We start from the raw sequence: 67,210 nt of genomic DNA on the forward strand, positions 1-67,210 counted from the left end.
TTTCGATTTATTTTGATCGAGAACCACTCATCTGTATACCGATCACTGTCGAGAACTTTCTCACCGACTCTTCAACGTAAAGAAGAGGGCGCTGTTTAAAAAGAGTGTATCTCAGTCATGGATCAACCACGGAGGAGAACATGGTCAGATGGTGGAAATGAACCAGGCAAGAATCCAATTTAACTGGAAACTTCTTCAATATGAGAGAAGGTTTGATTTCTCGGGGCATTGACCTACCTGCCCACGCATGCTCCACGCGGCAGATCATGCCGTGTATGAACAGTTCTTTAGATTTGGAGAAATGTATTTCTAAGAGAGGTATTTCTAAGAGAGTAGGCCAATCGCTGAGCAATTTAATTGCACACGTAACCCAAATTGAAAATTCAGTGATGTTTCGTGTTCAGGCATACATTTGGGTTTGATTGGTCTGAGCTACCAAGCACAAAAAACAAGGTAATAAATTGGCCACTTCTTTTTCGAATTAGCTGAACGTTACACAGGCCGTTATCTCTATAATCATATTTAAAAGAATTCACTTGATTTATTATCGGTTTAGACACATCTCAGCTTTGGTTGACGGAAATAATTTGTAAAATTGAAAAAAAGGCAAAATGGTAAGCCCCCAGTTCCGTATGTTGCCGGCCCCCTTCTCTCTCTCTTGCTATCTTCCTCCTTTACCCGCAATCCCTTTTTAACTCTATCTCTTTACCCCTTCCTCTTCTGAATGCCTTGGCATGTTTGCCATCAGTTAGTGGAATCGTAAAAGTATAAATGAGATTACACTCCTCTACCATGCCTCTACCTTGGTATCTGACGATCTAGGACACAGCGCCATCTCTTGGCAAGAAAACTTACAGCTCTGCTCACTACTATGACACAACGATTATTGTGTCAAAGAGAAAATGAAAAGCATCTTCGGCGATCAAAGAGAGTTCCTAAGATAACTTTATGTTTAATACTTTTTAAAACGTTTTCTTGGGGATGCCCAAGCTCTTATCTGGTACTAGATGCGTTTTAATTCAAAGAAAAAAAAAGATGGCTTATTGTAATAAACGATATGTTTTCCATCCAACTTCTTATCAACTTAAGGCAAGTCCGACTCCCTCACTACCAAAACTTGCTAAATCTGTTGAGGACATGCACTTAGATTAAAGCATGTATGTATAAAAAACAAACAAACATGCTATACAGTATGTTCTATCTAATGTTAAAAAGTATCATGTACTTGTAAAAATAATTGCAAGACTATGACCTTCATTATTTTTCACTGGTATTCTTGACAAATGCATAAATATACATTTAAAATGGTGTCGTTAGGATCTCCACCAATTCAAGCATATTGCTTAGTTATTACTCAAGCATGAATAGTATTAAAGCATTACCTAAACTGCGGTACAAATTTAATAGTTCCCTACTCTGTATACATTCACATTGGTTAGAGCATGCTCTGTGTGTATGCATACCAACAACAGACACAATGCCAAAGTAATCCCTGTTCAATTTAATGTGTTAATGAATATAAAATTGCCCTTTATCTTTCGATTAAAAAAATGAAACAAAGAAGTGAAAAGTAATAGCTTGTAAAGAAACGTCATTACAGTTTCAATTCATTTACGATTAGTCCTTTAAAAGCAATCCTTATGAGAATACCTTATGAAACCATGGATATAGGGCAAGCATGAAGAACCATTCTCCAATCTCTACACATAAGACCTTCTTCCACTGCGTTACTATCAGCATTGTAACTCAATTGAAGATATAAACGTCACTGAAGAATCTTCTATCATATCCAACCCAGATGTTACCCCTTGTCATCTCCGCTTGACTCCAAATCGACTCTGAAATCCAATCTTAAAGCATTCTAAAGTGAACGCGTCTTTATCACATTATCTTTCTCTTCTGTCTCCATTATCAAGCGTGCCTCCATCCTGCTTGCAATAAATTTATTTGTAACTTCAATTCACAAAAGAAAAAAAGTTCTGTGCTGGAATTAAGATGTACCTCCGTCCGTGAATGCGGTGTCTGTTGGATTTTCATTTGAATTACACACTGAAAAAACACCGGTGTTAAGTTAACACCAACCTGGTATCTATTTCTGAAAACACTAGAGAGGTGTTGAAACAACACTGGTTTGGCGTTAGGCCAACACCAGATTAAAGCAACACCAATAAGTGTTAATGCAATATCGGTTTGATTCTAAACTGGTGTTGTTTCAACGCTTATCCGTTGTTTCCGATATAGATACCGGGTTGATACCAACCGTTCACTGTTGGTATGTTGGTAAAAAAAATCAAGTCGAGCAAATTTATTACCCAATTGTTAGTTTTTATTACCCAATTTGGGCAGATTTTAACCAATAGCTGTGTAGACAGTATGTTGCCCAGGGTTGGTTAAAAGTTGTAAATTTTGGCCTAACTATTTTAAGAGTGTGCTATATTTGAGTTTTGCATACCATTTTGATACCGCCTATTGGACGTAGCGAGGGAGTATCTAATATTTTCCTTCAGTGGAATCGCTGTACTTCGTGTAAACAAGATGATCTCATTGATACAATCCTTATTTTAACGGTAATCACTATTTCTTCATGCATCCATGCATCCATCCATCCAACTATTCGTCCGTCCGCCCATCCATGATTCATCCATCCATCCCCAAAATTCACACTCCCTCCATCTATTCTCTAGATCTTCATCTGATTCCAATGTGTAGGATGTTTGACAACAATTTGCTGCTTGCTTTTCCAACAAATAAAACTCGATTGATTTTCATGATTTAGGTGCTCCACTCAGGGAAAATTGTGGGATATGGCGCGCGCCAGCAATCAAATGGGGGAGGTTACGAACTGATGCAGAGGTTCGAAGTTCGAGCCCTGGCCATGTCTGTTGGATTTTGAGGTCAAAGGTCGATCCCAGACGTAAATCATCACACTCACATGCACACACACGCGCGCAATATTTTAGAACTTTGATATTCTCATCATCGTCATCAGACTCATCATCACATTGATCCCAAAGTAGGCCTAATTTCTTTATTTCAATAGTGTCATTAGCATGAATCGCGGTCTTAACTATCACACTGTAAAAAATGAAATGCTAATTTAGCACAGTGCTTGTATAGTGACTGCACTACGAGTGCTGATTTTCTAGTTTAAATTTGAACAAGAAAATCGGCACTCACAGTGAGTCACTATACAAGCACTGAAGGTGCTAAATTAGCACATCATTTTTACAGTGCATAATTATCATGATTATCTTTATCATCATCATGAAATAACTCATGATTTTTCTTTACAAGAAACTTTTATTTCTTGATAATTTTGTTTCCATGGTAAATTTCCCAAAATAAGTCTGGGGCCGAGCTACCCAATCACACTGAAACCTTTTTTTAAATTTTTGTTAAATGTTTTTTTATAGATTTAGGAAACACTTATAACATATATTTTGTGTATCGTTTTAAATGAATCAAAGAGATGACAGATATTGAAAGAATTAGTTTAAATAACCATTGCTGTCCTACAACAAATAATCTAAATCAAACGATAACATGAATACATTGTAAAGAATGGCACATTTATATTTGCCATTTAGCTCATAATTACCATTTACTTTGCGCTGACATAATTTCAGCAATAAACCGATTACTTTAATCGTGTTTCGGTTTGTACTTTTTATCGTAGGATTTGAAAGTTCAGGATTAGATTTTCTTCCAAATCAACCAATCATCTTACACCAACCAGCAATCCTGCCTTTGACGGAGAAACACGTGACCAATACGACTGATATGATTGGTTGCCAAACGAATCATAATTATAAAAAAAAATCAATTCATATTAATTTTATATATGTGTATTAAATGGGAATGAAATGATCAATATTCAATTCGTCATAATACCATCTAAAAGTTCAAGCAACCCGTTGCTCAATCGCCCAGTCTTCTCTCCAAAGATTCCATTCTCCATTCCTAGCATTCAACTTGGCCGTGACAACCCGCCGCGAATAATTGAAGCTGGAAGGGGGCGCTTTTCGCACCATGCCGAGCCGGGTTGCCAGCGCGGCACGATCGGTGCAGACCCCCGATGGAAGCGAGGCAGCATCCCCCTCGAAAGACGCGCGAGTCGCGTGCCCATACCTATTTTTCCTGCAACGTTGGGCAATATCTATGGGGTTAATTTAATGCATAGATTTGATTAGAAGAGGAGATGTAATGCAAATCAAGTTTGGTCATCGATAGGCATAGGCTCGGTGAAGTTCCGGATTGTTTTACATCGCGCAGTTAATCACTACCGACAAGTCAAGAATATAGACAAGGCCTATTCAGTCCAACATGTTCAAGCGGATGGGATTGCACTACTCATGATATTTATTGACTGCAGATAGTGATATGACCAACTATAGATCTAGATATTTGAAATTTCACACATCAAAAGAAAAAAATATTTAGGATTATAACCTGACACGAATTCAACTGAACAGATTTAACTGGATAACCTGAACCTGTACCTGTATAGTGGCGCAACGAACTAAAAATTTTGTGGGGGCAAAACACGGCATATTGGGCGAGCATTCTAAAACAATAATCGTGATCGATTTTTAGGGTCTTTTTATAATGAAAAACCAATTTTTAGAATAGATTCTGACATCATAATGGAAAAATTATCCTCCCTTTTCCTGTCAAATATTTTATACAGTATTTCAATTTTTCCTTGGCCATGGAAATTTCTGGGGGAGGGGGTCTAGTAGACAAGAAATCACCCAGGCTCACATGGCCAGTGGGATTCCCGAATCCCAATGGATTACGAATCAACTAAAGATGTGTTTCTTCTACAAATTTATTCAAATCCAGTATATTAGCTCATATAAAATATTGGTTTCTTCTACAAATTTATACAATTTCAGTATACATATTAGCACACTAGAGATACCTAACTACATTGACTATTAAAGATGACAACAATTATTATTATTTCGGTTAAAAATGTTAAATGCTATAGAGCATGCTTTGAATAGTACATCCTTCAAAATTCAATTTGATTACCATTATAAGTATCCAGGACTGAAATGTTAAGCTGGGTTTAAGCTGGGCCTATATATAAGCTTATATTTTCATGACTTTTCTCCACTCTTTGTTGAAGTTGCGATAAATAGTTTGAAATAATCATTCAAAATGCCTTCGAAATCCCACTTGGTATGATGACGACATAATTATATAGAACCTTACGTAATGACGCCATTCATTTTCTATTCGTTTATTTCCTATACAGTCATTCATACATATTTGATAAAATAAAGGAAATAATTGACTTACAAATTAAATCATGTGACCCTATCGGACATTAATCACCCATGAGTTCATTCAAAGTTCGTAAGAGTGACAACGTGGGCATGGCATGCATGATAATCACACACACTGTGTCATTATTTGAAGTGTAATTACCTGAACCAATTTGCGCGGGAAATATGAAACGATTAGTACTTCCGGGTTAATTTGCAACATGGATGACGAGTGGTGTCGAATAAAGGCTATACAGGACACGTTGGTTGATATTGATTCATTAGATTTATATTGTTGAAAAGGTAAAGGGGATGTCGCACATAGGCGGCGGAAGGGGGGGGGGGGGAGGCCTGTCTCCCCTAAATTTGAGGTGGGGGACGGCCCCCCTAAATATTTTTTGAGACCCTTTTGGGGGTTTTTTTTGCTTGTAAAAAAATTTGGTGGTCCCTCCTAAAATTTTGGTTGATTACCTTTTTTTTGCTTGTCAAATTTTTTTACCTGTGTGCATCCCAAAATTTCAGGTGGACCCCCTAACTTTTTTGGCTTCCGCCACCAATGATGTCGCATCTTGATGTTGTCTCTAGTGCATCACTGGCATAGAGTAGCAGAGGGAGGGGGGGGGGTGGCGTGGACCCACACAATTTTCACCACCAAGAAACAGAAAGGAGAAAAAGAAAGAAAAGGAAATGAAATGGGCAGAACTATGAAATTATTTTCCGAATAATCGTGTGATTTTTGCCCCATTCTTCATGTAGGGCCTCCTCAAATAATTATGTTGGCTCAGTGTATGCATACGCAATGTGCGTGTGCATGACCACCCGTTTTTTCTTTTAATACCAATTCTTGACACAAAGTTTCCGTTTTTTATATTAATAATTCATTTCTTTACAGAACATAAAATATTAAGAATTCAGATTCCCTATTAGGAAAAATAATGTGTCGTTAAACAATGCAGCTTTTTTTATGTGAAGAAATCGAATTCTGAAAATGTCGATGGTAACCATGGTGGTCACTGGTCACAACGGATCCGTCACTCCGAAATCAGGTAAAAAGTGATCGAACGGGAGTAGTTTGAATAATGATAGAATATTACACCTAGCTCACAGAAAAAAACGCGAGAAATTTGCCAGATTATTCCAGTACGAACTGTCCATTTTACTCCTTTTTCTGTAATTTCGCATTTTCATCATCAAAAACTCATCAATCAATTGATTCATTATTTTTTTATTATCTGTTTAAGAGCGAAGGGGGGGGGGGGGTTAAGGCGTTCTTAAGTGGAAAACTCATATTCCTTTTTTATCTTTGTATTTTGTAGAGACAGAATCGATCAGGGGCGATTTCGTGTCTAGATATAGTCATGATAATGGATACATCATATCACTGAGGTAAAAGAGCATCGCCCTGTTAAATCATCTCATGTGACTGCGATTAAACTTGAAACTGAAAGGGACAAGGGCGGGATTAGCTCTACCACCGGTCGCACAGGTGAAGGGATGGGATAAACAAGGGGGAGACCGTGACACCTCTTAATCCCAACAGGTGAGATAATGACCCTTTGTGATCGCCAAGCTAAGAGGAATATTTTTAGAGCCAGTTTCATTTCTCTCTTTATACGAGGATGTAATGAAGGGGATCTGTCGTTAATTATGTCATCTATGTGCATCTGTCGGAGGCAGCACTGGGGATGCCTTCACTTTTGAAGTTACTACTTAATTTCCTTTAGCGGATTTTGTCATATATCAAATGCTGCATTTTGATCTCCTCTGTCCTATCCTTAATATTCTTTTACACCTTTTAACATCCTTTCATCATAGAGGATAACAGTAAACACAGTCCCTCCCTCCGCCTTTCTCTCGCTTTCCCCATCTCCCCTTCTCTCCTTTATATCTATCTACCTCGATTTATTTTCACTTGGTCCAATTGCCAACTATACCATCATTTGGTCTACCATCAATCAAATATCCACATGGTCCAATTGCCATTTCGTCTGATAACCAGTTGGTCCAATAGCCATTCAGTCCATATACCATTTGATCTAATTAACAGACTATGTGTGAATTGGGTAAAATGAAACGAATATTAGACCAACTGGCTAAGAGACGAAAGTGGTTATAGTCGACTGGTGATTATACGAAGTGATGATTGGACCAAATGGTTGTTAGACAAAATGTTGTTGGACGGAATGGTATTAGATTAAATGAAGGTAGGCCATGTGGTGAGTGGACGAGTTGGCAATAGACAAAATGGCAATTTACCTCCCTTCCCCTTTCTCTCATTTGACCGCAGATCAGTAGCGCAGAGAACCCAAGATTTTGAGGGGGCCTGCAGGGAAAATTCATAAAACAGCTTCGAGCGAGCGAAACTTTTGACCTGTTTGATACAAAAAACAAACCTTGTCATAGTTATTAATATAATATGCAGAAATATTATTTTTTAATACTTTTCCATTTTATTTTCTGTCTTTCCTTTTTTTCTCCTTAGTCGTGAATTTTTTTTTTTTTTTTGGGGGGGGGGGGGTTCCATGACCCAAGCCCCCCCCCCATCTGTACATCATTGCCGTAGAGGAATAGGAAAATGGAAGGTAGGGAAACAGTGCAAGTGTTCAATTGTGTTCACATAGTGGACTCAGAAGATGGCCAGATATCAAATAAAGAATCGACAGTCTGCTATTCACATCCCCGAACATTATTCGGAATGGTCATGATGGTGTAAAGTAAAGATGAACTGATTTTGCATTATCATGATTATGTTCCACACTTTGAACGCACACACTCCTGAGATCTTTCTAGCTTGAGTCGGCGGATGCATTCTTTCAAACACCTAAACTTATACGACAAAGGTGATTGGAACAATGACCAACACATCGTCATACCATCGCTTCATCTGAATCAGAGTTACCCAATAATTGCCCGGGATATTTTTAGCCAGCCCCGCCCCTCTCCATTAAGCCATTCTTATGACACCCTAAGAACACTTACTTGTAGCTTTATTAGTATTATTTGATTGCGGTTCTAATCGTCGTGCAATTAATGTCTTCATTATGTCAGCGAGAGTCATATCGTGGTCACTGGGCTAGCCATCATTTGACCCCTAGGGCAAACCCAGTTTCCCATTAGTATAAGTCATGAAGTTTTCAAGGAACCTTTGTTTTTATTTTGCATATGATTCTTAGGTTTTCAAGTTAATTTTCAAAATTTCTCTATTAACAGTGAGACACTCTTCTTCCGTATTCTCATCGGAAATTCGAATTGATTTTATATTCAAATCTATTTAATATTCATAATGGCAATTTATTTTAACCTATTCATTGCTATTGCGGGAGTGTTGCCAATTTGAGATCACCTAGTAAAAACAACTGACAACTAAAATCTGCGCTCAAGTCTTTAAGTGTAGGTTAGATTTCCAAACATTAGAATGTTTTAGGACCATTATTTCACTTTTATAAAAAAATATACGACACTGTAAGTTTTCACATTCCTATTAAAGTAATAATCTTTGAGAAACATCAGTTCCTCCAAGATATCCGCCAAGCGATGAGTAATATTCGTTTCCGCCATTAAGCTTGTTTGTCGCCCTCTATGTATTATATGTTGTAGGTCTTACTGCCGAATATTTTCTTTCCCGAATTCTTTTCATTCAAGAACAAACTTGGATATGATCCAAAATTCAAATTTCGATTTAGCTTACACTCTTAGCTCTCAAAAGGCTTAGTTAATATTCTGATGAACTAAAGAATACGTGTGTTGTGTGTTACCGTAATGAATGGTATTGAAAACACAAATTATTGGAAAGAATATACTAGATTCTTGGTTGACTTTGACCATTTATTTCGTTCGAACAAAATAAAATACGCCATAAATAGTATCTTCATCAATTTTATTTAAGGCTGTATACGAAAAAAGGTTAATCCATACTATCTACGTACACATTTATTAGGTTTGAAATTCTATTTATGGCCCTATATCCTAATCATTAACTTAAACATGTAAGATTGCCCCGAACACGTCTGTTTATGGTTTAGCTACCCATGTCTGCCGTGCTCCCGGTGCTTAGGAAACTGAAAAAAGATGGTGCGATGTTTAAAGGGATGTAATAATCCGACGATGACATCGTCCATGTAGTCAGACACAACCAGATCACGTTGCAAGTAAACGACCGATTTATCCCTAAAAGAGGTTGGGCGTTGCAGTAAATCGCCCCGTTCAAACACATGCGCCGAAGATGACATCCAATTAGCGCGAGGTGATGGAGCGAGTTCGTTTCCAGCCCTGGCTATTTTCATCGCGATATCTGGCGTTTCGTTTGTAAAAATGTAGAAAGGAGCAAAGCTGTGAAAGGAGAATCTATATGAGGGGAGATGAGTAGATCACGACATATATATCGTGTTGCAATTTATGTTGATAAAAGCAGAGAGGGAGGATATCCCAAATAATTGGTAATTATTCCGCGGCCGATATATTTTATTGGGTGTGGCTAAAATGCACTGATTCTGAAAATGAGATGTTATTTTATTCATCTGTAGAGACTGTGTATTCGGGTTTTATAATTCTAGGTCTATTAGTGTAATACCAAAGAGGATGGTATGAAAAAAACGCACTGCCAACATTTTCTTTTATCATGTTAATAACGATGATATTAATTGTAGCTGGATTTATAGGCCTATATAGCGCTTTTTGCCTGCTATCATTACCCCGACTTTAGCTCGAGCTACCATAAACGACTCTCAGTGCATGCAAGGAATTAATCCAGCCGGGTACCAATTTCCCTGGGTCGAGTGCAGCACAGTGTTGATAAATTTCGAACCCACGATCCTCTGTTTAACACAAGAGTCAGAACCACTCGACCACGACGCGCCCCCAAGGAAATAAATTAGCATATCACATGGATTCAATGATTTACAGGAGAATTAATGGATGCAAGGAAATATTTGATTTAGCAAAAAAAAAAGAAAGGGTAGAATATAAAACACAGCTTAGCTGAATGATGAATTAATCGATGAATAATTAAGGAGGGGGGGGGGGGGGAACTACGCATAAAGAAGGTATGGCGACTTTTTACAGTTACAACCTTAGCAACGATTTTGAAATAAAAGAATTCAAGGTAAAACTAGGGATATGATAAAGTTCTATATTCCTTAACAATAAATGAATGGGGGGGGGGGGGGGGCTGGGGGCTGATGATCGTCACAAATATAGCATGGTAATGCATTGTATATCAGGATATTTGTGAATATAACCGATTTTCTACCCCTCCTTTCCCCCATCTCCTATTATATATAGCACTCTTGTGCTCTTTTTTCATTTGTTTGCTCTCTCTGAATATGCTCTATCTGTATACCTCTGTCCCATCCCTTTCTCCCCCTCTCTCTCTTCTGCTCTTGAGCTATATCTCCTTTTCTCTTTTCACATTAATCTATTATGTATCCAGTCAAAAATGTCTCTTTTCTATTCAGCTTCTTTTTTCTCATTTCTGTCTCATTCGGTTTCTCTGCTTCTATCTCCATTTCTCTATCTCAACAAGTACATATGAAATCTTGATTGTTTAATAGGAGCGGATATTGAGTCTCCAAAATGAGTGCAAATCAAATTACGCGATGCTACGCGGTAAGCTCGGCGAGGCAGCGGGAACTCGCAGGGATTCACCGGCTCCCCAGCCGCGTGGAAGGGATTTGTTTTTCAGCGGAGATTCCGACTGAATTACAGACGAGGCTGGGCGTAGGGGGTTTCAGTTATGGAAGAAGAATAATAATAAGAATAAGAAAGAGAAGAGGATGATGAAGAACTTAGAAGAAGAAGTAAGAGAAAAAGAAAAAAAATAAAAGAAGAAGAAGAGGAGGAATAGGTGGAAGAAGGAGAAGATGAAAAAGAAAGAAGGTGAAGAAGAAGCAAGAAAAGAAGAGGAAGAAGAAAGAAGAAGATTTAAGGAGGCGCGATAGCTCAGTCGGTAGAGCGGGAGTTTCGGATTCCGGTGACCCAGGTTCGATTCTCAAACATGCCAAATGGTGCGCTGGTGCCCTTTGGTAAGGCATTTATCCTCATTACCAGGTCCCCCGGAGAGGACCTTAAGCCGTTGGTCCCCTGGTTGCTTGCTCACAGGCATTCGTGCTTTCTTAGCAGTCAGGTAAAAAAACCTAGATATAACATGAAGAAGGAGAAGAATTAGAAGGAGGCGAAGAACAACAACAACAACTATAATTTTTAAAATTTTATCAAACATGGACCCCGAATGAAATCTCAGTAGGAAATCAAAATATTCAAAGATGAGACAAAATAGTGAGTTTAAAACACAGCTTGCAAGCCCTGCAAAGTACACTATCATTGTATAATTAAACTGAGGTAAAAATTAGGTATACCCGTTTTTTCAAAGAAAAAAGTCATAAAATTTTGCGGTTCTATGTTTTTGTGTATCGGAAATATTGGGCGAAGCGTCGAGGGGTTGGGGGGGGGGCATCATGGCCCAAGTATGGCCCCAGTCCTTTTAGGGTTTAATAAAGTTCACACATTTTTAGGATAAATTGGTGACGCAATGTGCAAGGGTCTAAAAACATTTACCGTGTTTACACTTAATCGGCTTTTGCATCGGCTATTGGTTTTGAACCAAAAGCCAATATAGGCGCATACACAAGCGTACTAAATTCCAATAGTATGGACAGAATGCCTTGTGACAAGAATCATTTTATATAGCGCCCTCTTCGCCAGGTCCGCGGATTCGCCCTTTTTGACGAACTCTCGTTTCGTTGACTAATCATGGATCAAATATTTCTTTTATTTTTTTATATTATATCTTATTTTAATTTATTTTTTATTTACAATTGATTAGCTATCCATACCTTGCAAAGCAATAGCACTGATCAACGCTGACCACTTTAAAATGAAAATGAGAAGGATTATAATAAAAAACACAGCTACTATATACTTTAGTCATTGGGTTAAGTAAATAACAGGTGAAAAGTGTGGTCACTGTGTGAAAAAATAATGACCAAATAAGTAAAACTTTCCCAATGCCAATTATAATTGTACAAAATACTCTAACATTAGCGCATTTAATTTAGATCAAACAAAAAATAAAAATCAGAGAGGAGGCCTTCATTTGTGTTTGTTTTATTTACTTATTTACACCAGCAACTTCTAAAGACTCCCACGTCACGTGTAGCATATGGTGAACGAGCTTTCTCTGCCTAGGCACCTTCTCTTTGGAATAATTTGCCGTTGAATTTAAGAATTATACAATCGCTAGAGACCTTCAAATCGAAACTAAAATCTTATCTTTTCTAACAGTATAGTTATTGGCACTTTGACACTCATCCAAACTTTCTCATTCTTTCTTTTCTTGTGCGCCTCGGAATAGAATATATTTAGATAGATGGCGCTATATAAATGCCTATTATTATTATTATTACTTTTTATTTGGTTATTTATTGATTAATTTTTACCATTCTATTTATTTCTTTTATGTTTATTTATTTACTTATTTATTTATTATCTTTATCATTTTTTTTTTTGGGGGGGGGGGTTAGCATGGATAAAGAGAAAATTTAAGGGTAATTTTCACGGTTCTACACGTCTACTTAAAAAAAAATGGGGGGGGGGATTCCACACGGCAACGGATGTTGTCATCACGAAAAATTACCCTATGCACATTATTTTTACATCATTTCTTATTTGCAGAACGCTCTACGTTATACATAGGCCAACAGATCTTATCATAATATGATACGATCTGTTGGCCTATGTATAACATTATCTGGCTAATTCATGATATAATTTTCACATAATTCGGTCTTAATTGCCCCTATGCAAATAAATTGGTGCCGCCCCCGAGATTGATATTCATGTTATGCTTTAATTTTCATGACAATATATTTACCACGTGACTGCCCTCTTACTAATCATCAAGTCCCTACGCTTTCGCTGATTCTACGATTCCAGATTGTGCCTAAAATAAAATTATGATATGGCTGAGACATTTTGCGACAAATGTCGGGGGTACCTGAAAGGCACTCCATCCCTCGGCCGACCCCACCGCCGATCTGTCTACGCGTTGGATTTGGTGGGATAAAGTGATCGCATACCGTTCTGAGCCGCCTTGCACGCTACCGTTCGGAAAAGCGGTATTAGTGCGGTGATCCAGTCAGATTTAACGTCAAATAATACAGCTAATCACCCAGAAACGTATACGAGCCGGAGTATGATATATCTACACATCATGATGGGGATTGCGGTCGATTTTACTTGATTTTAAACCAAAACATATTTTTGTAAACAAACCCAAAACCAGATAAAAAGGGGCTGGCTCAACCGATCCTTTCGTTACGCCTGGAAGGGCTGTTTTTGAAAATATTGAGACAAGTTTTTACACATTTTTTTTAAATTCTAGAAATACCTACGCCCCTCCAACCTCATGAATCTGTTAATGCAAGTGGTAATCATTCTCGTTTTACAAAGCGGCGGCACTTAGCGTTGTGATTTTTTTAGGTGCGCCTTTTGACCCCTACCCACCAGTAATTCCCTTCAGCAAGGAATTCATCCACAGTGTGCTGCACTCGACCCAGGTTAGGTAAATGGGTACCGGCAGGAAGTAATTCCTCAAAAAGCTGTGTGCACCTGAATAGATTGCCTATTAAACTTAGCCGGGTAATAATAATAGCAGGGCGGCCCGCTGGGAGATCAGTGTTTGGAACTGGAGTGGCTACCCTGGGTAAATATACCGTTATTATTATAATAAAACAAAATCTGGTAACCTTTCGTGATTCAGGATGCAACCGTGACTAGTAACATCATTTTTCTTCAAAATTTTTAATTACTACAGTTAAGCAGGAGCATAACAAGGGTGGTTCCGCTTGATTGTTGGCGGGGGGGGGGGGCGCCCTTTCATTTTCCAATTAGTGAAGAAAAAAAATAGAGGGGAAGTAATAAAGCAGAGTAAAATGGAAGAAAGAAATATTCTCAGCCGTGTAGCTCTGTAATACCCCATTATGACGTCACATTTAGGTACATAATCTTGCACCCTAACAAAATATACTAGAGCCGCCCTTTCGTTAAAAAAGAATTTCGGAAAAAGACAACCTGCAATGATACTGAAATAAAATTTTCTCTAATTCATAACATATAGCAACACACACAACTTAAGGAGTAGCTATTTCATATCCCATAATTCGTAGGCCTACCAAATTGGCCGGGTTTTTTGAGGAAAGCTATATGCCAATTTTATCCAAGTCCTACCTGACATGCCTGAACTAATGATATCATAATATACTATTTTGGTGGGAAACAAGGGATATGATAGAAACGGGATTCCTAAATATTTATTACATAAACAAAAATACATGAAGAAAGATTAAAATGAACTGCTTTTTTGAAAAAAAAAACGATTGTATAAATGTAAACGGAATCATTGTACACAAAGCTGAATTAATGCATAATTAAGTAGGCAAATGAATAGTTACTAATCTAAAAAAAAACATTCATACGTAAATTAAATGAGGAAGCATAAATCATTGGCTTACTTGTGCAGTAATCAAAGGCATGGAGAAGGGGAGGGGGGGGGGCTTCCACAGCCAAGGGGAAGTTGAAGAGAAAAAAAAGAGAAAAGAAAAAGAAACGAAATCTTTGAAATATGACATCATTCCCTTTTTTATTATCTTGATTATATCAAATCACAAAATAAAGTTATAATTTGAACAAGGTCAACAATTTCGCTCACTTCATACGCTTGTGACAAAAAATGTTCAATATGCCATGTTTTCTTCATTTAAACGTTTTCGCTCATTCCGCCATTATCAGCGATTGACGTATATTGTTAGCTCTTATATTTCACGATGATCTCAAAAACCTTCCTAGATCATGTAGATCTTAAATTATGAATGACAAGTCTCATTCTACTCCTACACGAAAACCTATACCCCTTTTGTTTCTCATTCAAATAGTGTAACTCTGAATTAAGTTTAATCCCCGTAGAAGGGTAATGGCAGTGAATCAGAATTCGATGGATTAATCCACGGGGTTTTACTCGGCTCGACGGTGACCCCCTTCCCTGTCCTTTCGTGAGGTCCAACCCGTAATGCAACTCATTAATAACCACCTGTCCGTAATGATTGAGTCAAATTTTTAGAAGAAAAGATTGCCAAATTCTCTTTATTCCCCTTCTTCCTCTTTACTAGAAATTTACACTTTTTCAGAAATGTCCCTGATTGGTCGTTGTCCAGTTAGGCATATTTCTATCATATCTACGTACATGGTGATATTACGTGGCATATTAAAATAATTATGATGAAGAAATAAATCAATCGTAATGATATTTTTTTTCTAATTGATATTTGTTATTTTGAATTCAAAAGGAAAGTTACACGATTTGAACAAATACGGGGAAACCCATTATAATAGTTGGTAAAATGTCATATTAGTGAGTATTATCAAGCAAAGACGATTCATTATTTGAAAGAAATCTGATAAGAGGAAAACATACAAATATTTGACTGCTATCTTTTTGGTCGAAGTTCTTCCCTCTTGCACAAAAGTACTATGCATATTATGTCGATTAAATATGAAATAGTTCGGCGTTTGTCAATTTGATAATTAAGACATAAGTTCTTGATTGAATTATGCTATCTTATATTGGTGATTGTATATATTCGTAAAGCAAAATTTAAAAGTAAGAACAATGAGGGTTTGGCATGACCAACTACAGCCTTTGCATATCACCTATATCATCATTTATTAATAGATTTTTTTTTATTTACATCCTATCGTAAAGAAAATTTTAACAGTTTTATGCTTGTTAGATTTGTTAGGGTATTGTCCTTTTATTCAAAACAACTCGTTCCTGGGGCGGACTTGACGTTATTCCATAAAATGTAGATAATCAGGTCTAAGTTGGTTGCTATTTATTTCATATTTTATATTTCATTTTTTTTTCATTCTTCATTTTTTTTTTATTTTCAGTTTATGTGCTTTATAATCACCCTAATTTTATAAATTATATTTTTAGAAAATGACATCTATATTTAACTGCAAGTGTGTTCAATAATTAACATCATAAAAGGGGCTGAGGAACAATCCTTTAGTAATCCCAACTTACACATCCAATGAAATCTCATGCACACAATCTAATTATGACAAGTATGATAATTCTATTAATCTCTTTTCACCTCGAGATAACGGTTATATTTAGAACGTGCAAAGAGCATCCAAAGGTCGTACTTGTTGTATCGACACGAGTTTGCGACAGGATCGATTCGCGTTGAGGGGAACTTTCAAAGGAAATGTTCAATTGGTTCGCACATATACTCATTAGACACTCGCGCTCCTGTCAGTTAAATCTGGTTGCCACGATGGGCGTGGCCAAATGCACCCCAGCCACTTTAATCAGTGAAATTTGCCCCATTCTAATTATCCCCCCTTTAGCATCTAAAACGAGATGTCTTATCGAATTCTACAACCTAAGCTTCTCCGAAGAAAATAAGAGTTCAACGTTTATCAATTAATAAATCATTTTTAGTTAATCAAATTGCCCGTTTGTTTCATCGTTTTTTGTTAATTACAAATAGACCGATAATGGTATTGCATTTCAAATAAATTGAGAAAAATGATTTCAATAAAACATTTTGTCATCGGCAGAATATTATATTGACATCAAGTCATTTTGTTTAATTATGTGATGGAGCTATAGTATTCAACGTTCGGTGTTAATTTTAATAATATGTAGTGGAAATAGTCTTCAACTCAGAAATTAGAATAATTATGTATTAACATGATCTGCCCAATTAAAAATTAAAGCACAATCTTTGTAAGTTGTTTTACCGAAATTATATTAAATCAGACCGAAATATTTTTTCCAGTCAATTCAGTTACCATTGTATTTGTACCTCTTATATTTGATGTTACTCTCCAAACTCTTTTCTTAATCACATTCAATTTCGCGTTTTATTTCTACGAGCTCTCTTCAAAATGCCCCCAAACCAGTAAAAATAAAATGTCCTAATCTATCAACGGAATAGATAGATAAATGCTCCACTAAATTTTCTTTCTTACCAAGACTGCCCCCAAAAGTTTAACGACCACACAAAAACAGAAAAAAGCGAGGAAAGAAAAAATGAGTAAAATATAATATCAATTTCTTAATCTCATGTAAATTATCATTCACGACATTTATTTTCGTCTCAGTATGGTCAATTTTTTCGGTGGCTCACCTCGCTGGCTCGCAACTTTAACAAAAATCTTATACCGTACGCCAAACTATGCCCCTAAACTTTTTTGCTCATTGTGGCGCCTTTATATGACATCCAACATTCTATCTTCCAATTTATCTGCTTATCTATCTATCTATCTATCTATCTATCTATCTATCTATCTATCCATCCCTCCGTTTATCTGTCTCTCTGTCTATCTATCTATCTATCTATCTATCTATCTATCATTCTTGCATGTCTCTTAGCATATACTCATATCAATATGAATAGACCCATCAACTTACTTTTCAATTTTAGCATCTATTTTAGGGTGCAGATTGGGGGCTAATTAACAGGAGTGAGTTACCATTACCGTTAGCCCGCCCTAACGCGAGAGAACAAGGTGTATTAACGAGTCAGTGTATAGTGAGAAAATTTCCTGTGTGAAAATGATATGATGCAGATATATGATGAGCCACCCTGAGACAAAGATGAGTGAGTGATGATCTATCTCGTAGTCTCTTATACCACACTTTAGGAGCGCAAAAGTTGTAAAAAATTGTAATAAGAAAATTGTTTTCTTTTCTATAGGTGAGATGCTATACATACAACAGATTGTATATTGTTTGCTGTTTGTGGAAGGCTCTGTTCAATAGTATTAATCCAAGCAGAAGAAATTTCCTCTGCAATTATAGCTGGCATGTTCCTTAGAATGTTTATCGACGCTTGGATAACTGAGACTATTACAAAACTTATACTCTGTCGCAATCTCGACGAAGTGGCGCTCTTGAGTTTCGGCTTTTGGTTGGCATAGAAGTATGACGCGTTCCTGATCATCACCATCCCTCCCTATTAAACCGCGGTGACCCTTCGCTTTTCCATGGCCCCGTACACAGACGACTTAACTATCTCATACTCTCTCTCTTCCACTGTCTCTCCTCTGCACTTCTTCATAACTCGAATCGCATCCACCGGTAGATTGTTGTTGTTGTAGCGGGGCAAACGGACTTCCGTATTGCGCGCGAGGTACATGTGTACTTTTTCAGCGGGTTTGTTTCGATAGTTTAGTGTCATCTTTTTTGCAACTCACGTGCGCCAGAAGATAGGGGGTAGTAGATGTAGAAGTCAACCCTTCTCTGTACTTTCTTCAGTAGATAGGTGGCATCTAGTACTAAGAGGGGGAGATCCATCCCAAAAGCTTCAGATAGGTAGGAGACCACAGAGGATTGAAGATATCAGATTGTTTCTGCTCTGTTTCATTCTACATTGTCTTCTCCCCTGAAACATCTTCTTCTCAGGAATCATTATCTTTCGCCTTGCTTCTTCGACTTTGAAACCACATTCTTTAAGTCTTCCAAGGATTCTTCAGTGCACTTCTGACCTTTCTAACATCAAGGGTCTAATCTTCCTTTACCCATCTTTGAATTTCTTGAAGCCGTCAAGGAGAACTTATAAGATATGGAGCCGATGAGGAGTAGCTGCCGGTATACAGAGATGCAGACCGTGTCTTATTATGAGGGATACCCATCAACAAATGGCGATATGAACGCCTATAATGCCAACACAGCCATCAACTCCATGTACGCCAATAATTTCCCCCACGACGTCCACCCGAATCAGGCGAGGAACGGTGGTCATTGCTACGGGAGCGATTCGGCCAACTCGAGCCCCGGTGAAAGCTGCCGCGAGGACGAGTTGGAGCACGTGCTGGCCCCTGGCTTTCACGGGCAAGGCGAGCGACGGTGTCTGATGTGGGCTTGCAAAGCCTGCAAGCGAAAGAACGTAGCCGTCGACAAGAGGAAAGCCGCAACGCTCCGTGAACGGAGGCGACTTCGGAAGGTGAACGAGGCTTTCGAAGCGTTGAAGAGGCATACGTGTGCGAACCCCAACCAGCGGTTGCCCAAAGTGGAGATCCTGCGAAATGCCATAGAATACATAGAGAAACTGGAGAGATTACTGCAAGTTGAGAAAGCAAATGGGGACAGCGAAATGGATTCGGCAGAAACAAGCTCAAATACGTCAGACGCCATGGTAAGATAATAAATATTTTTCTTTTCGAAACTATTCATTTTTAAGCATTCTAAAGAAGCAGAATAAAAACTTTTAAATATTGTATGATGTCTTTTTAAAATACATTCATGTAATACGAGAAAAAGTACAACATACATCAATGGATCCTTATGTCCTAACATTATATTCCTATGTATTTCATTTGTTAAACTGTTAAACGCTGAACTATTTATTTGGGTATGTTATTATGTTGCAATTTTCTTCTACTTTTCTTTCAAGCAGCAATATAAAAATACAGCCCTATAGCTGTTCACTTTTACCTTATGTGCAAACAAAAATGAATAGAATTCAGTTCTGTACGAGTGCATGCTTTTCAAAATACGAATTCAATTTTATTTTTATATTGAAGAAATACGACAATCAATCAACATTTGAAGAATTTAATAGACATTTTTGTTCAGTCAGTTATCCTAGCTAAAAGAACAAACTCAATCTGTATTTTCACCATGTTAATCAACTTGGTAAAAGTTTGGTATTTGTTCCTGAAGTACGAAAAAAGTCGAGTATCCAATTAACCCCCTAATCCACTCCTAATAGGTAACATGGTAGTGAAGTTAGCCCAAGTACAAAAACAGACACCTGCAAAATTCTAGTGAATTATTCCGGTAAAGTTACGATATACGGCTCATAAACGTCGTGTTTCAAGGCCGACAACATTGGAGAAGGCATTAATCGTTCACTCGCTCATTTTATCCTTCCGGAAGGTGAATTTTTTTTAATGGGGAACCCACTTCCAAGGCTTTGGTTTATACCGAGAAAGAAAAAAAAATCATCATTCTCAGATTCTTAGGAGAGGAATATACTGTCATGACTGTCTCTCGGCGCCACGACGTTTGATCCAAGTTTGGAAATGAGTAAAGGTTCGGAAAATGAGTGTTTTGACGCTCATTTCTACAATATTGCTCATAGTTTTCTGTCAGACATGTCACAAATTGTCTAGCGTTACTTCATTATGTTGATTGCATCATGGGCCTACTACAAAATCCTGGTACCCTGTAAGGCCTTTGCATACATGACCCATTGAAATAAAAAAAAGCTGTAAAGAGTTCCACTTACAATTACTGATGAAGATTTTCTGGGAATGATGCTTCAAAGTTTAGAAAGAGCAGTCTCCACTGTAAATTGAAAAAAAAACCCTCTACTTAATCTTTCCTTACCTAACTTATCAACATAAGTGACACACTGACTTGTACATGTATTATTGAAATTACCTCATCACTTTCAGAGAAAATATACAGGAATACTGGCAGTTGAATGAAGACTTTCTTGATCTGTAAACACAAGTTATAGGCCTAAATACAAAGCATGGCAAATGATATCATGACTTTGCAACATTTGAATATTTCGACAAGCTTCTGAAATCGTCTTTGGTGTACTGACATAACAGTTTTTTTCCAGTAGTTTCAACATGTTCTAAATGTAATAAAAAACTGTAAAAAACAATAGCTGCTTTAGCAGGTGAAAAAAAGAGTCCTCAGGTTATATGGTTTGAGCAGGCTCGTCAACTCGTCAGCTGGGCTAATCTTCTATCTCTTTTCTCCGCTACACCAACGAACCTGACGCACAGTGAGTAATAACACATTGGGTTAGAAAGGTAGCGGTTAAAGACTCGTTACCATGGAAATTTAAACAGCTGAAGAAGACGACAGCGACAAAAAAGTGACAAGGCCTATCTAGTTGACGAGTGGGAACACTGGACATTGCGTATCGTAGAAAGTAAAGAGCTAAAAGTGCTTAACCTTTAGCAGGTAAAACATGAAGAAAGGCAGTGAATTTGGTGGTTAGATGCAACAGGCTTTGAAGGATGACGAAGCTCGTTTCTTCGATTCAACATTTGGTCTAAGAAAACACCTTTTGTTCAAGTTTGTGACAAAGACAATGTGGCCTGGTCATTATACCAAATTCTATTATGATTCATCTTTTGGATGAGTTGTAACTATTTTACCAAAGTCACCCTGCATTTTATTGGAGTAGATACGATGTTAAGAGCACCCCTTATCTAGGTTCATCCAAGATCATGTTGTTAGGCAATGCACGACACCAACAAATCTGTTTAATTGTGATTCTAAGGTAATGATATATACTTTAATTCTCAATTTTCTCCAATATTATCATTTTATTTTTAAATTTCATAATATTAATGATATCAATATTTATTCATAGAATAGTTTTGTTATCACTAATGTAGACGCGCCATTTAGAAGACAATTCGCCGCAACACTTTCAAGTAATTATAATATAAACCGCTTGTGTATAAAACCTATAGACCTATATAATCATGATAATAGGGAAAACGAAGAAGATAAAGATGCAACATTAATTGCTCTCTGTACCGTATGATACTATTGTAAGGAAATAGTGCTGACTCTACTCATGTCATTTACATATAGCATAGAAATTCACGGAAGCAGAAACAGCAATCCCGGGCAAACCACACTGTTCTGTACGTACTCAAGTGGTCAGTCCAGTGGCATTGAACGTAGAAACTAATAATCGGGCGGGATCAAACTTTTGTGAAAGTGGCGAAGACTAGTCCTTGGTCGTCTGATGGGGGAAGCATTTAAAGGGGAAGTTCACCCTGACAAAAAGTTTACTGTAAAAATAGCAGAAAAAATAATAAAAAATATTGCCGAAGGTTTGAGAAAAATTCATCAAATAATTAAAAAGTTATTAGAATTTCAATTATTTGATTTGTGACGTCATATGCGAGCGGCATTCCTACATAGCGAATGGTAAAAAATCAATGAAATGTCATTTTCTCAGAAAATTGAAAATGGTTTTCACTGTAACTTTTGTATATCAATAGACAAATCATTTCACACCCGATCATAAAAAGAAACAAAATTAAGTCATCAGGAACCATACAAAATTTGAAATTCATACATTTTATATTACATAACACATGGGGCAGCTGCTCGTTTATGACGTCACAAATCCAAAATTTTGAACTCGAATAACTTTCTTACTCTTTAACGGATTTTCCTCAAACCTTCCCCAACATTTTTTACTATTTTTTCTGCTACTTTTACAACAAAGTTTTCTTCAGGGTGAACTTCCCCTTTAAAGGGACTTTACTCATTTCCCTGATTAGAAAGTTCCATGAAAAGTTATTGTAATGAAAGAGCTATGATTACCCAAAGCCATGCAAACGAAAACATTGTACAGATAATGCAATTGCTAAGAATACATTGTCATATCAAACGGAATAAGCAATTTGAAACTGAAGCGTAGGCCCAATAATGATCCTTTTTGCTATTTCTTTTTAGATTTTCAATAAAAACTCTCGCTATCATTCATTTCATGCAATTCAAATATAGAATATATTAAAAATTCATATTACTCGCAAATAGATTATGATTAAAAAACAAACAAAAAACTTGTTTGTAGGTCCACGGTTGGGCCAGCTTGGATAATGGTTTCAGACTCTATATTGATGACACTCTTGGGGGAAAGTCTGGTTATTGCGGAAGAAATAAGCCCATTTCAGGTTCGAGTTCAAGTTCAGGCCATTATTTCCTTCCATTAACCATCGTATGAACAGATAATTTGCTCAGAATATTTTTAAATCGCATGGGAAAAGGCATTTGTAAAAATGCCATAAATGTAACCGGGCTTAGAATCTATGGTAGCGTAATGATGCTAATGAAGTGAACTTGAATATATAGGACTAGGGAATCTTTGAATCTTGCTTCTTTCTATGATGAGAGCGGTAAATTGCCATTTCGTCTACTGCCAACTCGTCCACTCACCAAATGGTCTAATTTCATTTAGGCTTATGCCATTCCGTCCATCACCATTTCGTCTATGACCATTTCGTCTCATGGCCGGTTGGTCTAATATCCATTTAATTTTCGTTCATTTTGCACAACACTTTTAATAGTCCAATTAGACGAAACTGTATATGGACTAAATGGCTATTGGACCAACTGGTTATTAGACGGAATGGCATTACACCAAATGAAAGTATACCATGTGGTGAGTGGACGAACTGATGGTAGACCAAAATGATAGAAGACGAGTGAAAATCGGACGAATTGGCATTGGACGAATCGGCAATAAACCATGAGAAAAGTCCGAGATATCAGAATGCCCCTAAAACGTTTGTACACAGTAGGCTTATATGTACTGACTTAAGTGGTACTGGTAAGCCCTGTATTGAAATTCCAAAAAAATGTAGAATATATAGGCCTAACCAAGGAACGACAAGTTATATAAGCATGAAGTAGTAATACAATACAAGCCTATATTAAACTGTAATCGACGACACCTTGACTTTATTGACTATGCCGAATGTTAGAAAAAAATGATCATGTTAACTCATTAAACTAGGCCTATACGGTGAATTTTTTTAATGGGATATCTTCGATATAGGTTAGGCCTTATTCAGCTGTTTTTTCAACCAGCAAATTTGTTTTTGACACTGCATCCTTTAACGGTAGATTCCACTTGGTTTAAATGCTTTCGCCTTGCTTGAGCTCGAGTGGCTGTCCCTCGGAAACCAACTGTCAAATAATGTATGACGCCATAGTTGTGATATTCGCCACCCTTTTCCCAAATTAGGTTAAAGACCTACAATGAATACATATAAGCCTGTTTCATTCAAAATGTTAATGTGTGGCAGATTATATCTCAATGTCCATCAAAGGATAATCTGAATTAACAATGTAGGCTACACGTCAATGCATATCAACAAAAATGATGTATAGGCCTATGTAGGAGCCTAAACATTTGCCAACTGAAAGGCCTAGCACTACACCATGAAGGGTAATAGTATAGGCATATCCGTAGACACCATGTTAATTACATGTATGAAGTAATGTTGAATAGGGGGAAATACCTAACTACGAATTGGAGAGCTTAGTTCAAAATGGCTTCCCTCGAATTTATTTGCAGCTCTTCCAATTTCTAAAATCGCGAACTGGAAACGATGCAGTGCTCATGGAAATCACACGGAGAAAGAAATTAAAACATGTATGCATATTGTCTATACAGTATCAACTCCCTGCATCAGCATAAAGACGAACCAACAGGCCTACATCAGTTAGTGTTTCCACACGACAGTTGATCCGACGACAATTGCTCCGCTGTAAATTCCACGCGCTAATCGAATGACCAACTTCAAACCTGGGTTTAACAATATACCCTACCCTAAGTCTAATCCTAAACCTAACATAAAACGCTATTGCAACCGAAATCCTACTCTTAGATTCGATTAAATTAACCCCGGAGCAATTGTCGCAGGAACAAATGTCGTGTCACCCATTTGCTTACATGGTACAGCTATATGGGCACGATGATTGTTGTGATCACAAAGAGCCAACCGCATCAGTGATCATAAAAACTGGGTAGCCGAGGTCTCTAGCGATTTAGCCATATCCATTGATTAGCTTGAGCCATAGAGATATCATATTTCATGGATTATCATCATTTAGGTCATAATTATCCGCAACCACTCTGCATCATGTCCATGCAGGAGTTCTGTTGACATTGCATTCTGTGTGCGGTTCGAGTTCTCTGCCTTGATTCCAATGGGACAAGGAGTTTGTGGGTGTGTGTGTGTGCGCGCGCGTGTATGTGTGAGGGTGGGTGACATGTTTTTTTTTTGAGGGGGGGGGGGGTTGGGTGTGGCGGAACTGTATCCGCAAAACTAGACCAATGTATTGTCCAACTAGATTAAAATGAAATATTGCTCCAAAACAAGACAGTTACAAAGGCGATTTTAAAATTGCACAGAATTTAGATGGATAGGCCGATAAGTCGACTATTTAAACCAAATATAAGAGATCCAACAGGAATGGTCCTTGAAAACAATATTTGGTTCAACCTGATGACATAAAGCTCATATCTTGCACATTGGCACTCCATGGACTAAACCCTCAACAACGATCATTACACTAGCCTTAGCAGGCTGCCAATCATGTACTCTCAAGGTTTTTTTTTTTATTTAGCACATTTCATAGTTTATTTATTTCAAGTAAAACATGCATGCACATACTGCAGCTAAAAAGCTGAAATGTATGCAATTAACATTTAAAATCCTGTCTTCCTATAAAAAGGACTATATTGCTTCTTAATATCAGCAGTATTAATGAACAAAAGAATCTCTTAGCGATGCACCTATTATTTTTATTATTATTATTGTGAATGATAACAATAATTATAATTATAATAATAATAAATAATAATTATAGTAATATTTTTAAACAGCAATTAAGCCTACTTTAAAAAAATGTATTTCATATCATACTTCAATGATACCTTGTGTTTACATACCATTCTACAATTATATTAAATATTGTCCTTTCTACAAGGTACCAAGGAGCGTCCTTCAAGGTACACACGGTAGAAGACATGACGCTGTTTGGTATTCTTCGACGGTCGCGGCCATCTTTAAAATCCAGGCTCGATCCTACTCCATGTTTCGCCCACCCCTCTTTATCTACCAACATGCTCAAAGAATAGGTATCAAGAATTAGGGGGAATATTCACCGGGACGTCTGGCCTAACTTAATTTACTCTCATCAAAAGCAAGCTCGTTTAACCCCCACACGCTCATCACTCTTCTTTGTCCACTCCTCAAATCAGCAACGCGTCTGGAAAAAGCGACCAAGTCGCTGCCGTGTTCACATTATGACAGCGCATTTTTCAAAAATCATATAAGCGCTTCACGCAAATGCATGTAGTGATTGAAAGACATCATTAAGTTCGGATTTTCGTTGTTGACTGAAACTGTGATCAGTTATGCCTACCATTTGTTTACTTTTGATGACTTAGCCATAAATAAATACAAAATACTATTTCTTGAAAACATCTTTAGCTCATACTTTGCCTGTTATGTTCTGAGGCATCTAAAATTTTTCTTAAATAAATTCTATCACTACTAACGCCCCACTTACAGAGCAGCAACAGTTTAGTAGTAATATTTCCGCTTGTGCTGTTACTACTACTACTACTACTACTACTACTACTACTACTACTACTACTACTACTACTACTACTACTACTACTACTACTACTACTACTACTACTACTACTACTACTACTACTACTACTACTCCTACTACTACTACTACTACTACTACTACTACTACTACTACACTACTATACTACTACTTCTTCTACCACTACTACTACTACTACTACTACTACTATACTACTACTACTACTATTACTACTACTACTACTACACTACTACTACTACTACTACTACTACTACTACTACTACTTCTACCAGTGGTGATACTGTTGATTCTACCACCATATACAAGATATGCTTTAATTGGAATACCTGATACTATCTCCTTGATAATATGAGGGTATGAACGCAGCCAATGCGTCCAGATAACATTCGATGAATTTTCGTTTATTGATGGGACGTTCGGGATGACATTTTAGTCGGACGGGGTCTGCTAATCGTTTACAGCTTGGGAAATGATTTTCGGGATAAATGGAGCACCACTCTAAATGGCGTATCAACGGGGGTGGAGAGGGGGAAGGGGGTTTGCCACATCTAACAACGTCAGACCAAGAACCCATTGGCGGCGGAACGCAGGTAAAATATTGACAAGGAAAAAAAAGAAAACAAGAAAAAACGTTATCAAGGTTTTTTTTTTATTAAGTAAATTTCATGGGGGGGGGGGAGGGGGGCCAGAATCATTTTAGGTGGGTCCACCTGAACTTAAGGAGGGGGGGGGGGCGCAGGAAACAAATGTACGCAGAGGTATTAGGAAATAGGATATGAATACATACTTTTGCGTTCTTGTCCTTGTACAGTGTAGGCTTATGCTTATGTTACAAATTATTTGGAGGGGGAGTGGGCGGTTATGCCCCCCTCAAAGACCTCTGGATACGCCCTATAGTGCGGAAGAACTACTTTAGTCTCTGCGCACGCACGCGCCGGTAGCCTTGAAAAGCACGACCTTCTGTATGATCACCTTCACCTATCAACGTTTAAAGACAACAGTCACTTTCAATTCAATGTTCAAGGGGGAAATTTAAAAAAAGATTAGGATTAAATTTTAAATATTTAATATTCTTTTTTTTTATCTGGACAAACTTACTAAAAATGAAAATGGAATAATAATTTCTTCAATTCCGATGAAGGGGCAAGTAGCCTTGTGATATAATTAAAACAAACTCTGTATGATTTATGAATGTATTTTGTTTGCTTTTTTATGTTTGATTTGTCATTGTTTATCTTGTTTGATATTTATTTCTTTAGTTTTTCGTTACTTTCAATTCAACTCTCGACGTTTAATAATCCAGGCCCAACCCCATGTGACTTCGAATGTAACTTTTGAAGCGCTGAATAAAGTGCGAAAATTAATTCACATGAGTGTTGTACATGGATAATTGACAGAGTGAAATATAGAATAATCTGACAATGAAAACATATCGCTCATGAAAATTTTCATTTTAATTTCAATTACTGTATAGAAGCGTTTTGAAATTGCTCTCCCAAATACAGATGCTAACGCCAGATGGGCGTGGCTTTCGACACTGTGGTTTACTCGAATCCCCCTGGATTTCCGATACAGAAACTGGGACCGGCTTACGAAGCATGCTAATGTAGAAAACGGTTGCGACAGCAATTAGGCCAATTATTATTTCCCCTTTTGCGTTGATGAGGGGAATTCTTTTATAATTTCTATGGCAATATTTGATTTTCATCAGCCTACGTCCAGCGGATTTTCATTACATTCTGATCGATGGGTGATGGACGATATAATTCCGATTTGCAATGTAGGTTTCTAGAATGGAACGTTTCTCTTTATCAGGTTTACCAGTACTGTCGACGCGATTGAAGTATGTAAATAGGATTTATACCAGATTAATGCATATAATTTTGCAACATATGGCTTTGTGTTGCTATATGAAATTTATATTGTACCATTTTTGTTGCATACCAGGCTTTCTTTGTAGTACGACCAATGACTGCCTGTAAAATTTGCAGTGTTTTTTCAGGTGATGTCTAACGAAAATGGAGGGGGGGGATGTGATATCGGTCTTTAATATACCTAGGTCAATAAGCTTTGGTGTGTGACGGTTAAATTTAAATTTGTAATATAATATATTAGAATACCATTCAAATGTTTATATATTTAATTCATATATTGAATAACTATAATTCAAAGAGCCCTTTCGATATGGTGGCATAGATTCCTCTTCATGCCTCTCCTAAATTTCCAGGATTCATGACCTGGTCTTTGACATAGGCCTATACGATTATATCTCACTTTACGGAGGATAAACGTTCGGTGGTCTGCCACTCGTGAAAGTTGTTGATATTACTGCTTCATAATATTGATAAATTAGCCCCCGCTAACTTCAGCAATGTCGCTCCGATGCTATGTCCTAGATAACCTCTTGATTTCAGCGCGGCAATCCATCGCAGACCTGACATGAAGCGCCCCGGGCGGTCCCGGGAAGAAAACGACCTCAATCACCGTCACCCCACGCAGTCATCCAAACTCTCTTCTCGGTCGAGAGCTGCTCTTCCGAAAGGCCTGTGCACTTTTTTGGTAGGATCAAGATATTTATAACTGTTCCCTTCTCAAAACTGTAGCAGCGTGGAGATTATAGTCTATCGATTGTTTCAATAGTTTCCCACTCATCGGATATATCACCATTAACACAACACAGGATGATAACATATAACGACAACGTATAAAAAACACAAAATTATTCATATTGATTAACCCCCCATTTCAGATTAGATTACGGGAAATTTCAAACCATGAAAAAAGTGATATTAAAAGGATACTGAAGAATTATGAAATTAACCGTTTTTTTTTCATTTTTCCCCTCAATAGTCAAGGAATTAAAATACCTTCTCTATACTGTTGCTGATTGTTCTAACTTTAAAGGTATTTATACCGAGACGGAAGGAAAATAAGCTAAAGCCATATGCCCCTCCCACAATTCCAAACCCACAAAATCGGCCAATAATCCACTAAATACCCATAGGTCCTTTGCGGGGAAGGAGAATATTTCCGAAAACAATTTCCGCGGAAACCATAGCTCGTATTCCGACATCCCAACTTCCATTCTGTGGAACGATGTTGTCCATCATAATTCGGTTGCCGCACTTTTATCAGTAGTGACGTTCACACCAGAAAATAAAGTCTTTGGCAGCCGCACTTATAGTAGGGACGTTTACACCAGAGTAAACAGTCTTTGGTAGCTGTAAATTTACCGGTAGTTACGTTCACATTAGAGAATCAATATATATTGATTCTATTGAGGATTTCATTCAAATAAATCCAGATAATACAACGAAATTAACAAAATAATCTCTATTTTACATTAACAAGAAAATACAAAAAATATTTACCCCCAAAATGAAGCAAATAATGATGGGATGAAATACCTTAAAAATATATTTTCATACTTAAAAATAGTGAGCTCAGCCTCGACCCACATAAAAAAAAAAACACGTACAATGACATATACAAAATTATACACAGCCAAACACACACACACGCACACACACATACCTACTAATAAGTTCATGAACATTTAATTTTGAGATAGGGTACAGAAAAAAATCTGCAAATCAGATTTACACAAGAGAAGTAGAATATGAAGTAGTATTATTAACATCACACTCACACACACACACACGCGCACATCCTCTCACACATGCAGGACACACGCACACCCGCATACGCATGTGAATGCACTTCCACCACACCCATACAAGAGTATATACACACGTACACACACACTCATACGCACACCTCTTACTGGAAAATCGGCAGACGTTAGTAGTCTAGAAAGCCGATGTGGTAAAAATACCATAAGAAACCACTTTCGGATATTATAGCAAAAACAAAAAAAAATCATCCTCGTTCATGAGCTATGGAGCTATAGGTCCATGGTTCTTCGTTGCATAGGCAAAATGGCCACGTCTTTATTCCACATACAAATTAATTGAAAATGAATGTTCAATTTTTGTCAAAGAATCTTATATTTTCTCATTCTGGTTTCGATCCGTAGTATAGTATGAGAAACAACGTCGGATTAAATAATGAAAAAATCTATCGATTCCTCAAAAAAATTCCAGATTTTTCTGAATATTTCAGTTTTTCAAATCATGATAATGTAACCACGGCCAATCAACACTTTTTGTTATTCTTCTCGCGGTGCCATGTCCCCAAGAAGTGAAATCTTATGATCTCGCACAGAAGTCGTTGAAAATAAATGACTAAAGCTGACTAATTAATTTACATGGACATTGTCTTATCATAATCATTACACGCATTGACGGGTCCATGGCAGTAAGCTAAGGGCTTACTAACGACCCCGGAAGTTGTTGAAAGCGATATGTTTTCTCCTATTTCATTTCCGCGGTCGATAACACATATTTTCATTTTCATCGAGAGTCATCTCTCTTCTGGATTTTGGTAAAGAAAAAATTATTTTCATCATGAACTGTCTTTGTTTTCTAAAAGAAAATGCACTAAAATCACTGCATTAAAATAGCTTCCATCTTTTATCATGTCATGTATTGGCTCCAAAATCATGAAAATACACTTATCGTATTTTCATTTTTCTTCACTACAAAAGTCTAGAATAATCAATATCGCTGTGGAAACTGTCTGGAAGATAAAGAATATGATTTCCTGGTAGTCATGGTTTGATATGGTACTCGGGTGTTAATCACATTTTTTTTTCATATTTATTCCCATTTTTTTGTCTCAACGGTTAATCGTGCTCTCCAAAAATACTTGTTAAAAGTGCTCCATGAGGGTAATTATGCGTCTAACCAACATTGGGCATTTTTATTTATCTTGTGTGATGAAAATGTTGCCCGTTCTAAAGTAATTGCTGCTTATTTAACTTCCCGCATTGGGTAAAATACTGCCCCAAATTGGTGGTCGGACACATCGTGGTGGTAAAAATTTTACCAAATTTTTTTTTACAGTGTACAGATGTGTGCTTATTGATAGTAAGAAATGCCTCACAGACAACAGAAACAGAAGCGATGATGTTTTAGGGCCTTTAGGCCTATATATATTCTTGTAATGTTTTGTTATCTGCCACTTCATTCCCTGTGTTTTTTTGTATTCTATTTGGAAATCACCATTATCATTTTAAATTTTATTAAATAGACGATTTTGTGTGTTTGATCATACTGAATTGAATGATTTATTTATTTTTTAAATTGAAAACCGTAACTTTGGAATGCAGAAAGCTCACACCAGTGTGCGTGACCCACACGCACACCCACATCCTGAAATATCTTTCGTCTGGCATGTCTAGGGTCTCATCTCAATTTTGTGGTCTCGGCAGAGAGAGAGAGAGAATCCCCCGCTGCGTTCCGTTCCCCAGTGGCACACACGCTTATAGTTATAGCAAAGAACTGGTTAGTTTTGCAGACAAACCAACGTTGACTTGTTAAAGACCTGCCTCAAATACCGTTAAACCCCCTTGGCTACTGGTGGGTTTAAAGGGCAATGCGTGGCAAAGTCATCAGGCCCCGAAAACACGCGAGATGCCGAGCCTCTCCCTCTCGGGCGCTCGTCAGATCGCAGGTAGGTAAGGTATTCAGGGGGACCCGTAAGTGAATCAGCGCCCGTGATTGGGGTTTATGACAAACGCAGATTCGGCTGTATGGGACTGATGGGAATACCTTCAGGCCATAGAGCAACGCTCGTTGCAGACATAGGTTAAGAATAGACTTTTAACCATCGACCATACCTGCCAAATTTACCACCAAAACCCGATATTGTCTGCGAAACATATTCATAAACGGCCTATGCCTGGTATAATTTCGACATATCTATGGAAAATATTGATATGCCGAGGGGTTTATACATGACAATCTAGTATACACAACCCGTGTGTTGTTTTCTTTTCAGTCCCGGATATACACAATTGTGTGTGTTACCACTTTCACGGGTCCGTGGCTGCAGATAGCACCTAGTTGCGGACTCTGGCGGGATTTCGAAATGTCGCATTCTTTATGGGTATGTTCTGTGATTTGTTCACGTCAACCCACTGATTATCCCGAGCACAGAGATGGATTTAACACACTTGAAATCACGATACACACACGCATCACCTCCCACTCAAATCATAACTAGAAAACTATAATGTTACACGCATTATGAAATCATATACAGAGATAACGCAGAGTGATCTTCCATGTAGTGAAAATGCGAGCAAGTGGTAAACAAACTTGTTGCCCAGGCATAACATTTAACCTGGTGTGTTTTCATCTGCCCCAATTAAGTTTGTTTGTTTACAGTGACTGACAGATGATGGCGTTGCCATGGTGACCCTCCTACCCATCCCATCCCTTGGATAATAGCACTTGTCACAAGTTCGCGCTGATGAAATTGCATGATGGAATGATATAATGTTTAGGTATTACCTTTCCAATTGTACACGCACTGCTATGGCATACGCTGAGCCACCATTCAAATTGGTTAGTTCGAATATGAAGGTAAAACAAAGTCTTTCGTAGCTTTGCCATGGAAAACTTCCATATACCATATTTTCCCAAGTTGATGAACCCATTTGGAAAGACAATACACAAATATTTAACCCGCAGGTCGGTAGTCGTTTTGTCAAATAAATCGTGGAAATATAATGTGCTCAATATACATGTAGTATGAATACAACAAATATTGGCATAAAATGGCCAAAATCTCACCAGTCCTGTCATTAACATTATTGTCAACATTATCGTTACGTCTACCGTCATCGCATCATCACAAATATCGTAATCATTTTTTGTTCACCACCACTACTAAAATCAGCATTCCAGGAACAACCAGTATCTCCATTATCAGTGCAATCAAAGTCATCTCTATCAATAAATATCCTGAGCACCAACGCAATCACTATTCATCAAAGTCACTACGACCATCATCATTATCATCATCATCATCATCATCATCATCACCATCATATTCATCATCATCATCACCATCATCATCATCATCATCATCATCATCACCATCATCATCACCATCATCATCATCATCATCATCATCATCATCATCACTATCATCATCACCTGCCCCCCTCATGTACACTTAGTCCAATTCTTTTTATTTAACGAATTTCCATACTGATCATATAACCTTGCTACTTACTTTGAATTTAACAAAAATGGCCGCATGATCTAGTTTAAACAGAAAAGTAATATTTAAAAAAAGATACAGCGAAACATAATAAAAACATTCAACTTGTCGACCCCCTTTAGACAAGGAATGAATGTTCCCACGATAAAAACGAAAACGAAGGCATACGCAGTTTCATGCACATAAAACCCAGCTCAGAGATCAAGCGCAGGGAGTTCCCTGTTCAAAGTATATTCACCCCAACCAACGAAAAAACGGTATAAGTTGTTTTTCAATCGCGAATCACAAAACCCATGCGAGCATAGCGGGGAAGATATGATAAAAAAGCGAGATCCCATTTTGCAATTTATGGGGGTATTGGATGCCAGGCCAACGAAACAGTGGAAGTATTTAACTTTTTGAGTAAATTGAATTTATCACACCAGAAACGTTGAATTTGTCTTGACCCGAAATGGAGTAAGCCTTTCTCCCGGCAGGTTCGTGCCCTGATCGCCACAGGGTATCGCCCAAAGCCAAGGCGAAGCAAACATTTCAAGATTTTGTTCTTTCATGATAATCTTCAAATCCTTTCACTCGATTTGTATTCCTTTTATCTATCAATTTTGATTGTACCCGTTTTAGTTTTACATATTTTGTTCGCTAAGAGCTGCAAATAGTTGTATTCATTTTCTTAATATCCTCTGACAATGTAGAATAAGTTAATTTGGAGAAATGCAAATTAATTGTAAATATAATGTTTATTGTGATTTATTTGCAATTTTTATTACATTTAGATAGTAGAACAATGAAATAAGAACACAAGCTACATCTTTATTCATTTTCCACTTTGATTATTTATGCTCATAGCCATGATGTTGCCGGACCGTAGATAGATTAAGTTTAAGTTTTGTTTGGGTCCTTAAAAGATTGCAAGCAAAACATGATTGATTTGTTTGTGGGGCATTTATTGTCTTATTATTGCCAGATACTAAGGGGCATTGATTAAGTAGTAAGTTGTTGCTGCAGAAGATAATCCATCCAGGTACAATTAATAAAGAGGAATTCATGAAGAAAGATGAAAGGAATAAATGAAGTAACCTAAATCAATATTTAAACAAGCCAATGAAGCATTTTATTGAATACAGTCATGCAAATATAGTTTAAATAAAGGAAACGAAATTCAATTACATGTATAATTTTGAAAATAAAGGGTAGTACAATGAAATTTAAAGTTACGCAAAAGAAGGCAATGATTTTTTCAAGTTATATGGAAATGATAATGAAAGAACATTTTCTGTAAATTCTGGTATCATATTTTGTCATGGTGGCATTATCCCTTTTTTCATTGATTGTGTGTACTGTTCTCTTGAACAGCAATTGTAATCATACGATTTCGATAAACGTCAGTATTAAATTATACAATTCGTGATATTACACAAAACGGATATATAAAACTATACACCAATGATATTAAAGCCAAGATTGAAAAATCAAACAAACTGAACTGTTGACTATCCGGGCATGTTAGCGTTCTTCAGATATATAATCATCCATTCCCTCTTTTATTTCAGTGACATAATGAAGTTTGATTGAGATTTATCAGTAAAAACAAGTATCTTGCGGAGAGACGGTTGGTCGCATAACGAAGCACAGAGGCCCCACACGGAGACTCACAGAACACTGGTCGCGTTTGAACGGGGAACTATCGCGGTGAATACCTGACACGTTCTGGGGCCATCCTGTCTCCCGCAGCTTTGAATATGACAGTACATTCCGACGATGTGCATACATAACTACATGACATGTACTATACCCATGCATCATTTATATTTCACTAGGATATATTTGTCCATGTAACTTGAGCTGATATATTTTGTGTATTTTTTTCTGTACCTATTTTAACAATATATTTGAACTGGGTTTGTCTCTTATGTGAAAGAGTCAGAATAAAATTGGTAGGCCTACACATTTTTTTTCCACACACACAGACACACTGTCTAGATTTATGGAATGGAAATTAAATCGACTGATTACGCATATAGCACTGATAATGGCTGTGAAATAAGGTATCATTTATAGCCAATTTATTGGAAATTAAATTTCCTTGTAAAAATAAATTTTCATATAAAAATATGACTAATAAACAATTTTTTAATCTTCATTTAGACATTTCCTTCATCGTTTTGCCATCTACAAGCATGCAAAAAAAAAAAATCCGGACTTTGTGACAAATATTGGATGGTTCCATCAAATTTAGCGTGGACCCACTAATTTCGAATTGGCCCATGCCGTATTCAATTTTCGTATGACTATGATATAGTTTTTATTATTGCCTTCTCAGGGAGATGATGGAAATATAGACTCCACCCTTCCTGAATTAATCAAGCGATTTAATCGAACACTACCTGTGACATTCCAGGCCAAATCCCGCCTAATTGGCGACCTGGTAATTATTCACAGCAGTTGTTGGTGATGATACCTCGTGTAGAGATAAGCTTGATCGGTTCATCGAGCGAGGTGTGTGGCTTGTAAAATCTTTTAATACGCTGATTTGATCTCCGGAGATAAGCGTGAAAAGCGAACGCCTAATTATCGTGATTTTATACGAGAAAAGAACGTTGCGCAAGCGATATTTTCAGCATTGTAAGGTTGGCTTGAAATACGCCAAATTCCCTCTTCAATGTATTAGTTATCTAACTTAGATAACTTACTACTACTACTACTACTACTACTACTACTACTACTACTACTACTACTACTACTACTACTACTACTACTACTACTACTACTATTACTAGTACTCCTACTACTACTACTACTACTACCACTACTACTACAGTTAGCATCGGTTGTAATAGTTTCATTGTTTTTATCGATCTTTTCTTCAAACGTTGAATTTCTTTTCCATTCGCTCTCTTCAAGCGCTATTGAAAACCCCTCTTTATATTTTTTAATGTTTACCAACCGTTAGAATACGAGGGAAAGGGATCGTGATTACAATTTCCTACTATCAATTTGTCTTCTTCTGATAGTTTCCCCCTTACTTCATTAGAATGAAAATCGACCAAATTCTGACGCATCCTTACACCGCGACACGGATCTGAATTTCTCCCTTTTGATTGGTCCGTTTTTCGCCAGCACCTGGCACTGGTCCTGCTATGCAAAACAGGTGGCTTAGGAAAAGAAATGTAAGGAAAAAAAGAGAGGAAAAGAAGGAGAGAAACAGAGAGAGGGAGGGAGAGATCGAGAGATCGGGGGGGGGGGGGGGGGAATCGAAATTAGTTGCTGGGACCGAAACAAAAGTTATAAAACAAGGTAATGAAACGATATCAAAATTACAAAACGTTCCATTGGCGTGTGACCACTAACAAAAGTGTTTCACTTTGTTAATTCAAACTTGTAAACCGAATTCTTTCGTTTTCTAAGAACTCGAACTTGCAGTTTTTCAACAAGGTATGAAACCAGCATTTTAAAACCAAACTGTGGATAAAATGAAAATGAAATTTGAATGTTGACTCATTGACTGTAACTACGATCCATCATTCAACAGCCTAAATTGCAAAATTAAAATCATATTGTTGAAATTGAATATATAAATGTTAACTCATCGCAAAACATGAAGTCACTATTTTTTCTTGAGCGCAGCAGGGGGCTAACCTGGAATTGTTTTACCGCGTCTGATCCCTTTACACGAGGTTAATCCCAGCCTAATTTCTTTTGTCATGGAACACTCGTACCTAGACATCTTCCAAAAGACGTACCTGGGAGAGAGAGAGAGAGAGAGAGAGAGAGAGAGAGAGAGAAAGAGGGGGGGGGGGGAGGAGGAGGGACGGTGACTCCCAGAGTTCAATCGCACTTTTGTGGGTATGAACCCCCCTTTTCCCCCTCTTTCTTGATTCCCCCCTTTATTATTTCTCTATGTTTCATCTTCTGCCCTAACTTTGGACCCCTCCAAGGCTCGGATCTGCAAAGTCATGTTCTTTTTGTGGAATGACTTTAAAATTGCTAGTGGCAGGTCCAAGGCGAGTACAACAACACAAAGGGTTGCCAGAAAAGGGGAGTTATTAACCGCGGCTTTTACGTTTTTGGCGAATTTTATAATAATCAAAGATTCGCGAAATTGCTTGGAATTTTAGCACATTTAAAAGATTATACAATGCTGGCATATATGCTGTATACCGTGGTTGTAAAGATGGACTGAATTGACGTGAATTAAATTTGATTAAATCATTCTTATAAATAAACAAAAACATGTCTTTTGAATGTTTTTGTATTCATTTGCGAATGGTTTCTAATCTACCCCATACAGCTGAGGAAATCACAAGCAAAATGTTTTAAGCCAATCACAATGTTTATCTATATGTACCTAATTATTTTATATCTAAATGTATATCATTTGACTTTTGTACTTGCGTTTATTTATTCATATCTGAATAGTGAATTGCTAAAAAAGAAAAATCACGAAACAAGTACCGCAAATGAATTGTGATCAAATGAATATGTGTCCAGTATAAAGTAATAACAAGGTTTTACTTTTCGACAAGACACCAATGTCGTTTGCCAAGACATTCAGATTTATTTGCCTGTCCATTTCTCCCCTTTCAGAAGCCCAAACGAGCTCAAGGACATTTTCGACAGTCTCGAACCTTTTAACCGGTGGAATATTAAAACATAGCTACCACTATTTTCATTTATTCATATTGACCACAGAACTATGGAGAAAAAGGGAGAATCGAATGATTTAACATCTACATTAGATAAGGCGCGAAACGGATTATAAAGAATTTTTCTAAATTCTTGAATTTGGCAGGTCCTTTTGAAGGCTATTCTCAAATGATTATGAATTCAACATTTGGCATGAAAATAATGATTCAATAGCTTTCTGCAAAACATTCACCAAAATAAACAATCCATGAATAGAACTTATTTCATCAGTATGGACAAACTTATGTACGCATTAATTTGGAAGATATTTTAATTTCGTATATCGCAGCACATGCTTTTAATATTTCAAATTCTCTAGGAATATGTCACAGACTATTTTATCAATGATTATTTTCTAACTTTTTACTTAACTACTTAGAGGCACAATCAACTTGATTTACATAATAGTATCTCGTTCCCTTTAAATCAATTATATATAAAATAGAAAACATTATATTTGACACTGTTTTAATGCCAGTTATCATTGATGGACAAAATACTTATCCCGAAAGACACTTGCTGTATTAATCAAAACTAAATATACATTCATTTTCTCGATTACGTGGAATATTATCTTTGACATTCGCAGTTAATACAATAATATTTTTTCCCGAGCCTCCGCGCTCGCATTGTTTTACATTATAATGCGCGTCCTTCGTATGGTTTTTAAATCGATGTAGCACTTAAAAAGTAATTTAATACTTCGAAACATGCCACAGCTGCTAATCAGAAGCAGGTGATTATTAATACCTAATCTGGTCATGTTCCAAAGTTTTTAGCACGACAGACCGTCGAACGAGAAAATATTTTAGAGAGAAGAAGTGGAGAGGAATAAGTGTGACAAGTTTGAAGTGACTTTAATATGTTTGAAAATCACTATGAAAATAAATAAAACAAATAACTAACTAACTAACTAACTAACTAAATAAATATGTAAATAGATATAGAAATAAATAAAATAAAAATACCTGCGATTCAATTTAGGACGAATGGGGTAGCACGGTCATGGAAATCACATTTACATTCACTATAACTTTAGAATTTTGTGTAATAGTAAAAACATATTTTCTTTATTTTCATTCTAATCAAAAACATTATATAGATGATTTGGTACTTGCCTTTACGCATCTGTTCCTATTCGGCAGTTTGGTCAATACTGATATTCAAAAACAATTTTTTTCATAGAATGATAGGGCTTTCACTACAATGTTATTTTCTCTTTTTTATTGAATGATTAAATTTAGACTCACCTACGTCTAAGATTAAAACATTAGCAATGCTTATAGGTACACATTTGTACTGTATTAGGATGATAAACAATTTATTTGACAAGTTTAAACTTCAAATTTTCAAGATAAAAAATAGTCCCACACTTATCTTTTTTTTTGGCTCCTCAAGTTTGATTTACCGGAACGTCTCTGTTCTTTGTCAAAATGGTTAAACCTTCATCATGATTCTCTTATTTCTCCATTTGTCGATGTGTGTTCTCATCTAGGTTTATTATTGAAATGATTATAAATGTGGATGCTATGCCATTGTTAATTAATAGTGAATAAATAATGACCATAAGCCCTGAACCTTGGCAGAAGGCTCTTTTCTCCACATTTTCAACTAATCTTCCCCTGATTGATCTGACATCGTAGGCAAGATGCCCACTTCCGGGGTTTGTTTACGAATGTTAGAGATTCTCTGTAATATTCTTCCTGTCATCCTTCCTTCCTTCTTTCCCCTTCCCTCTTCCCAACCCCATTCCCAAGTTGTCATGGTTTTTAAAAGTAGAATCATAGTAACTCTCCAATGGGAACTACCACCATGGTAAATCAGCTAACTAGAATCGAGAATTTCAGAGAAATTACAACTAGATGGGAAAGTTTCTTAGATTGTATCTTTTACCCAACATGCCCAAGGTAGCGCGTCGCAAAGTCTTCGAAAAAAAGTAAAACCTAGATAATTTCGAATTAGAGAAATAGAACCTGCTGTTTGTCACATCTAAATGTGAAGTCAGCTGATCGGAAGCTCTTAGTTACTTTTATATTATTATTATTGGCAAATTATGACAAAACTAGTAGTGTTCTACTATTGAAATAGTAATATTTAGAGATCAGGTATGCAAGACTTTGTTCATACTTCAAACGAAACATTAGAATATTAACCAACAATATTTATCTTTTTTACAAATATTTTTTCTTCCTCTTGACAGTATAACTAATTTTTGAATGTTTAGTGCTTAAAAATATATATTTTTGTAAAACTCTTTTTAAACTGTCAAAGAACAACTGACCCCGCAACTTACTGTAAGTTCAAAGACATTTTAAAACTTGAATCTCTTTTTTTTCATCTTTAGCTTCATTTTGAAATCATTTTCTTGGAACCGAAAGAGCAAGCTATTAATTTGGGCATGAAACTATTTCACTCTCATTCTGGTCTATTGAACGTCAAATAGACCCGTTCTTCATAGCGTTTCATCAAGAATTGTCCTCCGACAATTTGTCAGATCTGACCACTTTCTTGGTTTAAATTGACTGAAAGGCAAAAATGTCCGACTGTTACTATGGTAATTGTCGGATTAAACAGATTTTGCCAGACAGAGCATCCAACAAATCATTTTGTAATAATAATGATAATAGTTTTTGTATATCGCATATCAAATTATCGTATGTCTTAATGGGCTTCCAAAAGGACTTGGATATTACCATGATTACGAAAATATTCCCGGATTTCCAGATTGGGAAAGTAGGAGGAATCGATCCCTTACTTTGCCTTCCCGGAGCGCTTCTATTCACCCAAAATACCCCCAGCGTGTTACAATTCACTCCCAATTTACCGGGGTTTTTAAAGACGACAAAAGTGATTTCCTCGGATGAGATTTCATCCATTACACTTCAATCATCTTGCGATAAATGTAGAGATTCAATTGAGACCGTGATAGGAAGTTTTGGGCACCTTTTCCCACGGTTGGCTAACCGTGAACATTCAATATTATTTCAAAGGATTTTTGTCTTGAACTAAATAAATAATTTTTCAAACTAAACTACCAAAAATTAATCATCAACATTATCACCATCATCATCGTCATCATCATCATCATCATCGTCATCGTCGTTATCATAACTATCATCATTATCGTCATCCTCATCATCATCACCATCAGCATCATCATCATCATCATCATTCTCATCATCGGCGTCATCATCGTCGAAAGTTTGAAGAACTGACCATAATCTTTGTTAGCTCATATCTTTTTTCTCAGTTGTAATTCAAAGTTGTACTGATAGGCCTAATACTTCTAGCAACGTCTATAGGCCCAGCGTCATATCTATTACCGAAATCCCAAGACGCATAAGCCGATGAGAACCTTAATGGTTGGTGGTTTGGTTTTTATGGTACATTTTACTAAATAGATCCGCATTTCCAGTTAACCAATTCTGTCATCAGGTTATTGTTCCGAACAACTTGTGATGAAATAGTTTATAATAACCCACAGCGTGTATCGTCACCCTCTGTACGATAGCTCGGGTCATAGTACTACGTTACGTAAGGGCATGGCGCTCCTGATAATCTCTGCTAATTTAAAATGTCCCAAGATCGCGTCACTAATTACCGACCATTCCTTTCTTGCCTCTCCAAATCCTGACATTTATAGGTGGGTTTTTCACACTCTTGCATTTCCGCTTCGGTTTCCCCCATCATTCTTTCGTCCTTTTTGGGCATGGAAGACTCGGACGGCGGCGGCTAAAAAGACAGCTGTATTTCCGTTGGTATTGAATGCGGCTGCCCGATGAATACTCGTCGGTGACAAACCGTTGATTACAGATGCATCTCCCCGTATCTTCCCCGGGACCCCTTCTAGGTCATCGTGCTTTCACCATCTTAGAAGAAACCCTTGACAAGTTTCCTTATATCCATTGTGCTATCATTGCCCTAGATTGTCATTCACTGTTTCTGTACAATAGACTTTGTGTTTTAACAAAGCCTTTGCGATTATAGTTCAATTGTTCGAATCCTGCTAACACAAATGTGATATAACGCAAAACTATTCGTGCTACACGCTTTACAGGATTTTGTAAATGTTGATCAACGTCGTGTGAAATTGCGCCGATGACACGTGATTTTTTTTATTACCTTATAAAAATATAGGCATATTCTGTCCAAGGTAACATTGTTTTTTTTTTCATTGAACTCACATTGAACTCAATCTATTTAGTGCGCAGAAATATAATTCTTCAGTCACGTGCCAGTGAGCAATTATGTTCTTCCTGTCTCCTTTGTCAAAAATTGTATTGGGATTAAAAGAGATATCATTCGTAAAATTTTGATATGGTTTTTGATGATTCTGATTCAAATCTACTGTCATAACATACTTCACACCTTTCATGCCTTTGAACAAAAAAAAAACTGATAATCGTCAGTTGTTATCATCTATTCTTTATCATGGAAAATAGATTGATCCTTGAAAACATTTATTTTTGTAGAAAAGCGCTGCCGTGAGAATAGATCCTATTTTACACAAAAATCCCGAGACTGTTGTCTATTTCATCAGTGAATATAATGTTGCATTTTTCGGTCAATGAAAACAATATTCCTTTATTTTAGATGTTTAGTGTCTGTGTAATTTGGAAAACTTAAAAACTAGTTTTTTTGCCCTCCCCCTTTCTGCTAAAAGTCAACATTAACAAATGCTTGTCATCGAGTATTACATTAAAATGTATCTGAATAACAAGTCACAGTGAGAGTGTCGGTGACTATGTTCAACATGGCATAGTATTAATCGAATATGTGTGAACATATTAAGCATCAGCATCATATATATTCATTATACATTTCAAATATGTTTTTTTTTTCAATTTGTTTTATTTGTATCCCCACTTCCCTTTATCGCATCGAATTGATAGTAAACATCCCCCACACAAACCCACACCCACACTCTCACACACAATGGGGAAATATTGTGCTCCAACAGCGATTCATTTGGAGGGGTAACCTCTACGATTTCCCGGGGGCGAGTCGGCGACGCCACTGTCTCAATCTCCGATATAAAAACATAAATCACGGGCAGCGAACGCGGACGTTTGGGGATGCGCGGGCAGTCCGCCTTCAACGCTTTGGCGCCTAAATTGAACATTAAAATTTTCAAGCTGTCGTCTGCTTATTTCGCAGATTTAAGTTTTTTCCGCTCAATGTGGTATTGTTTTGTAACCTTCGTAGAGTGTTGATATTGATTATGGGTTAGAAGACATGGAGACAGTGGATGGGAACTATCGTGGTTTAATTATTCCGTCGCCAATTCTGTCGCCAAACATTTAATGTGAAATCGTAGAACGCAAACACGGTAAATGTGATACGTACTGGAAAGGAAGGATGAGATTGTCATAATAAATCTTGAAAGCGAAAAGAGGGAAAATACAGAAACATCAGCGTGATAAGTGTGTGTGTGTATGTGTGTGTGTGGGGGGGGTAGGGGCGGCGGAGGGGGGTTACCAAGAGTTTCCTTTAAGATTAGGGAGGAACAGAAAACCTGACACTTAAGGAACATTTGTATAACAATGGCATCAAAGTTCCAGTACACTTATCTAGATAATTATACACAATACTGTTAACACAGGTATTCTATCGATTTGCATCTTTTGATTGAACCTATTGGCGACTTTCTTTTGAAAGACGCGATCACCTCTCTGTCAGGAATCTTTCCTAAAATTTCCTGTTATGTAGAGCATTTTACAAATCCCAGTTTACCCATTCTAATTACAGGAATATGCATGCAAATCAAAGTAACAAGCAAAATCTTATTCTAAATCTCATAATTTTTTACAAGAGGTTGAGTAAGAATTATCCGATATTACGTGAAAAAGAAACGTGAAACAATATGTGTTTGTGCAGAATAATTTGTAAAAAGTACGTTTTAGGAGTTTGATAAAAATAAAAATCACATAACACTGCGTTAAATCAACCGAGTGTCCGTTCGATGATATTTTACTTAACAGACCAAATTGTTCCCGCTTTACTCAGTAACTGGGTTATTATTTTTTAAAAGGGGAAATAAGTGACATTCTTTTTTTCTTCTGTGATGCAGTTTTATCGAACACTGGGCTGTAATTTATTTCAAGACTGAGGGAAACTTTTCGTGCGGCGCAAAAATGTTACAAACCATCAGAATGAATTTTATAAATTGAATTTGTTCCTCGTATGAGCTCGCCAAAGGAGTCTTAATTTTTCGTTTCCCGTCAATATCATTTTTTCCCCATACCGTGTCAAGGTTCTCATAAGTAGCAAAAATTTGTCATCCATTATAGAAAATATCGTTGGATTCCAAAATACATGATACACTTGGGAGAATGATCGCAAAAAGTGAAGGTAGTGTATGTTTAAAGGGCAAGTCCACCCCAATAGAGTTTATTTTAATAAAAGGATAAAAACGCAAACAAATCTAAAGCTGATGTGAAATAAGAAAGTTGTAACGTTTTGTTAGATCATAAAAACAGTTATATGCGCGTCCTGATTAGTATTCAAATAAGGAAACTAATGCCGTTATCCACTTGTTTTTTTTGCGGGGGGGGGGGGGTGGGGATATATATTAAATGAAATATGATATTTTTACTTTTCACCTCATTATAATGTTTAAATCCTTCCTGAACACGTGGAATTGCAACTGTTGTAACCAATTGTGATTTGATGAAGAGTCAATAAAATAGAAACGAAAGAGTGAGTGACGTCATAGACTCTATCAATTGCATATTCACGATATTATCGTCAAAATCGTGTTCAGCATATAACTGTTTTGTGAAAAAAATAAGTAAGAATTCAAAATTACAAATCTGTCTTATCTCACATCCAATCTGGATGAAATACAGTGCTATGCTAGTGTGATTTTTCTCTGTTTATTTAAATTAACTTTTCGTTGGCCTGGATATAAACTTTAACTTCAATTGTAAGCCTTACATAATTAAAAGCTATTCATAATAACCCATGTTTATATGAATACTTCAAAACATACGAAAAACAACTTATATCATTAAGATACAACAATATATTTAAAGTAAAAAAAAATGCCGCCACATATCTATATTATCCTGGTACCTAAGACCTTATTGCAAACAATACACAGTATTAAATCTACAAACAAAAAAATGTAAATATTATATGGATTAGACGATTGCGTGGGTTCCTGGGGAATTTAATTCCTAATCGCTCATAAAGCATACAAGGTAACACACTGTCTCCAGGGAGCTGCTTCCACAATCTTCTTCGCGTTTGGGATTTATTTCTGGATTATTAATCAACACTTATAGATCATTCTCCGTTGGCAAGATTACGTTAATTTGGTGATTCATCGTCTTATAGAAGAAGAAGTGCGAAGGAAAGAGCTTTACAAAGTTTCTTGTCGACGAGTCGGGCTTAATACCAGAATCTGATCGAGCGTATTGGCGATTTTCCTTCTCGTCCTGCGCTTATTCTTGGCAGTTTTTGGCGCGCAGTTGGATTAAGAAGGATCAGGGTTCGATACAAGTGGGGGACTCGTCACCGTTTATACATAGCCTCGCGTTTGTGATGGGGGATTTCTGAGGTGGAGCCTTGTTAATTAGTCGGAAAGCTTAATTAGCTGGTGGAAATTAGGTTAAGGAATGCGTGCTTTTATACATGGATGAAACTACAGGGAGGGGTGTTAGGGTGGGGGCGAGGAAGGGCCGGTAATGATTAGTTCGATATCTCGAGAAATATTACAATCATCTACCCTTATCCGTTAATTGCAAAGCCGTATTTGGGATCGGGTGGGCTACCCAGTAGGCCGAGCTCTACCCGCTTTTCAAGTTTACATCGAAGGATTAGCCACTAATGAGAGCTTGTAAATCGGAAATTGATATGTATTCAGTAATATCCTACAGACAATTAATTTGACTTGTATGGTAATTTGAGGATGGCTTTTTGGAGGGTTGGTACTTGAGGGGTGGTGAGAGAGGAGGGTGTGGGACGTAGACACTACACTACACTCTGCAGTAGGTCTTCATAGATTTATTTGAGTGGTTTTAAGCAGAGAAATCAGATGAACGCTTCACCATTGAACTTCCAGCAATTATCTACCAAAGATAACTTAAAAAGGAAGGGTTTAACGATTTTCAACCCCTTTTACGTACCCGAAGTTAGATCAGGGATTCCTGGTTAGATATTACGTAAGTCCATGCCCGAACCAAGCGGTCACAGTGAAGAATCTCAAGGGAAGCTAAGGTATAATCTAACTGATTACACTGGAAGATCTGGACATGAATGTTTAAATTTCACAATGTAAGGATGAAATTGGCCTACTACACACATTTTTTTCTCGAAACTGAAAGAGGGTACAAACCCAACGAACTAAATGGCCGAAACAGAACCAAAGTCCAGCATTGACAAGCATGCCTAGAGGAATAGCTTTGGAAAACACCACTTTTCTGTACTCTTAGGGCGTTGTTCTTCTGAAACATGTTGATTCGTCACTCCCACCTTAAACTTATTAATTGCCAGCAACTAAACTATTCCTTTTTTCACATTATTTTTTCTAACTTAGGCTTTCGAAAATATATAGGCCTAATATTAAAAAAAATATGCTGCATCATTCCGTTAAGAAGAAAAACAGACAATGGACATTGACTCATATGCAGTTATCGTGACGAGGATTATTTCAATAATTTTGATAAAACCCAGGTAGACTAGTACATCTTTTTCAAACTAAACAAGGTCTGCTTGTAAAGATCTAAGAGATGTATCATCAATGTGCTTCGATCACTTCTATCATCCACAATCCTGTATGTAGTAATATTACTCATGGCCCCATCTTTTACATTTATTCTAACTTTGTATTATAAAAATCTTGTTATTATTCCATTTCAACATGATTTTTTATGAATATGACTTGCCGTTAGTAATCTAAATCTTATACGTGGTGTAAAGAATGATAACAAAAAAATCAGTATAGATTACTAACTTGCACAAGTTTTGTGCCGGGTATCGCCCCCACGACCTCGTAGTATTTGAACAATTGCGTTCGACCACATGACCAAGACACGAAGACAGCTCCTCTTATAAGTTTCCATCATATCCATCCATATATTGGTCAATGTAGCTTATTTGCAGATTGACAAGAAACTTGTGTAACTGTAACGATCGGATGAGGATGAAATGAAAACAAAAAGAATGTAGCCCACACTTCATTTTGGCGCCAAGTAATATCTACAATTCACCTTGTCTTATCGCCAGACAAATAAATTGAGAGGTTTGTGTTGATTTATTCTTTTTTGGAGGATCATCCACCAATTTCATTTTTGCCTTTTAACCAGCATAAGCCACTTTCATTTTCCACTACTCGAAAACGAATGGCGATGTTGTGTTTCAAGACAGACTATGATAGCGGTGCAAAGGAACTCTTGTTACCCCTACCATTCCGGATCTAGAATAGAGTTGTAATTGTATTATAATAACAGGGCCTTCCATAGGGGCGTATTTTCTTTCGTTCCCGATCAATAACAAGGGTATAAAGATGACGTACTTAAGGGGGATACCAGATAGTTTTGTTTGAAAACTCGACCCCTTTTCTGGCGCTGTTGAAGAGTGGAAGAGGGGCGGTATCAGGGCACGAAGGATGCGGTTTTGAAGACAGTGGGAGGGTATATACTTGCGAAACAAAAGTGCGTTGCTCCGTCTTGTAATAGAGTTTATGAACGCCTCGGGCTCTGTTTTTGGAAGGGGGATGTTTTTAACGGTATAAATGACTGTCAGTTACCGGGCGAGTAAAAGTGCGCGTGAACTGTCTGTCTGTGTATTAGGTCAATGGGCTATGTGTGAGCAGAAAATGTCCCAGGACAGTTTTACGGATTTTTTAAAATCTAAATTTATTCATTATATATATATATATTGTAAAATGATGGATGAAGAGAACCAGGAGTTGCCAAAAGCTGTTGTACATGTATAACTTTACACACACAGTTTCTTTTTGCAAAATGGCAGTGCAGTATGTTTCCGACAATGATTTCACAAATATATGAATGGTAAATCTAGATCGAGAGAAAGAAAATGGAAACATACGAGCTTAAAAAAAAATGATGAATGAAGGAATGATGAAAGAAATGAATTGAAGGAAGAAGGGAAATAATAATAAAGATAACAACAACTTTTTATGTATGTATATTTCTTACTGTCCTGATATGGTTTTATAAAACACCTTAACATTCATGATATTGATTAAAAGATTGTTTAGTGGCCTCTTTTTTAAAGTCGGTTAATGAAGCAAGTTCCAAATACTTGTCATTTGAGATTAAAATGCATTACGATCGGTCATCATGGAAGTGTTTGACGATTTTAGATTATGAAACGAAAACGACGACCTCTTTAGCCACGCCCATATTTGTACTTTTTCACCTGCCCTGAATTATAATTCAATAAATGTTTATGGGGAAAAGCACTGAAAATTCTCAGTAAAAAGTTACCTAAACCTATGACGAAACCACTTTGAAATACAACCTCATCTGCAAAGATGTGACGTCATATTCATAACGGTTCGTCAGAGGGTTATCCTAGATCAAAGACGGAAGTAGGTGGTGGGTAAAACCCACATTACTCAGTATGTGTATACTTTGAAATTAGTATCAGTCTTCAGACCCAGTTTGTCTAAAGTGCTGCTAATTTTTACACATGGAGAAAGCATGACCGAAAAGGAGCCTGCCTCATCAGGGAATCCATTTATTAGATAATTGAATGTCATAAATTGTTAAATATCTTTCAAGTGTAACCTAAGCATATAAACGATTATATTCGTATTTCTATGAATAAAATAAAACATTCCATTACTTCTGAATCTAGGTTTTGTCTCTGTTGAGATTAACCCAATCAGTTAAGGAAAATTTAAAGTCATATTTCTTCTCACTCTCCTTTCCAATTTACTCAAGGCGGCATTACAATATTTCCACCTCTGACTTTGTACAGAGATCTTGCCTTAAAATGAAATAGTAGGCCTATACTGAGGCCTGTAAGATATCTTCAGCATGTTCAGGAGAAAGTGGACTGAAAATCTAGACTAAAGACTAACCAATGTCAGAGAGGGTGTCGTTGTAAAAAGGGTGACAAACTCGCTACCCCATGTCGGAAATTCGGTTAGCGCGCTCCAATTTGTTGTCGAGTTAGCGGTCACATTTTGGCGGGAAACAGCGTAAATTGCAAACCATCTTAATATTTTCCTCCTGGGGGAAACATCGGAAACTAGGGAAATATCCGTATTGATAGAAATTAATCAGATCTAAAGCAGTAGCTTGCGTGTGCTTGCCCCATATGTGGAAGTGGTTCCGAGGTCAGAGCAAATGAAGGGGATTCCCCAAGTTTGGAATGGAAAATGGAACGACTACGACTTCTCCTAAGAATGTTAGCACTAGTAGGCCTATACGTCTGCTGCTGCTACTTCGAATATAGCATTACATCCGCTTATATTTCTTATCTCTTATAATGACATTGATACGCGCTGTGTGGTATTGCTCAATATTCCCAAATAATAATCCAGTTTAGTCTCAATGTCAAATTTTAATGTGTTCTCTCAACATAGTCATGTATAAACTTTTCAATTCAGATTTTATCTTATAAAGTATTTATTCATTAAAATGCGCCCTTCATCTAAAAAAAAAGAATCAATTGCTTTATTTTCCACACCTTACACTCTGTTCTGTCACTGAACTACTACAAGTGCACTGCCCACAAAAGTCCCGAGATGTATTTCCCGTGTTTTAACTGCTGATATACGAACACACTATTGAAGTCTTCGCCCTCTCCTTTCCTGTCTTTCCTGATTTCTGTAAAGCCACCGGATCGCGAGGTTCGGTATTGGGATTTTATCTGTTGTTCTTAAATCGGGATGCTATTTGTCTTAGAGAACTGGCTGATAATTGAACGTTACCGTTCTTCTGACATCTCAGTCTTTTTGTTCATATTTGTTCGTAATATCCTGCTCGCATTCTTTAACCCACTTACATCGGACGTCGCTTCTCAAGGACTGTTGGGAGAAAATCCCACCTCTCCGCCCCACAACTTATAGGCTTTTGTATTTGCAGATCTTTCTGAACATTTCCTGGCTCGTTTCTACCTTTTAAGATAATTTTTAATAACATTTTGTTTAAAAGCATAACATTCCCCCTTTTCGACCTTCCTGTATTTAATTACAATAACCAGCCGATTTGTACATTTTGCTTTTCATACTCTTTCCGTCCCTCTCTCCTTGTCCACTCCCTTCCCCTTAAACAGACTGTATTCGTCTCATTTTCCCTTTCAATGATTTGCTTTGCTCTTACATATTCCGATCTCGCCTATGCCTCTTTTATACAACACTCGCTCTACTCTCACCTCAACCCCATCCTAGTTATTTCCATCCTATATGTACATTATGGGCATGCGCAGTTCAAAAATCCGATAATGGGCCGGTATTATTTTAGTCTGGAAAGAGTAAGCTTGAAATACAACATCTATTGACTCGAATGAATGCTGCTAACATGTAAAAACAAATACATAAATCCTTGCATCTATGGTACAACGATACAAAAAAGTACTTTAATAAAATTAAAACTAGTATACAATCTCATTTGACCTGGCTGTTTTGTTTTCTCATTTTTGTGTCCAATTCCGATAGAGATCTGGGCCCGTAAAAAATATATAGATTATAAATTTCAATCAAGTTAAGAGTTACTCTGTAATGTAAATATTTCATAACAATGTTCATGAGAGTGCATTTTATAAATAAGATAAAGTGGTGCTTCCTACTCGATGGACCTCAATTGAAAAATACTATAAAAAATACTGTTTACTTATACCCATTTTTTTCAAAACACATGTGTATATTTTTGATGTGGGGATCGGTTAGCTGCATCAAAGCAAATAAATATTTTTTCTTTGAGTGTCAGTACGTTCAGTCCCGCACAGTAACTTTGATGCAATCTTCGTTCGTCGACCTCAAGCATAATGGCACAGATAACAAGGAGACAACGAAATAGAAAACATTTCTTGTTGAACTCATTATCTTTATCATGTTTTATCTAACTTCCGTCTCATGATATGTTTTACAATCAATGCCAGACGTTTGATCTTTTTGTCCATCTTACATCCAATTAAATATTACAATTTTTAAAGTGATTCCATTCGGCCATTCTGATATAACATTGCTTGACCACATTATATTCTTCCTTTAAAGGGACTCGATAACTTCGCAAAAGTTTGATGTGCATGAATGGTTGAATAAGCATAAATTTAGGAACTGCTTTTTAATCTTCTAAATTAAAATGATAATTCACTTCCATGTTACAATGCTCTGAACCATATTTCCACTAACATCAAGCATTAATAAAATGACCATTGACGATAACTAAAATCCTAAAAACATGTAATGTTACGCAAGGCAACTATTAATGCTCCCTACAATGTTGTTCTTTGTTGCAGATGGGTAGGCCTATAATAACATAAATACAACTCTTCGATACCGTTCTCCAATCAAAGCAATGCAAATTTAACTTCAACATAGCGTTTGAAGATGAAGAGATAAAAACGGTAGGCCTTAAGAAGAGACATAATCGGTAAAACTCAATTTATTTTTGCCGATATGGAAAGACATGAGAAAAAGGGAAATAAAAAAATATGGCAATGACAGCCAAGCTGAAAGCATTGAAAACATTATATGAACTTCAGTAAATAAAGTCAGAAGTAATGACCTTCCCCTAAGACTTCATCCTCGTGACGACAAAAAAGTTTCGTAAACAAGCTGTAAAAATTACCCCATTTTGTGAATGTGTCCCCGAGGAGACTTGCTAGGATTGAGGAAAGGAGAAGGAACGGAGGGCAGACAGACCGTCAAGTGTTCCCCACTTCTTCTCTTGTTAGTTAATTGCCGCCCCATCCCCCCTTACTGCCCAGGTCGGAGTCCACCCTTTCGATTTTTTAGTTTCAATCAGTGTTTAACTACTTGATGATTTTGTAACTGGCAAGCTGGCTTGATATTACTCTTGACCGTAATTGAAATATTCAACAATGTCGTCATGGTCGCTGCATGGCCTTACCCAAACAGGGATGGGGGGGGGGGGCAGATCCCCTCCCTAAAATACATAAGAAATGAAATAAAAAATGATTACAAATGAAATGAATAAAAGAAAATGAAAATGATTAAATAGCTCAATAAAATAAAAACGCACCACCTCTCAAAAAAAAAATCAACAAGATGATTAGGAAAAAAATAAACAATGATTATTCAGTTTTTGTTAGACATTTTTAAAGCGTCCAACAGAAACTAAATCGATTAATGGATCTCATATATACAGTCTTTGAGCTTGAAAACACTCCTGCCCTCGACATGCTCGATATTATCATGCAACATTCGAATGTTATTTTCTTCATACTTTGATTCTTTTTTTTTTCTCTTATTTTTTATCACAGACGGACGGCAGTAGTCCCGGTTCATACTCATCAGATAAGGCACAGCAATATGGCGATGGTTATGATGTTTCGTCACCTTATGGTAAGTGCCCATTGATTAACCATTAGAAGCGATTTATAATCATAAGGTGGTAAGTCCAATTTGGTAAATAGTGTTGCTCTCTTTCTTGTCCGATCTTACACAGACGCTTAAAGAAGAGTTGCTTTTGAAAATCCGATCCCTATAAGCACATTTTGGGTAAAGGGAACAGAATTTTATACTACAGAAATCGGTTCTTCTTAATAGTGGATTTACTGCCTTTTTAGAAATAATGCATTTTGATTTTGTTGAATAATATTAATATCAATTGTTACTACTTCTGGGTTTATTACCATTAATTAACTATAACGAACAACCCTTCCTGATAAGGAATGGAACAAAACATGACTTATTGTTTTTTTTCAACTTCTTTCCCCGAAATATCTATTCAATCTCTTTTTTGGGATTTTTAAAAAATTCATTAATGATCAATGGCCTCGTAAAACCACCATGAATAATGCTACAGAGAGACCTTAATTTGTTTGAAAAAAATCACAAGCGTGAAAAAATAACTTGTTCATTATGGACATTCAAACCAAAGAGTGTAAACTCATGTCAATTAAAAAAACAACAACCGGACCCTAATTGAAATTCTGAAAAAAAAAACAGATTGAAATTGTTTTGGGAGCTTTAAGTGAATTTAATAAAAGCGATTCGCACGTACCCTTAAACCCACGCGTGCGCGCACACCCATATACACCCAACACACCCACACACACATACCCAACGCGCACATTCCCACCACCCACACAGACAACCACACACACGTACACGAACATCAAGCACGCACGCACCCTCACCCTGACCATCAGCACGCACACCCCACATAATACGCAAAACACACACACATACACACACGCGCGCACTTTAAAACAAACAATCGGTAAAGTGAATCCCCTGATTAAACGTCCACGGAGAGCCACACACATCAAGTGGCGTACACATGTCTAACACATAAACACGAATCACCGCGTTATTTTTGTGTCTCCCGATAATGAAAATGTCTTCACCAAATTCAATCCGTAATTTGTTTGATGTTTTCTGCAAGTCCATCGGCAGACCATCAATAGATCCCGGGACATTCCCCCGTCGTAGCCGTGAAGAAGATATAGAATTTGACGGGCGTGAACAGGCGGCAGCTGAAAGAACATTTTTATTTCCTATAAAGACGATATGGGGGAATCACAATTACTGTTGAAGAGGATCTCCATCTAAAGTGAAGTAGCATATGTGAGGAACGTCTTAAAGGCAGCATTCACGTGCTCCCCACAGCTGGGAACACGGTTTGTAGTCATCACGAAAATAATGAATGAAAAACAGTTTTCTGTGTAAACAAAGCACCATAAAATATTCTTATATTCCCCCATATATATAGAAACTTTCTAAAATATTTTGAATTCACGTTTTTTAAATCACTCTCTTAAAACAAAGCATAAGATTTAAAGATGTAAATGGTTTATTATCTTTCCAATAGAAGGGTCTTTCTTGTTATCATTTACCGATCTATGTCTTGTATTTGATTTTTTGAGTATTTAATAATCATAGGTTCCGGGAATAAAAGATTTAACATTGTTCGTAAAAAAATAGATTTTGCACTATATTACTTTCAATAGATTTTTTTTTCTCAAATCGAATCATTTCTAAAACAATCCCGCCTTTACTGAAATGAAACGATGATCTTAATAAATCAATATTTTTAGAACAAGTCGATACTCAATAACCATTTTTTATTGTAAAGAAAATATTTATTGCGAAAAAATCTCGACTCTGTGTAATTAAAATTACAAGTGCCCCTCAATGATCTATTGTTAGTGTTTCTTTAAGTTTGTATGACATATGCGCAGCTTCGTACTTATCTGGCGACGTGATTAAGCTCAAAGTCTGTAGAAACTGTTTCGCGCTTGAGGAATCGTGAATGCTTTTAAAGGAACCGAAAGTTCTTTTGAAAGAAATGTCAATGTCACTGTACTTTATTCTCGTTTCTTCCCTATTTTGTAGGTGGCGATCTTAATTACAAGCGGAAATTATTTAGCGAAGAATCCTGAACCAGTCGGTTCTGCCACCTATTTTTTCTCATTTAATGCGAGACTTCTGCTTTTTTATTATTTACATTCACATACATTCATACATACATATTACATATCTAGGGGAGCTGGATTGAATTTATTAATATCTCATCTTATCAAATAACTTGCTCTCTGGTGTTAAGAATATGACTTCTCTTGCTTTAGAACTAGATTGTCGATACATTTCACTAAAGATATTTACAGTTAACCACATAATTTACTATCATGAATTGAAATGTAAAAAAAATGTGTTTTCCTATTCGATTTGCGAGATCATTTTTTTATTAAAAAAATCCGATCAGCACACATTTAAGCATCAATTTGTATGATGTTTCGCTTAACAACAGTTATGAAAATGTTTTCGCGTCTGCACTCCCCTGGAATAGCCTACCCACTACAGTTTTACCTCCCAACTTCCGAGGTTTACAGCACGTAAGAGACTTTCCTACATATTAACTTCTCAAACCCCGGGGGACACAGTATAACATACTCGGACCTCTACTCTTTTCTGGGTTGGGTTTAAACGTTATGTTTATGGCACTGTTGTGAGGAGCAGTGATTTGATCTTGACGCCAGACAGTACCTTAACCTCTTTTTCCCTTTTCACTGTATCTTCCTCTTGGGATGTGCATGGCCTCTCCTTCGCTGTGTAAACGAATGATAAATCTTAGGAATTCGATGCCGCAACAAATGTCTCATAAAGTGAAGAGTTTCGCACATAAATCCTTGGCGGAGTACTTGATTGTAATGGTGTTCGGAAATAGTTTCTCCTTCAAGTTTTGTTTTATGGTCGGATGAAAGCAAAGGATGAGGAATGAGCCTCGCTTCCATGGACTTGAGATTTTTTTCTCTCATCTAGATTTCTTCCTGATCTATTGCTGGTTTATCATCTATGACAATAGATTATTCCATTAGGTCAAATATTTTTTTTCACTAGAATTGCGTCTTAAATTCGTTTTTTTAAATACATTCTATGTACGCTGTTTAAATGTTTAAACAATCTTAAATCTTAAACAACAACATTTTTTTATCGACATGTAATTCTCACTGAATTAGGCATGGCTGTTTAAACAGCGTTTGTACTGTGTGTATAATAATATTTTTTCTTTATTTTTTGTCTCCTCATCTTCATCTTTCTGTTTCGTTTCCTTCTCATCCTCCCCGTTCTGCCCTTCTGTCTCTCTTTTTCCCACTACACCACAGGTTACAATTGCGGGAATGCTTCAAGTCTTGACTGCTTATCGTTGATTGTGGAAAGCATAACTCCGAACAAAGGCAAAGCCATCACATCCCCGAAAAAGGCAACCTCCGATGGACTTTGCATGGTCTGAAATAGAAGAGAAACCCGATTTCAACGACTTATGGTGCTACCAACGCAAGCTCATATGTGGACGTTATTTTGAAAGACTGAGTACCCATGATGAGGGCTTCCAAAAACATGTGATGCTCTGTTGTCACCATCTTGACTCTGTTTGTCCATCCGGGAACTTTCAGATGATGCAACGTTGTTTTTAATCAGCGATCTGCACAATGTATTCAAAGGATTCTCATGGCAACGATTGCAATTGGTTGTGAGCTTCATGTGAAAACACTTGTACTGAGTCTAGAAATGGAGAGGCCTCGAAATATGTTCCCATGGTTACACGTCCATTGAAACAACCTCAGACAATCACGGATTTGAGGTCAAAATTTTGGTTGCCATGATGACGAAAAGTTTCTTTGAGGAGTAAACTTAAGAGGACAACAAACTGATGATTATTGTGTGCCAATGTATAAGCAATAGGACAAAGTGATTATAATTATTGACGGTGTTCTTGCCTTGTAAAATGTACTTATATATAAATATATAAATATATACAAATAAATATATATTATTTACAGTCTCGGGAAAGTAGAGACGCGATGTTACTGTGTCTCGTCTATATAGATATGATTGATGTTCATATGATATTATTTGATATGAATATTCTGCATGGTAGCATGTTTAATAGTCTGATTTACCAAATAGCATATGCTCTTGTACTTTAATTCGTTTCGTTTTCAATACTGTTGGTGATTTGATTATACTATTCTCTGTCAAACTGTTCTTTTTTTGTGCCCTCAGAACAGACACATGAGAGTCCCCATACCACTTGGAAGTCTACACATCTTGCAATCACTACAACAGTTGCTCTATCAAAATCTATCTTCCCCTGATAAATTGATAATATTCAGTCTTTAGTTTAGTGATATTAAAAATGTTTCTTTTTGGTAAAAAACAACAGTTTGGATTATACATATACAGGCCACTCCGACTTGTAGTCGTGGTATCGAAACAACATTTCAGGATTTTTGTTGAACACTATATGGGTCCATGATACTAATTAGCACTTAATCGTTAAAAAATATGTTTGCTTATTCCGTTCCGATTTTTTTCTCTCAGTTTCTATATTTGTCACCCAGACAAGTGACAGACGAATAATTTGAATCGACTCCCAAAATCTAATTTTATCACCGCTTAGTGTACGTTTTCAGCGGTATTTCGCTGCTCGCACCTAATCGCGTATTACCGGTGGATCACCGGGAGCGACGAAAACTTCTCCCATTTTTATTCTTCTATAATTCCCGCGCAAACTCCTCTCATTGTCAGCCTTGCGGAGATGCAGACGCTTTCTTAAGAGTTCCAAAGGAAGGAAAGAAGTCAGAGGAAATAAGTCAAACGAATCTCTTAAGAAAGAAAATGCTTTCTTTGAATTTGAGAGTATTAATGATGACTGGGAAGGGACCGTCAGTGAGTCAGAGGCGGTGCGATCCCCTTACTCTCCGCCACGGCGTCCCGATGGCACCGGGAAGGATGAAGGCGGCTTTTTAGACGGTATCCGACTCCGTGCCTTATTGTATTTCATTGCATCATCTCTGCTCTTATGCTCTTCGTCTATTTGAGTATTTTTCTTCCCCAAGACGTTTCTTATGTAATGTTTACAATATCTTGATCAAAACTTGGAATAAAACATGCATTATCCACTATCTTTTAAAATTAGTCAGATTGTTTATACAAAAAAGCTTATACTGTATGTGGATGGTAAAAGCCATGTTAATGCACATGCATTTTAATTATGCTTTTATATAATTGGTCAAAATGATTTTAGATGAGACTACTTCGATGACGTCGTGTTTCTTCGAGAAAATGTTGGGTATCAACCCTCCTCCCACGCTGGGGGCTCGTACAGTACTCGTTAACCCTTCCCTTTCCATTCAAATCACCCCCAATCCATCTAAAGTGAATGCTACAATTACCGAGAAGCAATCGATTAATCCTCGTCACCCCTTTTCTCCTTCTAAGGGGATAAAACAGATTTCAATCAAGGGAAGAGCGTTTTTAGATGTAGATAGCGACGAAAATCAGTAATCTCGAAGCCCCCTTCGACATGACGCGAGGAATTAAATACATCTTATTTATACAGAAAATGAAGTATTACACGACCTCAGTGTTAGCTTTGCAATTTACGTCAGTCTGAGTAAGATTGACTCAATATGGACAATCTATTGTCAATAAACTTGAAGAGACGATCAAATTCTAGATACGAAATCAATCCAAAACATGAAGGGGAACGATGTAGAAAATAAGGCAGTTATTGCGAATCGTTTAAGATCTCGGGGATACAATGAGGTGCAAGATTTTTGAAAATTCAAAATGGCCGACCTTGTTTATATCACGTGGTTACTCAGTAACTGAACTGTACGAGAGTAACCCCAATTATTAATCAATTTCCTGATCCGCTAATCCTCTATCCCTCTGATTCATACCACAATTATCATTTTATGGATATTTCTTTTTGATCGAGTGAGGGATTTGACAGTGTAGTATATCGCGATAAATCTCGTATTGAAAAGTATACTACGTTCGATTTGGAGATTTGGTTTTAGATTCGAAGGCTTGTCTCCTCCTCAGCGAATGTAGGCCGACTGAATGATTAACTGAGAGAAACGCCCATGAAGTGTTTTATAACTTCCCTTCTGAAGAAGACAACATTGCCATGATTGCGCCATTGGAGTTCAATGATCTGATTCGGATTTGATCCTATATCTAACATCAGCATGTTTTGAGGGTTCATTTAAGAGAGAGATATATATCTATTGTAACTTTTCTATTAGTGTATCTTCCATTGTTACCTCGGCTGTGATTGGCTGATCTGCCATGTTACCATGGTATTAACCATAATGTTAAAGTTGCAATAATCTGAACTCTTAATGAAACAGACACCATGTTGATGACTTTGAAATTCAGTTTTATACGATAACTGTAAAAATCATGTAAATTCATCACGACGACAATATAAAAATGTGCGCGTTCCTGTTTATAATCCTATACGAATCGGGTGGTCACGGGTGTGTACATTGGAACTTGCTCGAACAGAAGACATATTCATTATAGTGTTTATTGTCAGAACTGTTCAGCAAAGCTATTGTCAATGTACTTGCAAGACAAGGGAACTATTTCACGCCATCGTTATGCGATTGGTTGAAGCGAATTTAATGTATGAAATATCATTTATGAATATTAATATTTGGTCACGCAAAAGATTGGTAAAAATGCACGCAATTTTATGACTGGACAGTGTACAAATCGGGATGGATGGGGCGTCGTCACTGTAATGATTCAAATAAAGGAATATTATTTTTCTTTTTCACTGAGCATTTATATATTCACTGCTTTCGACCCCAATTAGTATTATTTCGTATTTGTATTTTGTATTTGTTTTTAATGCAAGAACTAAACAAGGCGAACTGACATCCAGTTTCCATGTTCATTATTTGCATTATTACATTACCTGATTAGAATGTGATTATTAAAGTAAGATTCAATATTTCTGCCATCACTTGTATTTCTATTCTGTATTCTGGTGCTACGTATATATTCATCTACACGTGCCTTTCCATGGTGCATAATGCTATTCAAGAAACAATAATTTGTTTGATTTGTTTTGAGTGGTTGAAGAAGGCCTATAGGCTTACTCCCTTATTCCATAATTATGCCATTATTTCTTTTTATAATATACAATTTTACTAAAAGATTTTTTGTAGGTAGCGTATTCCTCTTAGCACTAGAACATGTAGAAAGTGAACTCTACGCGCGCTGGATCCTTTTGAATTTTATCAGAATAAGAATTGTTTTCAAATATCCTATGTCATTTCAACAGGACGATATTTAATTTCTCAGTTTAATAAAACGATTTCTTCTTCCCAGATACCATAAGATATTAATAAAGCCGTCCAGTTTATACGCCATTTTAATTTTCGGAGTGAAGAGGGCAATGTATTGACTATTGCGTATTCAAAAATAATTGCATGGAGACATTATTCAAACTCTCCGTGATAATGTGTATTTATAATTTGCAATGTCAGTCATAATGAATGATTTATTGTTGATGTACGTGTATTCATTTGTCTATTTTGTACAGTGAGTTTAAAAGTATATATGTCGGCATTTGATGGTAATAAAATCTCGCAAGGTTCTTTTTATTAGTATTTGTAAATAATTTACAAACATTGTATCTGTATTTTGTACAAAGAATACAAATAATTAAGGATCATACTTATGCTTTCTTCTCTAGAAAGGAAAATGTGTATTTATTTCGTATGTCATTGTAAGTTGGTCTTGAATTATATTATGATTAAAATGCCTGTTTGAGATATACAATTTCTTTGGAATTCTGTCTTTCTATCTGTCAATCAATGTAGAGAGGGGTGGAGGATGAAGAGAAGAAGGGGTGATAAAGAGTGTGTGTGAGAGAAAAAAGGAGGGGAAAGGAGGAAGCCAATTCGTCTACTACCGACTCGCCCACTCACCACATCGTCTACTTTTACTTTAATGCCATTCCGTCCATCGACATTTCATCTAACTACCATTCGGTCCAATCATCACTTCGTCTAATCCCCATTTCGTTTATATGACCATGTCGATAGTGGACGAACTGATGGTAGACCAAATGATAGTAGACGAGTTGGCATTAGACGAATTGGAAATACACGGGGGGGGGACAGAGATAGATAGAGAGAGAGAGAGAGAAAGTGACAGGGAAAATAGTATTATAGCGAATGATAATTAGAGAAAAGGTTGGTGATTATGCATGCCTAAATAGTATGGGATACGGTGCCAGCCACATGCATGGCGATCCTAGTATCATTGACGATATTTTTGTTCTGATGGAAAAACAAAACAAAAATAGATTGATAACTGACTAGGTAAAAAATGGATAGAATCTCCGAACGTTCAAAAAGATATTTTATGACTTAATGGCAAAAGGACTGTAGAGACATGGCTGGAAAGCTCGTTATGAAATCTGATGGCGGCAACCCGGTAGGATTATCCGAGCACTAAATCCGCGATGTCCCTCCCGCTAAGCCTGTCATACATCATACTCATTCCCCATTGATAGCTGATCAGCTGAAGATACCGACTACAAGTATATGTATAGGAAGGAAATATGGTAGCGGGAAAGAGAAAAATAATACACTTTGCCAAAAAGGAAAATCCCCCGTGATAGAAACAACAACAATCGAAGTTGGGAGATATTGTAATTTCATTTTGGTTATGAAGCGTGTAATTCTGACAGGTCACAATGTTCTGAGTTCTTGAATATACTAGGAGAAATATGAGGTATTTTTCATGCATATTTTCATTTTGATCATAGAATATTATTTCGAAAACATAAACACTTCTATAAACTAAATCATTGTAGTAACATTATCTGAAAAGTAACCCCCCCAAAAAAAATCAATAATCTAAAAATATTGGAAGTACGTCTGAAATGAAAAAGTAAATCCTTAAGATTTTCAGCTCCATGAAATAAAACTTGAGAAGGGGACTTTCTTTTTTATATTCAAGTTTACTCGCTCTCTTGCTTTATACCCGATTTACTGAGTTAGTTACGATTCTATATTAAAAATAATGTGATTTAATCATATCTCACGTCAACAGTGACATGACATGAAAAGACTACACGTCGGAAATACGATAACAGTTAACAGAATGATTGCAAAGACGAGGGGTCTATCTGTTCGATGATGATCCCCTATTCGATTATTATCCATTTTGTTTGATGAATTATTCAGAATATTTATAATGTATTTGGGGAAAAAATACTCTTCGAAACTTTTTAAGTACATTGGTTAAATGAGCAAGCATAAAACAAAGCAATTAGTAAAAATTGGGGATTACAAAATGAAGATGTAGTGATTTTCGTTTGAACAGAAGCACAGGCATATATACGCATGGGGGGGGGCTTAGGGCCCCCGAAATTTTGAAAACCAAGGGAAGAAGGGAGAAAAGGTACACTGTAAAAAATTTTGGTTAAATTTTTTACCATCACGAGGGAATTATGTGTCCAACCAATTTTGGGCAATATTTTACCCTATGCGGGGAGCATATTGTCCAGTAAGGTTAAAGAATAAACAGCAATTACTTTAGAATGGGCAACATTTTCATCACACCGAATGAATAAAAATGCCCCATCACCCCCATGGAGCATTCTTACCCAGTATATTTTATAGTGTAAGAAAAGAAAAGGAAAAATGTAAAAGAATGTCACCAAACTTTTGTTTTTTTTTAAATAAAAAAGGGCTCGCTTAGGTCTCTCGCGACGTTTTAGAGTCTTCATGGTCTTGTGTCATCTCAAAAATGCAACTTTCGATATTGCGTATGAATAATAGCAAGGACAGGTATACGTTTGATCATCTTAAAATGATCGAGGTCAAGCAATGCTTTACGATCCCCGGGGAAACCGCTCCCATTTTGTATGGCAAATTGAGACATCTTGTCTGGGCTAGGATCGGAAACATTTAATAACAAATCTGTATCCTTCCCAGTCAAAAGTGATGGAAGATGATGAATGGTGAGGTAGAAAGATGGCGAGGAGGGGAGGGGATGAGAACAGGAAGAAGGATGGAGGGGGTATAGAGGGAGGAGGAGGAGAAGGGGTATTGGGACGAGGAATGGGGGATGGATAGGAGGAGAAGGAGGGGCGAGGAATCGAGGGAGGAGGAAGTGGAGGAGGAGGAGAAAGAGGAGGATGGATTATATGAAGATGTGAAATGGAGGGGTAGAGGGGAATGAGGGGTAGGATTAATGATGAGGAATTGATGTTAGTAGGCGGGGAGCATTGGAGGATAACATGATGAGGAATGGAGGGCGGGGGCGCAGAGGAGGAGACGAGGTAAAAGGAATATTGAAGGGTAGAAACGAATGAGAGGCGCAGTAGAGAAATATTAGGAATGAAGGTAAAAATGCAGGAGAGGAGGGGAAGAGATAGGAGTAGCAAGAGAGGGGGGGGGGGGGCAATGATTAATGCCAGAGTAAAGAGTGGAGGAGACAAGAGTGAATTGATAGGGAATGGGAGAAAGGTTATGAATTGGGGGGGGGGCGGTTTGGAAAAATTGAGGCAATAAAGGGACGGGTGAGCTGATAAGTAGTAGAAAATAAAGGTGGAGGAGAGGAGAGTGAATGGAGGGGGAATGTGATGAATAGAGAACTAGGTGGAGGTTGGTGAACGATTCTATGGAAGAAGGCAACACCAAGCTACAGAATTGTGTAATGGAAAAGTATGGGTGTGTTAAAATTTTTGGCATTTGTATTTTAGACATTCGGAAATCCCAAGTCATTTATTTTATATGACTAGCCTCCATCCATATCTCTCCCTCTCTTTCTTTCTCTCTCTCTTAAGGCAAAAAAATGTTTATTTTTCCTGATCATGGTGGATAACCTGTTTTCCTGATGAGTAAATGGGGAGGGGAATTTTCCTCTTTTTAATGTTTATTGTATTGAGTTGTACTTTAAGGTGCTTTTGTTGTTGCTACTGATTTTATTTCCATTACGAATGCCAATCATATTGTTGTTTATTACTGCTCCTTACACATCATATCAAGATCTCAAATAGAGCTTCATCCTTGGCGAATGATCAATGACACAATACATAATTCAGACAGGCTACCCCCCCCCCAAAGGGAACTATAGTTATTGTGCTCTACCTAAAGATTAACTCAAATCCTTCCCTTCCTCACATACCCCAAAAACAAATCTGTTTCATTGTAGAAGAGGCCGTCGAGTGCGGAGACACACTGGCTAGACCCCTGCACCATCATTGGCTCACGAAACGTCGTTCTGGCCTGGTCGAGATCAGGCTGGGAGTTGGTTTATTGCACCTTTGAGGGAGTTGTTTACCACTCACTTTGCACTCTTTTTCAATGAACTTTCGAAAACTGACTTTTGAGGGTCAACGCGATTTTTGAAATATGCGACGAGGAAATGCAGTTTCCGAATTCCAGTTGAAATCAAACACGTTAGTGGTATGGATAATTTGGGGGAAGATTCACTTGAGCGTGGTGAAAGAGCGCCTCCTACGTCGACTTGTTGCACGATTCGGTGGTACATCTTTTTTTCGCCTCTTTGTCATCTTTTTTACAGTGACAGTGGCCCATCGTCCCCCAGTTGTACAAAATCCATTTCAGTTGTATAAAATATATTTTATATATATTTAGAAGCAATCATATTGTTTTTTTAAATTGTCAGCTGACCTCCCAACTTAAAACCATTCATTGGCTCCTGATTTACATTTATTTCTTCTTTTTCTGTTTGTATACATTGCTGTTTGCTTGGGGTTTAGGCGCGTATCATCTGAATCTGAATATATACGCCAAAAATAATTGATTAGTCTTATTTTGTGGTTATAAAATGATAAGGGCTACAATTACATGGATTTGTCGGTGCTGCTGTCAATGCAATTTGTGGGATTCGCTGCCTTTTTATTCATCTCGTAATCAATTTTTGAAAAAAAAACTAATTTTCTTCCTACGATCTAAAATCCTTGATAAACGGGCATATTTCTCGAGCTAACTAGCTGTTTGCAGACAGTGTATGTAATATGTTTGTTTAAGATTTAGCTATACTTCTCTTGCTTATGTGTTTTCTTTGGGTGATTAAAAAAAAATATACATGTAGATTGGATGCGAATCCTTTGTACCCCGCCTGGATCCACCACTAACATGCGTTAATCAATGCATAAAAATATGAAGAATCATGGAAGAAGTAAAAAGAGAAAGGAAGAAGCATCGATAATATTTACCACTAGATGGCGCTCTTTGAGTTCATTTTTGATCGCTTTTGTCCACGCAGTTTCGAAACAGCATAACCTGCTACCACGGTCAAGGAAGAGCGATCTGTCTCATTCACACACTTGACGTATTTTGTTCATTTTTTTTCTTTCCATATCTAATGCAATATAAAAGGAAAAATATGACTATGCAAGTGATATTCTCCCTTCGGATCAGAAGCGTAATTATAAGACAAACTAAGCAAAATTAGTATTAATTTCATAACTCAAGTTTAATTTCGGAATGGATTTGAACATGGTATTTTTATACTTATATTACATTTCCTTTTCCGTTCTTTCTACCCCATCCCCCTTTTTGTCGTGGATATTGTTTTGGGGTGCGAGAGCCTCGAAGCTCTCTTTTATATGCCAACGCAATATCTCTTTTTATTTTATCCAATACATAATTGGGCCTTCAGTCTCTCTGGGTTGGACGGAAATAAATCTTGTATAACTTCCAACCTTTCCAAATTATGTATCATATTCTCACCTATTAAATAATGCGATACATCATGGTGGAATTTCCATTTAGCTTGAAGGAGGAACATAATTTATTTTAATAGGTTATGACAGATAGCACCAGTTGCCTCTGTCAAAAATAAAACCTTTCCTCCTTGTCCTAATTATGAAACAGAGTGACGTCGTAACGTTGTTCCTAAAAAAATTTGGTTTTTGTCATGAAGCAATTATGCGAAAAGTCGATTATTAAATTTATCCCTCCCCAAATCTTTCAAACTGCATTCCTGTACAAGCGTTACAAAAAAGTATAAACTCGTCATTCCTCACACGAATCAAAGTAAGAACATCACTTTGTGTCTTGTCATTATCTTAGATGTAAGAAAAATAGTAAACTAGTGCCGATGGCATTACGAACTTTGAAGAAATTAATGATGATGGAATGTTATTTCATTTGTCATTATTAATTGCTGGCGTTCATTCATTAAAATAAACCTTTATTTTCTTCCATTTTGACAAAATATCATTGTTCAATATAAATGATACAAAATCATTTGTCATGAACCTCCCGTATTTAGAGCATAAGGCGTAATTTCCTAAAAGCAAACGCTTGTCTACATATGTGATGGATTTGCGTAGCAGTGGTAGCTGTAGTAGCACTAATAGTAGTAGAAGTAGTTGTAGAAGTAGTAATAGTAGTAGTAAAGTAGTAGTAGGACCTAGTAGTAGTAGTAGTATTAGAAGTAGTAGTAGTAGTAGTAGTGGTAGTTTCAGAAGTATCAGTGTTAAAAGATGCAGTATGGTAGTCGTCGTCGCCGTCGTTGTTGTCGTCATCACCGTATTTTATCTTCGCTCCTCTTTCAACACCCGCTTGTCTAACACATTTTTCTTCTTCTTATTTTGTGTATTTCTTACTTCTTCCAACTCGCAACCCTTTTCACCCTCCCCTAGCTAAATTCCCCAATACATACCCCCCCCCCCCCCCGCAAAACCATGATTTTTGCGAAATCATTCAATTGGCGGCAGAAAAAAACAACATAAAGTGCGTTACTGCGTTGTTGACTGCGGTGGCAGGAGATAAACCAATAAATGCGCGCGTGCTTGTGTGTTGCTGACCCTATTAGATTCCTCACAAGGCAAGTTGAGTTGACAGATGATTAATGTTTAGAAATGAAGTCAAGGTTTGCAGAACAATGCATCATCATAAAACACAAAGGATATTTCCCCTTATTATATTTAATTATCTTTGAGTTTGGGCAAAACTGGTAAAAAAAGGGAAGATAACTGACGTATATGGAATGAGGTTTCATCCCTATCACTAAAAAGCGATGACGTAATTTTCTTACTGTATTCTATGATGAATTATCTGGGTATTAGTTAAGATTGTGATGAAGATAATGGAACGAATTGGACATGACTATGAATGAGATTTTGTCAAATTTCTCTTTCCTCAAACAGTATAGTCATTGTCACACTTTTTTCAATAGAAAACAATCAAATGGAAGGTTTGAAACAAATTGAAAACAAAATGAGGGAAAATTTTCAATATTTTCCCCATTTCTGTGATGTCAGTTGCAATGAACTTTCTCATACAAATAGATGTAGTGTATGGAATTGAATATAGAGTTTATCATGTTTATGGTAGTTTATGAAATAATAATGTATCATTTCATTGTATTCTTATAAAATCAAACATTACAAAGGCCTATATTATAAACAAATCACATGCAATCATGTTATTTTCCCAACATTCTCTACTAAATCCAAAGAATATT

General features: G+C 36.9%; 1 protein-coding gene and 1 non-coding gene across 2 annotated transcripts; both read left to right on the forward strand.

The window, feature by feature from the left end:
* The first annotated feature begins 18,355 nt into the window (after positions 1–18,355).
* LOC121405904 (transcription factor SUM-1) lies at positions 18,356–19,663 on the forward strand. The gene has a single exon (XM_041596897.1). It carries the CDS (start codon positions 18,896–18,898, stop codon positions 19,475–19,477), a length of 582 nt encoding a protein of 193 aa, XP_041452831.1. The 5' UTR covers positions 18,356–18,895; the 3' UTR covers positions 19,478–19,663.
* A 33,044-nt stretch (positions 19,664–52,707) lies between these two features.
* LOC446195 lies at positions 52,708–60,532 on the forward strand. Its single transcript, XR_005968721.1, has 2 exons — positions 52,708–52,789; positions 56,056–60,532. It is a non-coding gene; the product is annotated as a myogenic factor 1 (transcript).
* Positions 60,533–67,210: the final 6,678 nt, after the last annotated feature.

This window comes from Lytechinus variegatus, chromosome 19 (assembly GCF_018143015.1).
Source record: "Lytechinus variegatus isolate NC3 chromosome 19, Lvar_3.0, whole genome shotgun sequence".
Classification (NCBI taxonomy): Eukaryota; Metazoa; Echinodermata; class Echinoidea; order Temnopleuroida; family Toxopneustidae; genus Lytechinus; species Lytechinus variegatus.

Excerpts from the sequence above, each read along its gene's own strand:
- LOC121405904 (XM_041596897.1), top strand. The coding sequence starts at position 18,896 with ATGGAGCCGATGAGGAGTAGCTGCCGGTATACAGAGATGCAGACCGTG.